Genomic DNA, 72,089 nt, shown 5'->3' on the forward strand with positions numbered 1-72,089 from the left:
AGTGGTTAGGCACAGAGTAGGGACAGGGATAAATAGATGCTTTCCTAAACCATCACACAGTAACACATACAAAGATAAAACAAAACTAATATACATGGCATATCTGTGGAATACACCTAATAAATAAATGTGGAAAATAGAATCATGGAATGTTAAAGGGCTCCAAAACAAGAAGAAAAGAAAACTATTCTTACACCTTACATTAAAAACCACAGCCAACCTCATACTAATACAAGAAACACACTTGACTGCAGAGCAATGGGCAGAAATTAGCATTAAGAAATGGATAAGTCAAATTATAGCTTCAGAGGGGTAAACAAACAGTGTTGGGGCTGCCATAATAATTAAAAAACAGTTTAACGAAAAAATACTTAAAACCAAAGCTGACAAGGAGGGAAGATGGTGTTGTGTAACATTTAGCAGTCCTACAATACCAAAACCTATAATGGTACTTAATGTTTACGCACCCTGTAATAACCAACAGCACTTTTTATGTCATTATACCCAACCTTAAACCAATTTAAAGATCACTACCTAGTGATTGGAGGTGACTGGAACACATATCAAAACCCAGAAAAGGATAAATCTAATCTGACCAAATCACATAATAAACAAGCCACATTAGCCCTTAATGAGCTCAAACAAGATTTCAAACTATATGACCCTTTTAAATATGGGAACAGTGCAGATAAAACAGGGACATTCACATTCTATTCACAATGCCACAAAATGTGGTCAAGGATAGACTTCTTCTTAATCTCTGACATATTCATTAACATGGACCCAACAATAACTATACATACCAGGTTCTTTTCAGATCACTCCAAAATCACACTGAACATTAACTGGGACTAAAAGATATATTTAGAGAATATTGGTCATAATTGGTCATTAAACCCTAATTTACTTTACAAAATGGATGTAATAAAAGAAACAGAAGCAATACTAAAAATAGCTCTTACAAATATCACTAACTCACAAGTACCAACTGACATATATGGGCTGCAACCAAAGCAGAAATTAGAGGATTGTTTATCAAAAAAGCAGCATACTATAGAAAAATACAACTGAAAGAAGTGCATATACTGAAAGGGAAAATAGAGCATCTTGAAAAAGAACTAATAAATAACCCTAAGAACCAAACAGAAGCAGAACTTGTAAAACTGCAAAGGGATCTATATATGTTAGAAATCAGGTACCTATCTTTTTATGAAGCCAGAATGTTAGCCATTAACGCAGAAGAAGCTCAAATACCATCTAGAGCTCTGACCAGAATTATCTCCCAACACAAAAATGCCTCCAATATATCAGAAATAAACTACAGAGACAAAACTACACAAAAAATGAAGACATTATTAAAACATTTGAACAAATATACTCTCAAATATATGGAGCACAAATACTACAAACCTCAAAGGAAGATAGAAATATTTTCCTTCAAAAACTGAAATTCCCTAAACTCAATTTAGACCAACAAAAAAAAACTAACTGAACCGATATCCATCAGTGAAATTATTACAACAATCAAACACTTAAAAGCGCATAAGGCTCTGGGTCCAGATGGACTCACATCAGAATTTTACAAAGCATTTGCCCCCGTGATAGCCAAACTACTATACTATACACTGCATTACATAATAAGCTATAAAATAAATGATATCCACTTTAATGCCTCTAAAACCATCTTTATATTAAAAGAACACACAGATCCCAAAAACCCCGACAGCTACAGACCCATCTCCCTCTTAAATATAGATACTAAAATATTTACCTCTATACTTGCAAACTGAATGAAAAATCTGATAGAGAAAATAATTTCCCCAGAACAATCCGGTTTTACACCACATAGACAGACTAGTGACAATACATTAACATTAGATGCACTAATATTCTATGCTAACCAATACAATATCAACAACTACACAATGGTAGTGGATGCCCACAAGGCATTTGATAGGGTTAATCTAGAATTCTTACTCCAAACACTACCTTACTTTAATATACCCAATAACTTCATTCAGATCATCCAAACTCTTTATAGCAACCCATACACATCTCTATATATAAATATAACTTGGTCAAATAGGATCCTAATAAAAAATGGAACAAGACAAGGATGCCCATTATCACCCTTCCTGTTTAACCTATACCTAGAACCACTCTTTCTATACATTAAACAAAATACATACCACAATCCTCCATCAACACACAACTTCAAAATATACCTCACTGCATATGCGGATGATCTGAACATATACTGCACTACACCAAATTCAGATATAAACAAAATAATAGCTGCAATTGAACATTTCTCGACTATGTCTAACTACAAACTAAGCCTCAATAAATCTAATATTTTCCCCCTAAAAACACCCAAACTCATCTCACTAATACCATTGTTAAACACAATAAAAATAAAAGAAGAAACTAAATATCTGGGAATCACCTTTTTCCAGAATAACAAAGACTTCTACCAACACAATGTAAACCTTAAATGGCAAAATATAATGCAAGACTGCAAAAGATGGAACAACCTAAAACTACCATTCCTGGCCAAAGTACCAATAATCAAAATGAACATTTTATCTAGACTAATGTATATATTCATGACATCACAAACAACAATACATAATAAATTCTTCAAACAAATTCATACCTTTTTAGCAAAATGTATATGGGAACCCTAAAAAAACAGAATCTCCTATCCAAAATTAACACTAGCCAAAAGCAAAGGAGGACTAAATCTACCAGATTTTAAAATGTACTACTCGATCATTAACACTAACAGAATATTAAGAATAGCTGAACATAACCTGTCAATGGAAAATCGGTCTCCTCTTTGGGTGACAATCTATTATAGATATATTAAAGCTCAAGGTTTCAATCCCAAAGCACTTCCATTGCTGAAGCAGAAAGAAATACAAACTTATAACATTATAGAGCCCTTAAAACATTCTATCAACTTAGCGCAAAAACTCTTTCAATTCTTGAACCTTAGACAAGCCATGACAATACTGCAACCCCTTCATAAAAACCCAAATTTAAAAATAAACAATAAGATGCTGGACTTAGTCTCTTTTCCCAGACTGAAAGATAAAACAATCCAAGATATTTACCCCTACCTTAACTGTTCAATACAAGAAATGAGGACCAACTTAAACCTCCCTAAATCACACATAATAATCCTAAGACAAATCAAAGAACTTGTGTTCCAGTTACCTCCAAAATGTTACTATGACCAATAGTGACATGGAAACTTGTAGCAGGTTTTGGAAAACTATTATCACAACAAAGAAAACTATTACTAATTCATATAAATGATAAATGAAATCAAATACCAGAAAGACCTCCTCTTCTCTAACTACTGGAGAAAAATTAAACCATCCATAGATGATCAGCAAATAAGCCAGGCAATCAATCTAACACTGAAGATTATACCCCTCAAAAAGTTAGCAAACACTCACCTCATGATCAATAACAATGCTTATTTTACACCTGCAATCCTACACAAATTTAACACATAAAAATCGCCTTTCTGCCCACACTGAAAGGACCAGATAGATGACTTAATCCATGTATTTTGGAGCTGTAAATGTGTCTATAAACTCCGGAACTCTCTCAAGGTACAATTACAAAAAACAGGTTATCAAGCATCAACATTAACTTGGGAATTCACTCTATTACACATTCTCCCACCCAACATACCAAGAAAACAAGCAAATACACTTTTAACAATTTTCCTACTAATGAAACTGTATATAGCTTTTAAATGGCTAGATACAATAAATATCTCTTGGGAGGGTTTTAAACAAGTAGCTATACAACACCTTTTAGCTCATAATATATTAATAGATAAAAGGAAAAAAAAATGAAATCCAGAGTAATTTGGGAAAAAAACTTTAATATCATATTAGCATAATTCATCACAAAGCAACTTAGAAATACACTATAATGGAACCAAAGAACACATACAAGTTCAGATATTATATAATAACTTGGATATTACAAATGTATATACTGTTTATATAACTGTGGAACTAACAGTGAAAGCATCTATGTACATAGTGTAAATAAATATGTTGTACGACCTATATCCTGTGGTATTTGACATCAATGTATAACATATATATATATATATATATATATATATATATATATATATATACGGTCATGTTGTAAGATAGTTTTTATTTGTGACATTTATTAATGTAAAAATAAAAATAAAAATTACTGAAAAAAAAAAGAAAAGTACACATAGGATACAGTCTAACAGAGAGCCTTGGGATAAATTATCTGTCTTCTGTTGTTGCACAGATTAGGGATGTCACCATCATTAATTTGCACATTAAAAAGTAGCCTTTGTCACACAGCTATAATAATATTAATATTCTTATAGTATCAAAGTTAGTTCTATGTATTCCCTGCTTTGGGGTATACAGCTGTAAATATGGTATACATTGCACATACAGTGTAATTATTCATGTATTACACACCGTACAGATACCTACAGTAGTATTATGGAAGCTATGAAACCATTTGTAAATTGACACTTAATAGTTTGTTGTAAATCTTTACTGTTTGTTAGTTAATTACTTATAAGTGCACCAAATATTATGTTTTCTCAGAACAAGATGGTACTTATACTTTCCCTGCCCTGCTATGTTTTAACAATCGCATTTTCTACATCATTAATTTGTATAACTTGCTACCCGATCATAAATAAAGTTAACTGTAATACAAAGATGATTCTCAAAGTGCCCAATACATTTCTGTAGTTATTAGTACATTAGTGATACCGCACAAAGTTCTTTTTACATCAAGCACCAACAAATGAGCAACTCAGTTAACTATATGAATATTTTGACAGCATCCCACAGAAGAGTACATCATGTTAATGCCAAGAACACATTACAATGCAATAATATTCATTGAACGTGTGATTGCTACACCACTTGGTAAACATATTTTATATTACCTGTGTATGCCAGTGATGCAATATGTTGTGTAATAGGCTCATAGGTTCAGAGGTAAGTACTAGGCTAGATGCTCTTGCAGGCCATTTTAAGCCTAGCTGTTTTTCTGTTTTGTGCTTGAAATAACCTTTCCCATTTGGTTGTAGATTGGATTTAGTCATCCCATCATCAATAATTATATACTATCATAATGAGAATAACTGAAATCATACTATAGATAACTTGCAGCAACCCCCCCCACCCCCATGCATGGGACAAAGCAGGAGCTGCCTCTTTCCATTAGTAGTACAGGGGTAGTCCTAGGGTATATTCTCTGTTTGCAATCCATAAATCTAAGTTGCACTTGAATATGGAGAGGGATGGACTTTGTGTTATGTGGATGAGGAGTCTATTCCACAGCAGCAGTACCCTGTGCAAGGTATACCTGTCCCTCCAACTGCTCTGCTGATGTTGTCTAGAGGTTTAGATCCATGAACTGAGTATTTCTGATGCCATTTGACTTGCTGATGTGCAGTCAGTAATGGGCAGGATGATGCCTTGTATGCTAGATCCAGGTCACGTCTTAGCAGTCTGTAGGATATAACGTATAATGACAGGGCTTTGAGTTGGTCCATACAAGTCATGTTGTTAAGGGTTTGTATCCTTTTAGTAAGGTATCTGTGGTTATTACAGTTGTTGCATGTGTCCAGCAGATACATGCCAAAGGGAGATAGGTTCATAGGTTCATAGGTTGGTACTAGGCTATGTGTCCGAAGGTATTTATAAGCCTAGCCAGAATGTGTTGGCTTTCACCACCCCCTTAGATTAGTTTCCTGTGCCTCTGTCCATCAGAGCCACTGAAGTGATCCACGAGGTAAACTTTTTGTTTCCCATCCACTTGTCAAGGTTTCTTTGGAAGAGTGTTAGTGAGGAGCTCTGCCTAATGTAGATTGGGATATTGTTCCAAAGCATGGGAAGTCTCTGGGACAGGAATCTATCCCTCCAGCACGTCCTATTTATTGTTGTGGTGAGGTTTAGATCCCTAGAGCTTGTGGCTCGAGGGGATAAGGTTTTCTTTAGGTGGAGCATGTCCGTCAATTCTGGGTTGGACATGGCCTTGTATGTCAGGCAGAGATCACCTCTGAGTAGGCGGTATGCAACCGAGTACAACTGGAGTTTCTTCAGTCGAGCTGCATTAGGCATCTGTTTGAGGCCGGTGATCCTCTTGGTGAGGTACTTCTGTGATTTTCCAGCTGTTGCAGGTGTCTTGTAAGGTACATCCCAAATGGGGCCTTGTACTCTATGATGGGTCTGATGAGTGATGAGTAGAGGGGCGCAATGACCTCTTTTGATCTGGATGCAAACCCTTTTGTGATTAGGTGGGCCACGTAGAAGGATTTTCTAACCACTTTGGCAATGTGATTATCAAAGGTGAGATTACTATCTACTTGGGTCCCCAGATCCCTTATTATGTCTTCCATATTTAGGGGACTACCACCTAAGTGTTAGTTTGTGGGTACTTTGTTTTTTCCAAAAGGGATGATTATGCACTTTTTGGCATTTAGCTTGAGGCCATGATTTTGACAAGCAGTATCCATCTCAGTGAGACCCTTTTGGAGGATGTCTGTGTCAGCCGGAGAGTCAATTATAGCCCTTAGTTTGCAGTTGTCTGCGAACTTGGTCAGCCATAGTCCTCCTGTGCTTGCCTGTACCTCTGAGTAGTATATGCCGAACAGGAGGGGTCCTAGGACTGAGCCCTGGGGAACGCCACTTGTAATTGGTTTAGAGATGGACCTAGCTCCTGCAACTCTCACCATGTGGGTTCTGTCCGTGAGCCAGTTGGCAACGCATCTTGTGACGTAGGGGTTTATGTTCAGGCTGGTGAGCTTGTCTATAATACCAGAATGGGGAATGGTGTTGAAGGCCTTAGCGAGGTCTAGGTAGGCTGTGTGTACAACCTTTCCCTCGTCTATAGCCTTGGTAACTGTCTAAAAGAAGTCCACCAGGTTTAGGATGCATGATCTGCCCTTAACAAAGCCAAACTGGGTAGGGTCCAGTATTTGGAGGTTCCCAATGTCTTTGTTAATGAGTTCCATGATGATGCACTCCATAGCCTTGCAGACCAAGCTAGTCAGGCTTATAGGGTGATAGTTCCCGGAATCTGTTGTGGCTCCACCTTTGTGGAGCAGAATAACCATTGCTGTGCACCACTTTATGGGTATGTAGCCTGTGGAGAGGCTGAGTTTGAACAGTGTGTTTAGGTGAGGGGTTAGTTCATCTATGAGCTCATGTAGGACACAGCCTGGGACACCGTCCGGTCCCATTGATGCTGTGTTTTTGGCTTTGGAGAGGGCTGTTTTAACCTGAGTGTCTGTGATTTCAGGGACTCTACATTCTTCCGGTATGGGTATGGGACCTTCTGGGGGTGAGAGGTGGTGAATTTGGCACTGGACCTGTCTGCCAGGATGTTGGTGATATCGGTCAATTCAGTGTATTTTCTGCCATTCTGCACTAACTCTGAGCAGATCTGAGCATTGCCACTTAGATTCTTGACATAGCTAAAGAATGCCTTGTGTTTATCTTTGGAGTCCCTGGCAAATTTTCTTTCAAAGCTCACCTTGGATGATTTTATGAGGGATTGTAGTTTCTTGCTGATACTGATCAGGGATTTCTTCCCTTCTTGGGATTTTTTGCACTAGTTTCCTCCTTCTATTGTATAGCTTGTTTATGGCAGGAGTCCAACAGACTGGGTTCCTTTTCTTGGAGGAGTGAGTCTTGGTTTTGCTTGGGATGGCATGATCCATGCATTCTTGTAGCTGCCCGTAGAATGCATTACTAAAGGATTTTGTCGCTTGGACAGTGTTATCCTTCAGCATGGGGGCTTTGAAACTTTCCACCTCAGTCTTAAGTAACATGAAGTTTGCTTTTGAAAAGTTTTTCACAGTGCTTTTCTTGCCCGGGGGTGGGGGCAGAATATGGATATCCAAAGTGATTTGTTTATGGTCAGATCTAACCAGTGAGGGGTTGACCTCTGGTGTGGAACACCAGTCGCCCATGTTGGTGATGACCAGTTCCAATATGTTGTCACCTCTGGTGGGAGTGTTGGCCAGTTGAACCAGGGCGTTTGAGTTTATAAATTATAGGAAAAGTTGAGCAAGGGAGTTAGTACTTGAGTAGTTCTCCCAGTTAATGTTTGGGTAATTGAAATCACCCAATATTAGGGTGTTTGGTAGGACCTTTATGTTTCCCAGTGTTTCCAGAAATGTGGAATGGGGGTCCGGGGACATGGAGGGTGATCTGTAGCAAGCTACAATTTGAATTGCAGTTTTGCCCATTGTTAGTTGCATGTGGATGATCTCTGAAGCCTCGCGCTGTGCCACTAACCTGGAGGTTGGGTATCCTTGATGAATATGGATACACCCCCACCTTTTGTATTTCGGTTTGGGTTCTGTGGCCAAAATGTATGGTATGAGTTGTAGCCCGGTAGTGCTTGGGTGCTCTCTGGAGCCTTAAACCAGGTTTCTATTACTGCACATATATCAATTTTCATCATACTGAGGAGTGCCTCGAGTGTGTGCATTTTGAGATTTAGACATCTGGCATTGAGTAGCATTACCCTCAGTTTTTTGTTACTTGTGCTATTTACTGTGGTGGGTTTGTCTTTTGAGCCTTGCCTAAAAAAGGCACTATAGGGGTGGCAAGACCCTTGGCCAGTATTTGAAAGCCTAAGGGTGACAGGTGCAAGCAGCCTCTAGCAAAGCAGCATGGCTTGTTGAGCACGTCATCCCAGGTGGACAGACACTGGATCCCCTTTGAATGATACCAGAAACTTAGCCAATTGTTGAAATTGAGTATTTTTTCTTTATACTGTCGTATCATTCTTGGTGAGGGCAGGCTGCTACTCAGGGTCAGGGTCATACCAGCCTGGGCTATGTGATCAGAGAGCTTTTCCATGTCTCTCTTCATGTAGTCCAGGGAGGTACGTCTCAGGTCATTCACACCAACATGTACAATGACAGAGTCATATTTGTAATTATTCTGGAGTGACCTGAGTGCTTGTGTTATTGTGTTATGTGGCGGATCCTGGCACCTGACAGGCAGCTAACAGTAACCTTCTCCTTATTTGGCCTAGTGAGTGGGATGTCAGTGTGCCTGACTATAGAGTCACCTATAACTAGTATGTTGGGTATGTTATTTTGCCAAATACACCAAACTCCACAGCAATGGAAATAGCACAGACTGAGAATAAATAAAATGTAATTGTGATTCTGCTACCTCGGCCTTCGCCTTCAAATGGAATCGTTTACATACTCTGTATGTTATTTTGCCTTAAGGGCTGTGATTGCATGGCACACTGGTTTTGTGAAGTATGTGTTTCATGGTTTGTGTTGGGGGGTGGAGGTTGTTTGGATGTTTGATTTGGAGGTCTCTGTTGGTTTTGCAGATTTTTATTTAGAGCCTCCAAGTATGTTTTCATGTATTTGTGTGTGTTTTTTTGCCAGTGCTGGTTTAATGGGTCTATGTAAGACTGGTGGTGTGATCCAAGTATTTCCCTTCTCCTCTTGACTGTCTGATCCATTCTTGGGTTAAGAGAGCTTAGCCTCTAGTTTGGCTGTATAACTGCATCTCTCGCATGTATTAGTGTTTGGTGGTAGGAGGAGGGGGTTGTCTATGTACATGAGGCAGTTGTAACATTGCCTCAAAATGCCCACATTCACTAGTTGGACTGGAGAGTCTACCTGAAACTGCCCTTTGGACATGCCTGGATAGGTACAGTGAACTGTTTTACCGGATGGCTGGTAAGGTCAAACAGAGAGCCTTGTCCTTCTGTACAGTACAGGAGGGTCTATTGCTAGGGTTTATAAGTGCTTGCTATAAGTTTTGAGCAAGTGCCGGGCTGAGAAATGAAAGGCTTGAATGCTTAAGTTGAAAGTTTGTCAAGTTCCAAGGGAAAAAGTGAAGTGGAGACTTTGTGGAGCCGGGAATAGTTTTACCCTCGCTAACTGGCACTGCCCGGCGCACAAAACTGGGAAAATATGGTATTTATAGTAGGGAAAGAAAGAGATAGATATTATCCCAAAATGGCCAATAAACTACTAATTTCTGGGCTGAAACCACTCCTCCAGGGACAGATATGCTGCTCAGACCTCTCAACCAATAGGGGACAAATTTTAACAGAATCAGGGACAAGTGAAGAAAAAATCATGGACAATCAGGGACACTTTTAAAATATTAGTGCTATTAACTTGAAACATTGACATAATCAGAGCATATGAATTAATGCACATTTTCTGAAGTAAAAGCAGTCAATAACTCTTAATTATTGTCATTATTCATTAAGTGTAATTCACCACCTTTCTCCAAAATTCACTAGTTTTTGGAGGGTTTAAGAGGGACAGAGCTAAAATTTGAGTCAAAATCAGGGATGTCCCTGAAAATCAGGGACAGCTGAGAGGTATGATGCTGCTCAAAGCTTCCTCTCTCACAGGTGAACAGAAAACTTCCTTCTATCCAAGTAAGGTATAGACAAACACAGAGATTTGTAACACAGCCCTGAATTCAGCACTAACCTGAAAACTGGACTATACTAGCTTAGAAAGGCAGGAAGCAAGAATATATATATATATATATATTTTTTTTTTTTCAGAAAATAAAGCAGATACACTCAAAAAAAACAGTTTAAAAGCACAGAAAAGGATACTTATTGTTATATATCGCAGATCAAAGTTGTAGTCAATGCCCCCAGTAATAAAGTAGGAAGAAACACCAATACAGTAAAAGCAGATGAATAAAGTGCAATATATATATATATATATATATATATATATATATATATATATATATATATATATATATATATATAAAACAATAGAAAACGAACAAACTGACTTAAAAAGTTACCCAATTAACCAGAAAAAAGCTCAAAACTGATCCCTGTTCCAGCAGTCTTCAATCAGACAATTTCTAACTGCACACCCTTGCTTACTAGGGTGCAGGAGCACCTTCTCCAAAAAAGATGGCCTGGATCAGTGGTCAACTTATACAAACAAAGCTAGATTCAGCAGGCCTAAATCTGGTCTATTCTACAGCAACAAGGCACACCAATTTCAGAAAGAAGCAATTCAAATAAGTAGTCACAATAAGCCTGTGACCAGAAATTCCCAGCTCAGAAGGGTAGAATCCAGCCTCTCCTCCCACAAGAGTGCAGACCGCAAACCTTCTTAATGTAACATCACATTGAATGATTAGCATAATGAGGACTGAGTAAAGGGGGATAATGATATAGCTAGATCTAGAAACAATCTCTTTGTGTAAAACAGGTTTATCAAATTGTAATCATATAGTTGTTCCTGACTGTTTTTTGGGACACTGCACTTTGTTAACTGAAAATATTTATAATTTTACTAATGAGGATTTTATTAGTTAGCGGGCTGCCATTTTAAGGAAAGTTTCTTTTTTGTACCCACATCTAGAGCAAGTGTTCACTCACCTTTGTTACTGGTGCCGAGAACATCTTATTCTGGAGCTCCCTATGTCTGTTGCTCATAGTAACTGGTCACTGCATGGATAAGTAAAGTCTGGTTTGATTCACTGTAACCGTCTGACCTGTATTAGGTCTTGGGTTTATTACTCTGCCCAGGATTGCTGCTTCTTCCCCAAGCTAAGGAACATAGCCAAACCTCTCTGGGCATCATTCCCCTAAGGGATACAAGAAACACTGCAACCGCCTGACCTGTACTAGGTCTTGGGTTTATTACCCTGTCCAGGATTGCTGCCTCTTCTCCAAGCTAAGGAACATAGCCAAACCTCTCTGGGCATCATTTCCCTAAAGGATACAAGAAAGTATATTTTAAACTTACTGTTTGTTAATGATACACTTGTTATATCACCCCAGGTGCGTATTGTAGACTCCCTAGCCAGGACAGGCCAGCAGCCAAACCTTTCTCTCCTCCCCAGCCAACATAGTTTCCACTCTTATAGCCTCCTTATACTACTCCTGTGTCACCCTGCCTTAACACATTAGAGCTGCCAGCCCTGTGAGTAGCCTTCTTTGCAGTACAGCCTTTGCCCACTAGGTGGCACCCTCCTCCCAGGTATATTCTCTTTGCATAACTATTCTCCATTCTTATAATTTTACTCTCGGACATCCACTTCACACTATATTTACCTATCTGATAGACCCAAATTTACCCCACTTTTTACCATATATTTCTCAACTGCACAGTTTACTATCTCCTTTTAAACTTACCCTAACAGTCAGCACTCCACTGATTGTTTTCCCTGAATTTAGTCCTTCTCTGGCTCTACCCGCTCCATTTGCCCTGCGGGCTCACTCCGCTCCCCTACCCTGCCCCCAATTTCCACCTGCCCCAGTACTCCTAAACTTATACTACCCTAACCACACCCCCTACTTAGTTGGCCATTCCCACTAACCACAGTCATCCTATCACAGCTCATCCTTTCTAGACACCCATCCCCCTACTCCCAATTCACCAACTTTCAATCTCCTCTATCACCACAACCATACTCTCTTAACTCATCTACTACCCCAGCCACAATGTTTCCACTAACTCCCACCTTATCTCCAAAACCTAGACCATTGTACTACCTCATACCCCCACTTATAATACTTTATCTTTTCACCGCCTATGAATTCCACTACCTACCTAACTCTCAGTATCCTACATCAATTACAACCACCAACATCCAAACACATACCCCTCCATCAATACTACCCCATCTGTTCACCTTTTGCACTACTCCAAAACCTCTCCATCCTATACTACCTACATACTTAAACCCAAGGACTAAGAACTATTACCAACTCCTACCAAAGTTCATCAAACTCATTAAGGAATATATTACCTAACCTCATAGCTGACAGTGACATCCATCCTAACCCTGGCCCAAACTCACCAGCTACCACTAACCCCATAAATAGTACTCCTACCAACCTAATAATGCCCCCAAGTCATTTCTAGTCTGTCACCTAAATATCAGAAGTATAAATAAGAAACTCCACTACCTGCATGCCCTCCTGGACATGCACTCCCCTGATCTATTCTGCCTTACAGAAACCTGGCTCAAACCTACTATCCCTGATAATGAAATAACACCCCCAACTACAATATAATAAGACTGGACCATAAAGGTAGAAAAGGAGGTGGAGTAGCCACCCTATATAAATCCTCTCTCGAGATATCCACAATTAGCACCCCACAAGACCTAATAACTACCAACGCCGAAACAATCATCTCCAGAGTCCAACTTAACAAACACAAATCTATAAACATAGTATGTAGCTATATTCCCCCAGGTAACAACATAAACATCTTAGAAAGCATCCTCCAATGGTTATCCACCACCCACCCCCAAGAAACAATCATTCTTGGGGACTTCAACATCGACTGGACAACTTGTTCAGCAAACTTCCCCACCACACATATTAACTTACATGGTTTCTCCCAGACTATTACTACTCCCACCAGAATCAATAAGCCCAACAAAAAGGAAAGCATCCTAGACTGGATCTTAATAAATAACAAACCTCAGTTATATAAATCAGGCACCCTACCAAAAGACATGGGCGACCACCTCCTAACCTACATAATCAGAAAAAAAGGAGGACATGCCTCACCAATCCACCTTTAAAACCCTTAGGTGTACAAAGAACTTTAACCTAATTAGTTTCCAGGCCGATCTTAGCTCATGCAAATGGGCCAATCTTAAAATGCTTCCCCTTGACCAAACAGTCTCTGAATTCAACACTAGATTCCTGGACATCTTAGACAGGCATGCTCCCACACGTACAAATAGAACCAAAAACAAAATTGCTGCATGGCTAACCAATACTACTAGACAAAAACTTACTGCTAGAAACACAGCATAGACCTCCTGGAGAGCCACCAAATCCCCACAAGCCCACATAACATTCAAAAAATAAGAAATGAAGCAACAAAGTCTATTGTGTTAGACAAACAAAACTACTATTTCAATTTACAGCAAAAGCACCAAAATCAGCCTCAACAATTCTGGTCAGGTCTGAATAAACTGCTCCACCCAGGTAAATCCTCTACCCCCACCCCCTCAGCTACCCTACAACTACCCCCTAAATGTGTTGCTAATACCTTTAACACTTTCTTCACTGAAACTGTCAAGTCCCTAGCTAATAATCTATCTCCCTCCTCCTCTACTACAATCTCACCCACCCAGGTAAATACCCCCCCCTTCAAATTTGATCCTATCCCCACACAGACTATATCAAATCTCTACTTAAGAAATTAAAACCTACCACCCTAGCAGCCTACCTACTTCCCACAGAGTTTCTACAAAAGGCTGCTAATGTAATAGCTTACCCTATCTCCATCTTAATCAATCGTACTATCCAAGAATCCTAGATCCCCTCCATCTGGAAAATCACTCATATTATTCCACTTCATAAAGGAGGAAATTCCACTGAACTCTCCAATTACAGACCTATAGCCATACTATCTCCCTTAGCCAAAATAATGGAGAAATGCATACAGAAGCAACTTTTAACCCACCTTACTCAGAATACTCTCCTAGCCCCATCCCAGCATGGTTTCAAACCAGCCCATAGTACAACCACTGCCCTTCTCTCCTTTTCTCACACAATAAATCATAACCGTAATCAGAATCTGCTCTCCTCTGCCCTCTTCCTCGATCTATCAAAAGCATTCGATATGGTAAATCACCACCTACTCTTAGAGTCTCTCAAATCACTGTCCTTAGATAACCCAGTAATCAACTGGTTCCACTTTTACCTGCACGGTAGACAACAAGCTGTTCTGTGGAAATACAATCTATCCCCCCTTTTACCTGCCACCCTTGGAGTACCCCAGGATTCTATCCTGGGTCCCCTCCTTTTCTCTATATTCATCAATGACCTACCCAAATTTATCCCACATGCAACTTGTATACAGTATGCAGAGGACTCTACACTTATCTGCTCTGCCTTCACTCCCACAGAATTACAATCCCTATCCTAAATCACCTTCAACAAAGTAGAGAACTGGCTCAATAATCGTCATCTCTTATTGAACCCAAACAAAACCAAACTGCTACTTTTCTCCCCCACCTCTAAGCTAACATCACCAATAATTACAGTCGCTTCTAACAATGGCACCATAATTGCTCCTGAACTTTGCACTAAACTATTAGGGATAATCATTGATAATAATCTAAAGTAGGATGCCTGTATAGACAAAACCATAAAAACAGTAAACAAAAAATAGGCTCTATGTATAGGATTAAGAAATTCTTAACCCCAACTGCCAGAACCGCCATAGCTCGCACACATTTTCTGTCATCCCTTCTCTATGCCTCACCCATCCTCACAAATTTAACCAAATCAAACCTCAACAAAATCACCAGCTGCTATAACAATATAGCTAGATTTGCCACAGGCTCAGCCTACAGAACCCACCACTGTCAAAATATTCACAAATTAGGCTGGCTAGAACTAGCCAATCAGATATACTATAACCAACTCGTAGTTATTCATAAAATCCTCTACCAACCTACCAGTACCCCTATTCTGACTAATATTATTACCCCCTACAGCAACCTAGCATCCCTCCGCTCATCCAACAGAATGCTAGTACAAGCTACCAAATCCAACAACTCAGATGGAGATTCCTTATTCTCCAACTCTGCTGGAAAAAAAAAATGGAACTCCCTTCCTGCTGAACTAACCACTACATGCTCCTTGCCCCAATTCAAAATATCTCTAAAGATCTACATGAACAGTGACTGGCTATGTCCATGTCTAAACCCTGACTAACCCATACAGTAATCAGACTGAGGTAAGATAAAACAATAGTCATGCTCATGTCTAAACCCAGAGTAACCCGACATATACCAAGACAGAGGTAAACCAAACTTAGCTCACAGAGGTGATTACCTTTTTATTTTCTTCCCACACCCTCATATTATACATTTCTCTACACCATTAGAATTCTCTTATTCCATTACAAGGAAAATAACTTATTATTCTGCCCATACTAAATAAATTCCTTCTTACCTAACCACCTTTCTCTTAACTATCATCCTTACTTTCTAACTGAAAATCCTTTTTCTTTTATACACACTTCTGATATGTGATTGTTATCTCTGTATATTTATTCCATTACCAACAATGTTTTATTCTTATCTAAATGTAACCTTGATTTGAATTTGTCACTGATTTTGTTAAATGTTCTTAGATTTTGTCTGTAACCTCAACTTTGTCAATTAATTTCAATGTGGAGCTTTTCCCCCAGGCATCTGCTGAAAGTGGATATGTATCCAATTGGACTTTCCCGGTTAACAAATGTAAAATAAAATAAACATTTCTGCAGGTATACAGCAAGTTCTCATGGGTAATTGGACAATATATTAACCACAACTATTAATGTTGTTTTCCATATTCCATAATTGTATAACTATATTTTGCCAGCATGACAAAGCCTATCATTACAGAATGCGATAAGGGGTAATATAGTCAACATGATTGACTGTGACTGTGACTTGGTTTGCCTTAAACCTCACAACGTATCATTCTGAATTTTGGAATAGAAATTAATAGCTCTACAGACTCCTGTCCTAACTTCCTCCCAACTGGTGACCATCGAACCTGGTCTTCCACAGTGACTGTGACTTGGTTTGCCTCAAACCTCACAACGTATCATTCTGAATTTTGGAATAGAAATTAATAGCTCTACAGACACCTGTCCTAACTTCCTCCCAACTGGTGACCATCGAACCTGGTCTTCCCACAGTGACTGTGACTTGGTTTGCCTCAAACCTCACAACGTATCATTCTGAATTTTGGAATAGAAATTAATAGCTCTACAGACTCCTGTCCTAACTTCCTCCCATCTGGTGACCATCGAACCTGGTCTTCCCACAGTGACTGTGACTTGGTTTGCCTCAAACCTCACAACGTATCATTCTGAATTTTGGAATAGAAAGTAGGTTTGAGCTCTATAATGTTCATATACCTGTGCTCTTATCTGGACTTCCTATAGAGATGTTTAGTTTGCCTGTGCCTTAGTCTCCAGCAGCCGGTATCCACCCTTTCTTAGCCCTCCCTCTCCCTGTGTAAACAGTTGTCTCTCAGCCTTTTATTTAATTCCCTCTACCTCTCTACTGTCTTACTTCAGCTCTCCCCCCTCCCCCTCCTGTCTACATATACTATACTGTAGGTGGTCCCATCCCACCTCGGATTCTTCTCTCCTGTTTTTTCTGGCTTTAACTAGCCCTTGTCAGGCTACATAGCTATAATTTGGTCTTATCTGTTCTCTTATAACCCTTACTCCACCTTCTCATACTGCTATCTCCCTTAGAGCTTTTCTTGTGTACATCAGTAACCTCCCCTTCCTTTACACTTTACCTTTCTTTTCTCTTCTACTGTATGCATTTACGCTGACCTACTCATACCTGTCACCTTTCTCCTCACTTGGGCACTCTGGTTTCTATCCTACTCCTTCTATTTATTTACATTGCTATCCCACCTTCCTTACCTGCTTATCTGATTGTCTCCTTTCTTATCTCACCTTCAGTGGTTGCTCACCACTTTTCTTTCTATTACGTCTCCTCTTTGTACTCGCTCTCTTTACTATCCCTGTTATTTTCTATCTTTTTTATCCCCCCAACTACCACCGGTCCTCTCTTAGGTTTTTTCTCTCTAACCTTCCTTAGCCCTGCCTACCCACTCCTCTTACTCTCATTCTAACCCCCGTCCAGCCCCGCCTCCTCTGTGAGTTTACTAATACCTCCTCCTGTACCTGCGTCATTCCTTTTCCTACCTTCTACCTGACTAGTTCCCTGGCTGCTGCAGCTCCTGCCCTGGCGAGCTTCTCTGGTAGGTTTAACTCTACGGAGTTTCCAGCTTATAATTTGCAATATTATTTTGTTTTCTACATCCTGTACAACTTGCTTCGTATGTATGTAATGAGTGACTTGTTGTTGGTTCTCTGTTGTTTGTTGTAATCTGTTACAGGATAAGGATTATACTAATCTGTTTTTTGTTGCTGCTGTTTTCTCTATTTTTTTGTTAAAACACTCTGTTCTATATACTGCGGGGTTATAGCTGCTGTTTTTGTATGAATGGTTTTCCTAGACTAGGCTGAGGCTATATTGAGGCAGTACACATTATTTCACCCTGTGACTCAGTGTATTGAATCTAACCTAGGGTTACTACTGATTTGAGGCTTTATTGATTATTATAGCGCTTCTTCTGGACACCTCAGCTTTACACTGTTAGAATTAGCGTATTTGATGCCTTACTCGTATGTTGTTTTTGTACCTGGTAGCGTCTTTACTGCCTAAACCGCGCCACTTAAGTGGAGATTATCCACGTGCTTAGTTGGCGTTCCCTGTTGTCCCAGACCTCAACGGAACCCTATTAAAGCAGATCGCCTGTGCGATGTTACTGCTTTACCTCCTTTTACTATGATCTTCATAATTCCTGTTGCCCTTTTTTATACAAATTCCTTTTTTAGAAAGCAGTTCCTAACCCACTTCATACTCTAAATGCCTCCTTCTGTACTCGTGCTATTAGCGCCACAGTAATTACGCGGCGTTTGCCCCTTTCTTATTAGATAGTAGTTCCTAACCCACTTTGTACTCTACTGCTTTACTTCCTTTTAAGGTGATCTTTATAATCCCTGTGTGCCCTTTTTTATAAGCAAGCAGTTCCTAACCCTCTTTTTACCCAAAACGCCTTCTACTGCACTCGCGCTTTTAGCGATACTTTATTTATTCAGCGTTTCCCCCTTTTTTGTTAGAAAGTGATTCCCAACACACTTTGCATTATAAACGCCTTCCACGGTACTCGCGCTTTCAGCACCTAGTAATTATTCGGCGTTTGCTTTCTCTCTTTGCCTCCCCTAATGACAATCTATGTTTTGATGGGGTTTTATGGACACTTTCCTACCTGCCTTTTGATTTTTTGGCTCTCCTTCTCTAACGCATCAAGACAACTTTGTTCTAACCCTAGATATGGTTATTTATAGACATAGCTATGGTTATTTATAGACATAGATATTGCATATAATTGTTCTGTTGATGCATCTGTGCTCTATTTCAAAAGTGCTCCACATGCAGAAAGGTTGGGATTGCATTGTACCAGCTCTCTTACATTTGCAATAATCTCTATATATATTCTGTTTATTCCTGGTGGCTTCTCAGAAACATGACTAGCCTATTTGGCACAAAACATGGTTAATTGTCTAATTTATCTTTCTTATTGTCTCCTAGTAATGATTCATGTACACTGTTGATTATTGTTTTTTACTGTATTTTAGCTAGAAGAACGACTAATTTGTGCCAGGATTTTCAATGTATATGTTTATGTATTAGCTTGGTTGATACCACTGCTTTTATTTACACTGTTGGTTAATGTTGGCTATTTTTCAGGTACATGTGCTAACTTTATTCTTATTTCTTTCTCTCCTCCTGCCTATCTTCTCCCCCAAAGTTAATAGCTCTACAGACTCCTGTCCTAACTTCCTCCCAACTGGTGACCATTGAACCTGGTCTTCCCACAGTGACTGTGACTTGGTTTGCCTCAAACCTCACAACGTATCATTCTGAATTTTGGAATAGAAAGTAGGTTTGAGCTCTATAATGTTCATATACCTGTGCTCTTATCTGGACTTCCTATAGAGATGTTTAGTTTGCCTGTGCCTTAGTCTCCAGCAGCCGGTATCCACCCTTTCTTAGCCCTCCCTCTCCCTGTGTAAACAGTTGTCTCTCAGCCTTTTATTTAATTCCCTCTACCTCTCTACTGTCTTACTTCAGCTCTCCCCCCTCCCCCTCCTGTCTACATATACTATACTGTAGGTGGTCCCATCCCACCTCGGATTTTTCTCTCCTGCTTTTTCTGGCTTTAACTAGCCCTTGTCAGGCTACATAGCTATAATTTGGTCTTATCTGTTCTCTTATAACCCTTACTCCACCTTCTCATACTGCTATCTCCCTTAGAGCTTTTCTTGTATACATCAGTAACCTCCCCTTCCTTTACACTTTACCTTTCTTTTCTCTTCTACTGTATGCATTTACGCTGACCTACTCATACCTGTCACTTTTCTCCTCACTTGAGCACTCTGGTTTCTATCCTACTCCTTCTATTTATTTACATTGATATCCCATCTTCCTTACCTGCTTATCTGATTGTCTCCTTTCTTATCTCACCTTCAGTGGTTTCTACCCGCTCCGTTCACCCTGCGGGCTCACTCCGCTCCCCTCCCTACCCCCAATTCCCACCCACCCACAGGGGTCCTAATCTTATAGCTCTCTAGACACTCCCCTTACTCCCCTCTATCCTATCATTCTCTTTCCCGCTTAACTGTGAACCTCCCCTCTACACAACCCACCCCTCCTACCATTTCCTCTTTGTCTACCCACCCCCTCCATCCTTTTACTTGCATCCCTCCTCCTCTTCCAGTCCTACTTTCTTCTTTTCCTCCACTCAGTTTACCTGTCCCTTCCCCTTTCTAAACCCCTTAAGTATCCCTTGTTCCCCTCTTACTATCTCCTTCCTACGTATTATAGCTTTCCACTACAATCCACTTCTACTTGGACTCTCACTTAAAAATGGCTCCCTACCGACCTTCCCTGCCCATACTCTTACTTATTCTCCCAATCCTCCTTCTCTCTGCTTACATTCTTACCTTTTTTGAAAACCCACTTAACACCCAGTTAAACTATAAACAGAGACATACATCCACAATCTACATGTCTTTCACCTCTTTCTTAAATACTAATTCCTCCCCTAGCTACCATCTACCTAAATTCCACAGACTCTCTCACCTCAACTACACCCTACCCTCAAATAGAAAAATGAAACTTCTAACCCTTGTTAAGAATAACTTCTTAACCAAACCAGTTAATCCTACCTTACAAGACGGTGACATCCACCCCAAGTATACCCTTCCCCTCTAGTATCTGCATCAAGCCTTAATAATAACTTTCTCATAGGGCATCTTAACATTCAAAGTATAAACAACAAAGTTCCCTACCTTCATGCCCTCCTTGACACACACTCTTTTGACATTCTCTGCCTCTCAGAGACCTGGCTAAAACCAGTCACAAAAGATACTGAGATCTTACCCCAAGGCTATAACATAGTAAGACTTGACCGTTCAAAACGGAAAGGTGGTGGTGTAGCAATTCTGTTCAAAGATCATCTTAATATTTCCTCCCTCCCAACCTGTCCAACCCAAGATAGCAAAGTAGAAGCAGTTATTACTAAATTTCAATTAAATGGTAAAAAGTCCCTCTACATCATATGCGTATATATACCGCCAGGTAACAACATACCTATTGCAGAAGACTTTCTCAATTGGGTTTCTACCACTTACCCCAAGAAACTATAATCCTAGGCGACTTTAACATAGACTGGAATACTATCATTGCTGATATTCCCTCCTCTCACATTGACCTAAATGGCTTTACCCAAGCCATTACCTCTACTACAAGAGTTAACAGACCCAGCAAGAAAGAAAGTATCTTAGATTGGATACTCATAAACAAAGTTAACATGACATATAACGTAGGAACCATGCCAGATGATATTAGTGATCATTGTTTAACCTTTATCACAAGAGAAAAAACTGATTGTCTAAACTTCCCTAACATAAGAAAAATACGCTCTACCAAACACTTCAGAACAGACCTATTTCAAGCCGAACTTAATGCATGCAACTGGAACCCTTTAAAGTCACTTCCTATTGAAGATGCAGTATTATTCTTTAACTCTACCTTTCTATCTATTCTTGATAAGCACGCTCCAGAGCGTACCATCAGAATGAAGTCTAGTACAGCCCCATGGCTCTCCAATGAAACTAAAAAACTAATCCTCTCTAGAAATAAAGTTTGGGACAAATGGAGATGCCATAGAAACAGCTCTGATTTTCTTCACTTCCACCAACTTAGAAATCTGACCAAAAAAAGCAATAATCACAGACAAAAGAAAATATTACTGTGAACTTCAAGAAACTCATTCAAATAATTCTAAACAATTTTGGTCATCTGTAAATAAACTCCTTTCTCCTGGAACAACCAAAACTCCTTCCCCACTCAATGCTGACCCAGACACCCCTTACCTAACAACTAATGCTTTTAACTCTTTCTTTTCAGAAACTATTCAATCTCTTGCTAAACAACTGAACTCCAACAATTTCTATCCCCCTAGTAACCTAGCAGACACTACCTACTACTTCTCTCTACAACCTATCTGTACCTCTTTTATCTACAAACTTATTCACAAATTAAAACCATGTACCCCCTCTGCTGATAAAGTCCCCTCTCTTTTTCTCCAGAAGGCAGCTAAAGTAATTGCTTACCCTATATCCATATTAATTAACAGGACAATCCAAGAAGGAATCATCCCTGACATCTGGAAAGTCTCCCATATTATCCCACTTCACAAAGGTGGTAACTCTCTTGAATACTCAAACTTCAGACCAATTGCTCTTCTCTCACCGCTTGCAAAAATTATGGAGAAATGTATTCACCGGCAACTTGTACAATATCTCTCTATACATAACATTATAGCAAATTGCCAGCATGGCTTTAGACCACACCATAGTACCACCACTGCCCTCCTCTCCTTTGTGAATACTATCAACAGGAATTGCAACAATAACCTTCTCACTTCTGCTCTATTTATCGATCTATCTAAAGCTTTTGACATGGTCAATCACCCTTCTTTAATTAGCATCCTAAAATCCCTCTCATTTGATAACCTTGCTATTAAATGGTTTAGTTCATATCTGAGCAACAGGCAACAAGCTGTTCTTTGGGATAACCACATTTCTACTTTATTACCAATTTCTATTGGAGTCCCTCAGGGCTCTATTCTTGGTCCACTTCTCTTCTCCCTCTTCATTAATGACCTTCACTTAGTTATCCCTCAAGCTACCTGTATTCAATACGCAGACGACTCCACCATTATTTGTTCCGCTTCTTCTTCTATAGAACTACACTCACTGACTCAAAATATCTTCAATACAGTAGAAACATGGTTTACTAGATGGTACCTCCTTCTAAATGCCAAAAAAACTAAACTTCTTCTCTTCACCCCTACCTCTCGGACCCCCCCTTTAAACTTCACTATCTCTTCAAACAATGTCACCGTCATCTCTCCTGACACAACAACTAAACTGTTAGGAATAACCATTGATAATAAACTCACTTTTGATCAACACATCAACAATACCATTAAATTAGTCAACAGAAAAATAGGATCCTTATACCGTATCAAACTATTTCTAACCCCATCTTCTAGAGCTAAAATTGCCCTCTCCCATCTCATATCTACTCTCTTTTACGCCTCACCTATTTTCACTAACCTTAAGAAAGCTAACCTTAACAAACTAGCCACTTGCTATAACAGCATTGCCCGCTTTGCCACTGGGAACCCCTATCGAACCCATCACTGTCTTAATTTGAAATATTTAGGCTGGCTAGAACTCCAAAATTATCTTTTAATCTCACAACTCACTATTGCCCATAAAATACTGTATCAACCTGACAATACCCCTATACTCTCACAACTTTTAATCCCTTACAATAATCTTAACTCCCTTCGTTCCTCTTGTAAACTCTTGACCAGTTCAATGAGTTCTAACAACTATGCCGGCGACTCTTTATTCACTAACACTATTGGTAGAAGATGGAATCTGCTAACCAGTGATATAACTCTGATCACATCACTTCCTCTTTTCAAACAAAAACTCAAGCTATACTTCCAAAATCACTGGGTCTGTTCCTGTAGTACACCAGACTGACATTCTTCTCTACCCCTTTTTACTTTACCTCTACTTCTTTCACTCCTCTTACTTTATACTGACCAATTAAGCTACTTCCTAGGCTATCTTTTGCCCAATGCATGGCTACCTTTGCTCTACCTACTTCTCCCAGCTCTCTCTTCTCCTCTCCTTGTCACTTCTCTATCTCCTTTCTCTCTTTACTGTCTACTGCTTCACCTCTACTTCCTAGACTTCTCCACTACTCCTTACTTTCCTCGTCTCTTGTACTCTATCTTTATTTATTCTCTTCATGATACTATTTAAAATAGCCTTGATTTATAATTATGGCGTGCTTCAACTGACTATGTAATTTTCTTTGTCTTCTTGAATATTTTATGTAACCAGACCTTTTTGGACACTTTCTATTGTTGTTTATTTTTGTTTACATATATGACTACTTTGGTATATTGTGCTTTTTTTTGTGTGTGGAGCTTTTCTTCCCGGGCCTCTACTGAAAATGGACATATATCCAGCTAGACTAGCCCGGTCAACAAATGTAAAATAAAATAAATAAATAAATGACCAAATAAAGGCATTTGGGATGAAACTAAGTACAGATAAGACAGTTGTAATGTTAACAAATTAGGGAAATCAGAAGAAGCTGAGAATTGAGGTAGAAGGGAAGATACTGGAACAGGTTAACAGCTTCAAGTATCTGGAAGGTATGGCTGACGAGAAGGGAAGCCTGAATGAAGAGGTCAAAGCTAGTATCAAAAGGGTTGCAGCCAACAGGAATAGAGTGTCAGGTGTAGTCTATGACAGAAAAATGCCAAAGAAGCTGAAAAGTGAGGTGTACAAAACAATGGTGTGACCAGTATTACTGTATGGTACAGAGACCTGGGCAGTAAAGGCAGAGCAGATGAGAAAGCTAGAGGTGAAGGAAATGAAGAGCCTGAGAAAGGTGGTAGGATGCACACTGTGGGACAGACAAAGAAATGAGGACATCAGTGCAGAAGCCAAAGTAGATATAATTGCAGAAAAGATCAAAGAAAACTGATTACAATGGACTGGGCACACATGTAGAAAAGCAGAAGACAATCTGGTGAAGAAGATTTAGAACAGACAAGAAGAAGGTAAGAGGAAACAAGGGCATCCAGCAAAGATGTGGATTGACTGTGTGAGAGAAGATCTGTGACAGTCAGGCATGAGTGTCGAAGAAGGCAGGAGTGTGGCATTGAATCAAGAAAGGTGGTGAAAGTTAACCGACTCTCCAACTTCATGTAGAAAAATAGGAAAAAGGGGGGGGTTGATGATGATAATGATATTAGGTAATATAGCTTCTGGTATTGTTTATGAGTGGCATGTGAGTGTATGGTTACAGTATCATAATCTGTTACAGTACTAGCATGTATCAAGCACTACTGACTTAATGTTGCACATTGCTTTACATAGTATGCTATTCAATACTGTGTGCACATGTGATCATAATGCTCCAGCTATGACATGTTAGTAGGTAACAGATTCATATGTATCCATGACCATACTCCATGCTATTCTAACTATATTACTATTCTAGACATTCCTGAAAAGCCAAAGTTTCTGCAATTATACTTGCTCTGGTGGTAAATCCTGCAGCATATACATATTCCTTTGCAAGATTGCTTTTTTTCTAAAACCACAGAATCCACAGAGGTTGGGTTGGACTGACTTTTGTGTGTGTGTGTGTGTGTCTGTGTGTGTGTGTGTGTGTGTATGTGTGTGTGTGTGTGTGTGTGTGTGTGTGTGTGTGTGTGTGTGTGTGTGTGTGTGTGTGTATGTGTGTGCGCGCGTGTGCGTGTGTATGTGTGTGTGTGTGTGTCTGTGTGTGTGTCTTCCATCCCCTCCTCTTCCTGAAAGCCATTTATTCAGTTTCACTTCAGTGCAATTTGGGTGATTATTTCCCCTTTGTCTGGGGGTAACTAGCTGGCTGCAAGAGGAAGTCAGTCTGGGAGCTTTCACCAATGCTCATATAAAATGGTTTGAGACACTGCTAGGGTCCTACCCCTATGTGTTGGCATTATTCACAACCTCTTTTTTGGTATGCCCTACATTTCAAAAAGTGACAATACCCTTTCATGACCTTCCCATTTACCTAATCTAGATTCCTTTCATAAGTCTGGTCTTAACCAAGTTCCAGGGCCACAATGACCACATGCTTCACTCCAGCATATTGTAATTATCCCTCCCATCAAATAGAGGTGAACCAACCTAGTCTCATAATTCCCTTCCCCTGTCAAGTCCTATAGATGTCTGCTTAAATGAACACAGGTCTGCTCATTGTCAGGGCTTCATCCCCATGCTTGAATGTAGCTGGCTTGCTCTACAAAACTTGCAAACTTTAGCAAATATTGGATCAACAAGTGTTTGTGAATATTGGCACTGTATGGTTTCAGTCCCTGACAAGTTAAATAGTTTGCAGAGAATAAGATTCTGAAACATTGCATGCTAATGAGGCCCATTGGTGATGTATGACATTGGAGAGCTAAATATGGTACCAATATGTCATGCTTCTGTAATGTTTTATGACATGTACGTGCAGGGGATTAGTACCGCTAAACAGGGACTTAGAGTAGTAACTTGATACCAAGGTATGCCCACTTATCTGCTATATCACATCAGCTAGGCTGTATCACTTTGTAGGTTAGTGCTGTATATGTACAAGGCTATAACACACCTGCCATGCGCCAATACTGAGGAATACTTTTGCATGGAAAATACGATGTATATATTGTGATACTGTCTACATTTGTGAGACTTCCTTTGAAAGTTGTCTATAAGTTCATAGGTAGGTACTTGGCTATCTGTCCGAAGACATTTATAAGCCTAGCCAGAATGTGTTGGTTTTCGCCGGCCCCTTAGATTAGTTCCCTGTGCCTCTGTCCAGCAGAGCCACTGAAGTGATCCCCGGGGTAAACTTTCTGTTTTCCATCCACTCGTCAAGGTTTCTCTTGAAGAGTGTTAGCAAGGAGCTCTGCCTAATGTAGATCGGAATCTTGTTCCAAAGCATGGGAAGTGTCTGGGACATTTAATGTAGTTGTCAAAATGTCTATTGTAATGATGGATGTGGGCACCTTTTGTGGGTATGGATGCATATTTTTCCACATATGTGTGTTATTCATAGCTATGTTATGTCCTTAGCATAGAAAGCTATGTTCCATCTCCAGTTGGACATGATAGTGTGCCACACATCAGCTCCATGAATAAGTAGCTGCATATTATATGGCTGTGTAGAATAACAAACCGTTATGATATTCAAACACATTAGTTCCTGTTTGCATGATTTTCCAGATCCCTGACCACTGAATCAACTGTTAAGGGTGTTTTATTGATGAAGTAGTTACCTGGGGTGGCTGACTTCACAAAAGGTACTATAATACATTTCTTGGCATTGCGTTTTAAGCCATGTCTTTGGCACCAAGTATTTGTCTGTCTTAGATCTTCCTCAAGGGTGTTCTCATCTTGGGCGGGGGGGGGGGGTCAATGACTTTTGCCAGGTTGCAATCATCTGCAAACTTGGTCAGCCAGAGGCCTTTGACATTGGCTTTGATCTCCAATAAGAAGATGGCAAACAGGATTAGTCACCCAGTACAGAGCCCTGAGGGACTCCACTGGTGACTATCCTCTTTGTGGAGGTGGCATCACCAACCCTAACCTCTTGGATCCTAGCCGTAAGCCAGTTAAATATCCAGCTTGTTATAGAGGAGTTTATGCATAGTTCCATTAGTTTGCTGACAATGCCTGAGTGGGGTGTTGTACTAAATGCTTTAGCCAGATCTAGTTAAGCAGTATGCCCCACTATCTTCTCATCCATTGCCTTAGTAAGCATTTCAAAGAAGTCCACCAGGATCAGTAAGCAAGGTCTTCCTTTGACAAAGCAAAACTGGAAAGGATCCAGTGGCTGGAGGTGTCCTATGTCTTTGTTAATAATTCCCATGATAATTCTTTCCATGACTTTGCAGATAAGACTAATCAGACTCATGGGTCTGTAGTTTCCAGGATCTGTTGAAGGCCCTCCTTTATGAAGGAGAATGACCATCACAGTTCTCCATTCTCCTTGCACAAAGCCTGTTTTAAGAGTATAGTTAAATAGCGACTCCAGGTGTGCAGAGAAATCATATTTCAGACTATTCAGGAAGTATCCTGGGATGTTATTGGGGCATATTCAGGTTGTGTTCTTCGGGGTTATGTGTGAGGCTATTTCTTATGGGATGGTTGAGAGTGATCGGGGGCTAAAGTTGTAACTGAATTTGTCCAATAAGAGGTTTGCTATATTGCCAAGCTTTGGAATATGGCACCATTAACTACCAGTTCCGCAAATCGCTGGGTGCTGCCCTCAAGGTTTCTGACATGGCTGAAGAAAGCTTTATGGTTATCTTTCACCAGGGAAGCTATCTTAACTTTAAAGTTGGCTTTGTTTTACCTAATTAGCCCTCTTACTTTTCAGTTTAGTTTGATGAGAGATTTTTCACATTTATGTGAACTACCCTTCTTGAGGTTTGCCATATTTTTTTTCTTTTCTTATATATCCTGTTTAATTTGGTATGCCACCAGGGTAGTTTGTTTCTGGAGCTTGTTCTGGGGTAGGTACAGTACACTCTATGTACCCACTGCATCAATGGGCCCAGACAATATACCAGGATGCCTTTTAAACAGCATGAAAAAGGACTTATCAGACCTCTGGAATTCCTATTTAAATGTCACCTCCAAAAAGGTTTCATGCCTCGTGAATGGAAAGCAGCAACAGTCTTCACTCTGCACAAAGGTGGGGCATCTACATACCCTGGAAACTAAAGACCCATAAGTCTCATTAGTCTCATATGCAAAACCATATAAAGCATTAGCCTGTAAATGATTAATAAAGACATAGGAAACTTCCAGACACTAGACCCAACCCAATCTGGTTTCATCAAATGCAGATCATGCCTAATCAATCTTGCGAACTTCCTTGAGAAGGTCACCAAAGCGGTGGATGTGGGCAAAATGGTTCACATTACATACTTTGACCTGGCCAAGGCATTTGACATAATATCCCAGTCAGACATTGTTGACAAACTTAAGAGGTTAGGTACAAACCCTTATGTCACCCAGTGGATAGCCAGCTAGTTCACATACATGACTTAGGAAGTTAGAATTGGGGAGTCCACCTTGACAAAGAGGCCAGTTACAAGCAGAGTCTCTCAGGAATGGGTAATGTGACTTCTCCTTTTTGGGATTCATTTCTCTAAAGTCAAGACCAATGTCAATGGTCTCTGGCTGACAAAATTTGCAGATGATTGCAAATTAAGAGCTGTCTTTGAATCCCGCACTGAAACAAATGTTCGACAAGAAGGGTTGACACAAACAAACAACTGGTGTCAGAGCCAAGGATTAAAACTAAATGTCAAGAAATTCATAATAGTATCCTTGGGGAAGTTATCCACCCCTGATAACTATCACATTGACAACACAGCCCTAAGGGATGACCTAGCAGTCTAGGAGTTGGGGACACTTATAGACAGTAATCTAGCCTTTGACTATCACACATCTACAGTAGTGAGGAAATCATTGTATGTTATGCAACTTACAAACAAAGGTATGGCATCTAGGTACAAGAAAGCCATTGTTCCACTGTATTCAGCATTAATCAGACCTATCAATTAGTACAATGCCCCCTTTAATTTGTACCTAACCAGGTATATTCAACAACTGGAATATCTAGAGAGGCTCCTCACTAAAAGAATACAGGGCATAAGTGACATGCCCTGTGCAGACCACCTCAAGACCCTATGCCTGTATACTGTCTCCTACAGGCTGTTGAGAGGTGATCTATTCCTAGCATACAACGCATTGTCATACCTCACTCTGATGGACCTCCTGCATATCCACAAAACAAACAGAACTAGAATTACTCATTAGAAAGACTTATCCTTGATTGTGATATAAATAGGACCTGCTGGAGAGACAGGGTACATAGGATCATAGGATCATAGGATCATAGGAGGTTACTAGGCTAATGGCCCTGGGGCCCTTACAAACTAGCCAAGAGTTTATCCCCAAAAAGAAACCTCAGTCAGCACCTTTCACCTCGGTCAGTGCGGGACACAGGTGGAAACTCTGGGACAAATTTATGGTTTCCCATCCACTCATCAAGGTTGCAATTGAAGAGGGTCAGTGAGGTACTCTGTTTGACATGTATGGGAAGTCTATTCCAGAGACAGGCAGCCTCTGCAAGACAAACCTGTCTCTCCAGCACATTTTTTAGATGTCACATATTAGATTCAGGCCTTTTGAGGGGGTAATGAACGAGGAGTTAGACTTACGGATATGGAGCATCTCTAGTAGGGCAGGGCCCGAGATTGCCTTGTAGGTGAGACACAGACCACCTCTGAGCAATCCGTATGATACTGAGTAGCGTGATAGTGATTTGAGCCTGTCTGCATAGGACAGGTGTTGGAGGCCATGGATTCTCTTTGTGAGGTATTTCTGTGGCCTTTCCACTCGGTGCAGATGATTGGAGAGGTGCATATCAAACAGGGGGTTATACTCAATTATTGGTCTAATGAGGGAGCAGTATAGAGAGGTAATAACCTCCTGTTTTCTAGATGCAGTCCCTTTACATATGAGATGAACCAAGTAAAAGGCTTTTCTGACCATTGCGGCTACATGATGGTCAAATGTAAGATTGTTATCAACCTGAGTACCGAGGTCTCTCAACCCAGGTTGTCTGCTTAGGAGGTTGCTGTTGATGTGGTAATCAGCAGGGTCTGTGGTTTTGCTGAATAGAATGTTGATACCTTTTTTTGCATTTATCTTGATGCCATGACTTTGGCACCAGCCATTAGTTGTTGTGAGACCTTCTTGCAGTATGTTAACATCATTTGGGTAGTCAGTGACAGCACCGAACTTACAGTCATCTGCAAACATGGTCAGCTACAGGCCTTTTGTCTTTGCCTAGACCTCTGAGAAGTAGATGCCAAACAGCAGGGGTCCCAGGACAGATCCTGGGGAGCTCCACAAGGGACAGGCCTGCTATCAGAGGTGGGGACACCTATTTTGACCTTGAGGGCCCTGTCGGTGAGCCAGTTTGCCACCCACCTGACGAGATAGGAATTTATGCCAAGTTGTGTTAGCTTTTCAATGATGCATCAAAGGCCTTGGCCAAGTCAAGGCAAGCTGCATGTACTGACTTTCCCTCATCCAGGGTCTTGATGACAGTCTCAAAAAAGTCAACCAGGTTCAACAGGCAAGATCTGCCCTTCACGAATGCGAATTGGGTGAGGTCAAGTGCTTGGAGATTGCCTATGTCCTTGTTTATGAGATCCATAATAATACACTCCATGGCTTTACAGATCATACTTGTCGAGCTAATGAGGTAGTAGTTTCCAGGTTCAGTAGTGGCACCGACTTTGCACAAGGGGATGACAAAGACAGTTCTCACTCTGCTGGAATCAAGCCTGTACTTAGGCTGTGATTGAATAGGGTGTTCAATAGTGAAGCCAGTTCTTGCTGGAGATGGTGCAGAGTACAGCCTGGGATACTATCAGATTTCATGGAAGCTGTGTTCATTGCCTTGGATAGGGCATTTAATACTTGATCTATGGAGATGTGAGGTGTGGGACAAGTATTGGGAATGTTAAAAGGGCCTTTGGGGGAGCAGGGGGTGAAGTTTTTATTGAACCTGTCTGCTATGAGGTTGCTAAGTCAACAGGATCAGTGTAAGTGATACTGTTAAGTACTAACTCGGAACATACCTGGGCTTTTCCATGGAGGTTCCTGATGTAACTGAAGAAGGCTTTGTGGTTTCCCTTTGTTTCAGAGACTTGTATTGATTCATAATTGGTTCAGAGATTTTCACTAGTGATCTAATTTGCTTGTTGAGGCTAGGGAGGGAGTTTTTCCAATTTAGAATTTGTTCCTTTTTTACCTTGGACAACAGTTTCTTCAGATGTGCACCAAACAGGTTTGTTTTTCCTTGAGTAGCAGCTTTTAGTTCTGTTGGGTATGTCTGAGTCCATGCAGTTGTACAGGTTGCATATTGGAGCTGGTAGTGACTGTTTGGTCAAGAGTGTTTGCATTTACAAAGTCAATGAATTGCTGTGCCTGTAGATTTAAGGCCATCTAGGATACCCAGTCTATAGAGGGGTAGTTAAAGTTTCCCATGAGTAAGGTATTAGGTTGGATGGTAATTGTCTCCAGTAGGTCCAAATATGCATTGTGAGCTTCTTGGAACATGGAGGGTGACCTGTAACTTGTTAGAATATAGTTTGGCATTTTGTTTATGGTGATCTGTACATGGAGGAACTCCAGGGCATCATCCTGTTTGACCAGCCTAGTGGTATGTTTGTTACTGATGTATATCAACACACTTCTACCTTTAACCTTTGTCTGTGCAGGTACTGGTCTAAAACTGTGAAAGGGACTAAAACCTTGTACTTCTGAGGTAATCTCTGCCACTTTGTTATGCCTCACTAACTGCACAGATGTGTATATTCTCTAGTGTGATGAGGGCTTGGAGGAGTGTAGTTTATGTATTTAAGTTCCTGACATTGAGCAGTGACAGAGTTAGGTTCAGTTGAGTTGATTGTACTATGTCAGTAGGTTTTTCAGCTTGTCATTGCCAAAAAAGTGCTATGTAGGTGGGTAATGTTTTATCCAATGTTTAAAAGCCTAGAGGGGACAGGTGCTGATGATCCTTGGCAAAGCAATGTAGTCTGTTAACCATGTCCTCCCACGCTGGCAAATAAAGGATCCCTTTAGAATGACACTAGAAAGATAGCTCAGTGTTGTGGCATCATCCTTGGTGATGGCAATATGTTGCTCAATGCTAAGTTCATAGCAACCTGAGGCACATAGTCTGAAAGTTTCATAATTCTCTCTTTATATAGTCCAGGAAGGTATTTCTCAGGTCATTTACACCTACATGGACTATGATGGACTCATTCCAGTACCTGTGGTTTAATGGCTTGAGTGCATGTGTGATCTGGTGCATCCTGGCTCCAGACAATTAACATTCTCTTCTTCTTGTTCAGTCTGGTTACAGGGAGATCAATATGCCGTACAATGGCACCCCCTGTGACAAGAGTCCTGGGAAGTATGTTGGCTTATCTTAGGGGTTATTGTTTGCGGCTTCATTGAGTGTACTGTATGTGTGGTGTTGTGTCCTTTTTTCTGATTGCCTTTGGGCTTTCTGAGTCATAGCTTTTTTCTGAGTCATAGCTTTTGGCAACAGATGGTCTAGGCAGTATTTGTTGTTAAGAAAGATTGCTTTTAAGTGCCTCAGCATACATTAGTCTATGTGCGTGCTGTGTGCTATGTGAAGTGGGTATTGTGTGTGCAGTTTGGACAACCTCATGTCCGACTGTATGTCAGAGTTTAGGCTCCAGTGTCTTTTTGGCAGTACACCTCTCACATACTGTGTCTGTTTTTTTAAGGAATAAGTGGTTGCTGGTAAATATGAGACAATTGCTACATTGTCTCAAGATGCCTATATCTACCAAGCTGGCTAAAGAGAAGTTTGGAAATCGCATGTCCATGCTGTCCAGTCCTTTGACTGCTGAGCTACAAGGAGGTGGTATATTGAGATTAAAAGGCTATTAAGGGTGCTTTGCTGGTGGTGATTAATAAGAGTGCTTTATTGAGATAGATTATGCAAAACAGTACTAAATTCTACTAACTTTAATGCTTGCACAATATTGAATTGTACTAAATCTATAGATATTTCCACACGATACCCAACTAGCTGCTCTAAACTTGTTGGCATGCAAGGTACTCGCTCTATATTTGCTGCTTTACAGGGTACGGTTTTATGTAGTTGCACTCGTAGTATTATACTTTATTTGCATAGCCTGAACTTGAGAGCTCAAACATTTTTCACAACTTTCCCTTAATGTCATGTGTTATTTTTTTACTGACTAAACTATCAGATAAGACTCACAGTATTCAAGAGAATAAAATCAGAAGTAATTCAGCCAATTTTTAAACATACAAAAATAAAATTTATATTATGAGACTGAAACTAAATAAACAATGTGTGAACATTTCAGTCATAGTTTAGATAAACTGCTTACAAGGCAGCTGTGCTATTTCTAATAATACCTTGTTAAAAATGACTAGGACAAAATTTACCAGTTTGGAATACAGGAATGCAAAAGGAGGGTCATTTTCAGCTTAGCCTGACTAGCACAATGACAAGAAAGAACACATTTAAATGAAAGAAAAAAAATTGGTACCCACAGACATTAGTTAATATAACATTTCCAGTAAACAAGAAAATTAGTTTCTTTATTTCCACTTGCTCACAGGTTTAGAATTCCTCAGTATGTGGATTATATATCTTGAACCAGAGTTATTCAGCATTTCACTGTTAAACATGATACAATTCTTAGAAAATAAATTAATTTTATTCTAAAAATTCATATGTTGTACTTAACCATCTGGATGGTTATGCAGTCAATGCTTTTAAATAAATGTAGACTACAAAGAAATTCAGAGATTGTAAAACATTGATTATACATGCTAGACATCTGCCCTGTGAAAATGCGTAGTCTGTACCAGTGTGGAGTGACTTTCCTTCACAGCTGTGATGTTAAAACTGTGGCTGGCCAGTACTGCTAATCAGATGTGTAAGACTTGCAGAATAAAACAGGATTATCCCAGCAGGGAAGGAACAGACAATAAATTCTGAATGGTATGGAAAACAAAAGGACAAGAGACATGAAATGTCTCAATGAACAGCTCTGTTTCATGATTCTCAGGATTTAAGCATTCTTTAACATTTTTGGCACTATTGAGAAGGGAGTTTATCCAGTATTGTCTGAGAGCAGCTTTGAAAATTCAACTTGATTTAATGACAATTATTATCAAGGAAAATGTAGTTCAACATAATATTATTTGCTTGTCACTGTAATATATATAACTAATAATATAAATATTTAGCTTGCCTATACATTTATCCGGCACATTTATAAGTTTTACAATGTTTTCAGTATCAGTTACATACTTGCAGCTCCACTGCTTGTTATAATAGTTAAAATAATGGAATATTTTCATAAGGAAATTTAAATGAATTATATCAATGGCTAAATTCTAATTACTAAGCGCAAATAAAAATAAAAATAGTTAAAACAGAAGAGATTCAGTGGACTGAATGCTAATTTATACTTTAACACAAATAGCATTACTGCATGTTGTGAATTTCTGCTCCACACTAAAAATTCCTTATTCCATGAACTCCTTTATGACTGTTGCTTAAGAATTATAAATTGTAGATTTTGTCTGAATTTTCTGTCAATATATGAAGAAATCTTGGGCTTCAAGTAAAAAAGGTAATAATAATAATTTATTTTATTAATTTTGTTTAACCTTTTCTTCATTATAAACATACAATAAATAGCTTGTCAACCTGCACATGTGGTAGAAGGAGAGATTGTCATTTAGAAAAAAAAAATCAAGTATAGACGTGGTGTAGAAGGGAGTAAAGTGTTAAAATAATTGCAGTCTAATGTGCATCGGTAGTGAGAGAATTTCAGTAGTCTTGTGGTATGGCCTCCCACTCTGGAATGAGAAAGGGGATGACAAAGCAGTAAGGTAGGCAAATGGCCGATCTGAAGATTCTGAGATAAGAAAATTCTATTTAGAAAACTGCATGGAGGTTTATTCTAAAAAGAAGTACAGAAATGTTCATGAAGTGATGTGATTTAATTGCAAATCACGGGGAAAGATGTAATGGCTCTACTACAGAGCAACGAGAAGGATTAGGGCTCAAACTGTTGTACCAGAATGTCTGGTAGGAAATAAAAATTGGTTAGTGTGGGGTGGATCTGGAATAAATAATTGAGAGCTGTCTGCTATGCATTACTTACTGAATGGTGATATTTCTTCATTTAATCACTCTCCTTACAAAATATTTGAAAACCACATACAAACCTGTACTAGTACCAAATGAAAAGCTATATAAAACTAAAAGTCTATACCCATATAAAGACTGACACAGCCACACTTTTGTTTCAGTCTTTCCAACATCTGTGTACTTTAGATGCCAAGAGCATATATGAAAGTAATGACTGCTTTGAAAATGCATTTGTTAGACATTGTCTACTGGGTAGATATGCTATCCAGTCATGCAGGTCTTTTTTGAATGCAACATATTAACAAAATATGACTAAAGATCTGTATAAAAGCTCTCATTCAGTAAAATATATAAACAGTCCAATTTTCTATACATGTACATCATGTATGCTGAAAGAAATGCATCTGATTCACTTTTGCTTCATAAGCAGGATGCACACAATGATTAAGGTGAACTTCCTGAGGCATGAGGAAACAGACAATCAGATGAATGCAAACAGTGGGCTGGATTCCATAAGGTTCACAGAATCTATATGTGGACAGTGCAGTATGGCAAAGGAAGACTTTAGTGCACCTGCTGAAGACGCTATTTCAGAAGACGCACTGAAGGCAGCCCAAGTACTTATGTATTCAACATAAGATAATTAGGAATTCCCCACCTGCCAGTCTAATTCCAAAACATATTGTATGCACACAATGCAAGTTAATGTGACAAACAGCCATGCCAGCTCCATTTCTGAAATCCTCGGCATATGCTTTACAGACCCCAAGGAATTCAAGTGAATACTAAGGATTATTGTGAAATCCATAGCAAAACATAAAAAAAAAAAATGCAACCTTCTGTTAATGAACTGCAGCAGGCTGCACTGATACAAGTCATAAATGAGGCTGTGGCTGTACAACCTAGAAGGCACCAGCTAGAATCAAAGGAAGGTTGCAGCTAAACTAGTTGTCAGACCAACAAATAATTAACAGATACTGGCTAGACAGAAAACTGGTGCAGGGTGTCTCCAACATGTGAGCCCCACACGTCTGTGCAGACCCAGCAAGTAATTCCTATCCCTTCAAACCAAAGTGTGTCTCAGCCTCAGTGTACTTACATCTGGGCCATTCCAGAGACACGTGGGGGATGCTGTGGGAGTGTCACAGATAGCCACCAATCATATGCTGGCAAAATTCCTGGAATCAATGTGCATCAAGGTGTATGACTATATATACTTCCCATGGAGCAGAAAACTGTAATACACCAGTTTTGCAGCATCACAAATTCCCCCATGTGCTTGGTACAGTAGACTGCATGCACATACCTATGAAGACACTAGCACATACTGAAGCAGACCGAGAAATAAACCAAAAGGAATGGCCATCCATCAACTGCCAAGTGTCAGTGCAGTAGATGGCAGCATAACAAACATTATGGCAACACACCCTGGAAGTGTCCACAATGCTGCTGATCTCTGTCTGCATTTGATTTTTTACCCACCCAACCACCCTACTGCTATTGTACTTTTAATCCTAGTGGCTTTTGTGTTGCCTGCCCCTTCTATAAATCTGATTTTGGACACTCCTTCCAGTCCCATCTCATCAGCTCATTCTACTGAGCACTGAGAGATCAGCTGAGAACGTACTCCTCCTTAGTCTTTTAAACATGAATTATATTCTGTTTCCTCCCTTCTCACTTACTAGAAAAATGCACTTTATTCAGCTGCTTTTACTGTGTATGTGCTTCTTCTTACTTTATTACTTTAGTTGTTTACTACCAATCTTAAATTGTTCAGTTGCTTTTAATGTACTGCATTTATTACTGTTTGTCAGCAACCTTATTAAATTGTAACTGTTATTCTAAACCTCTTAGTTTTGATTAAAGTATTTGGGCTTCAAACTAGTTATCTTATATAAAGAAGGTTTGTGGTCTATATTCTTGTGGCAGTAGAGGTAGCTTGCACTTTCTGACTTGGGAATTGATGGTTGAGGGCTTATCGTGTCTGCTATTTTTATAGGGTTTTACTTCTGATTTAAGCACTTGGGGTCCAAGCCAGTTATTTTACATTAAGAAGGTGGTCTACACTCTTGTGGGAGGAGAGGGTAGCCTCGGCCCTTCTGAGCTGGGAATTGCCGATGAAGGCTTATTGTGCCTGTTATTGTAAGTATCTTTGTTCTGATTTAAGCACTTGGGCTCCAAACCACTTATTTTACATTAGGAAGGTTTGTGTTCTATACTCTTGTGGCAGGAGAGGATAGCCTACACCCTTTGGAGCTGGGAAGTGCTTGTTGAAAGCTTATTGTGTCTGTTCTAAAAGTGTCTTAGTTCTCGTTCAAACACTTGGGTTCCAAACCAGTTATTTTACATTAGAAAGGTTTGTGGTCTAAACTCTTGTGGCATTACTGTCTAGACTGATTTTTAATTACTAGAACATCTAGTTTGCTTATAGCTGAGCATTGCCTATCACGCTTATTGTCTTATTGACTTGTTTAATATTTAAGTTTTACTCAGTCCTCCCTAGAAGATCAGTAGCCATGGATACGTGCCTCCTGACTCTCTCTGTGGCCAGTCTGGCTGAAATGGATATTCTGAGCCATTGTAGCAATTGCCTTATTTACACTGACAACCCACTTATTCTTAGTGAAACAGATACAGTATACATGAGGTGGAAATATACTGTAATGCTGGAGGCAAAATTCTCATACCAACAAAACTAATCCTATAGAGGCTGGCAGTAACATTTGCACCACGCTTACTGCACAGGGTAATGACCTGACTCATAAAACTATTTATGCTGAGGCACTTAGAGGTAAACCTCCTAAAACACTAAGATCTCCAGCAGAGCACCAACAAAGAAAGGGTCCTCAGCCATCCCATAAATACTCTGTTAAAATACCAACCACAGTTACACATAATAACACTGTATGTAATGCATCTACTGCTAAGCCCTTAAAGCAAACCAACACAAAGCAAATTTCCTGGTCATTGGTGATTATATAGTGAGGCACACCAATGTCCCCCTCACCAGACTGAGTAAAGAGGGAGTCATGGTTAGCTGCCTTTCTGGGGCTAGGATCCATCAAATCACACAGGCACTCAGGTCACTGAACCACAGGTACCAGTAGAACTTTGTCATAGTCCATGTGGGTGTTAATGACCTGACATGTACCCCCTTGACTATATGAGGCAAGACATGATCAAGCTCACTGATTATGGGTCTCAGGCAGGTATTAGCAGCAAACTACCTTCTTCAAGGATGATGCCATGTTACTAACAGAAAATGATTGATTGTATCAATTAGCTTAGCTTCTGGTGTCAATTCAGAGGTATACAATATTTGATGGCCTGGAAGGACATGGTTGACAGACCATGCTGCTTTGCCAAGAATGGTCTGCACTTATTCCCACTAGGCTTTTTGACACTGGCAAAGACCTTTTCCACCCACATAATGCCTTTATTAGGCAATGCTAAACTGATAAACCTACTGACTTAACTTAACCTATGAAGAAATATCTCAAGGTAGCACTGCTCAATGCTAGAAGTCTTAACAAGAAACATCACTCCCTGCAAGCCTTCCTCTGCCTGGAGATTGTAAACATCTGTGTAGTAATGGAGACATGGTTTAAAGTTGCTGAGAGTATCCCAGCAGCTCAAGGTTATAATGCCTTTCATACCTTTAGGCCAGCTACTACAGAGGGTTGAACTAAAGGTGGAGGAGTCTCAGCCTATAGTAAAACAATCTCACATCCAGACTAGTTAAAGTGCATGATCAACTGGAACTCATACATGTGCAACTCACCATAAACAGGGTGTCATACCATATTCTTGAAACCCATAGATCCCCCTCCATGTCCCAGGAAACCCATACTACCTAGCTCAATGTACTAGAGTCCCTCACCATTCAACACAATGCAATATTCATGGGGGATCTCAACTACCATTTTATAGTTTGGGAATCATACACCACTTCTAATACACAAGCCCAGAGATTCCTAAACTTTGTTAATACAAACATCCTGGAAAAGTTGGTCCATTCTCCTACCAGGGGAACAAACATCCTTCACCTTGTAGTCACAAACATGGGAGCCGAATGCTCCTCACCCAATGTAGTATCTTTGCTCATCAGATCTGACCATAAGGCAGTATTACTTGAAATAAAAATTAAATCTGGACATCCAGTGAAACCAAATAGCTTTAGAAACTATCCCAAGGCTAACCTTTCTCTACTAAGCAATACCTTGGCTAAATTTCAAGTACCCCAAACCGAGTATACACCATTGCATACATTAGGCTATTTACAACATCTGTGTACAGTATATAGATAGCTGTATAGAGTGAGCTGTGCCCATTCATATTAAGAATAAGACAAACTCAAAAGACAAGCCATTCTGGTGGATCACAGTATCAATCGGTTATACAACAAAAGAAAAAAATCTTGGTCAAGCATAAGAGAAACAAAGCCATACATACTAAATGCCCCCAGAACAATGTAAACAGGCAGCTAAGAAGGTTAATTAACACTTCAAAGGCTAAATGTGAAGGAAAAATAGCTTCTCAGGCAAAGGACAACCGCAAAGCTTTCTACAGCTATGTCTGTAACCTCAGAGGAAACTTATTGCAAATGGTATCATCCACGTTGAACTAGAGGCCATTGCCAACCTTTTGGCTGACAGGTTCAGCTCAAATTTCTCCCCGCAGTAGTCCAAATGAATTACCACATAACATAATCCCTGCCACCATTACTAGGGAACAGGTCATCACTACACTTTCCAAGGCCAAAAACACTGCATCGATGGGCCCAGATAACATTCCAAGATGTTTAATAAATAGCATGAAACATGACCTCACTCTTCCACTTGAATCACTTTTCAACTAGAACCTTCAGTCAGATTTTGTGTGAATCAAAGATGGCTACAGTTATTCCCTGCACAAAGGAAGTCCAACCACTGATCCAGGTAACTCCACTTCCATAAGCCTTACCAGCCTCATATGTAAGGCCATAGAAAGAATCATCGTGGACATGATAAACAAGGACATAGGTAACCTACAAACACTGGACCCATCAAGGTTCATCTTTTTTAATCAAAGGTCATGCCTATTATATCTGGTGGGCTATTTTGAGAGGGTCACCAAATGCACTAGATGAAGGTAAGACTGTGTACACAGATTACTTTGACCTGGCCAAGGCTTTTGATGCAATACCCTACTCAGGCATTATAGACAAGCTCACTAATTTAGGTATAAATCCTTTTATTACCCGATGGAGAGCCAATTGGCTCACTGATAGGACCCAGGAGGTCAAAATAGATGAAGTCACCTCCACCGAGATGCCAGTCACTAGCAGACCCCCCCAGGGCTCAGTGCTGGTCCTGGTCCTTTTTGGCATCTATTGCTCTGAAATGGAAGGAAATACTAAAAGTTTGTGGCTGACTAAGTCTGGAGATGATTGCAAGATTGGAGTTATCATCAATCCCCCTGCAGACTCTAGCAGTATTCACGAAGGTTTATCTAACAAATGGTGTCAGAGCCATGGTCTTAAACCCAATGCTCAGAAATAGATAATTGTGTCCTTTGGGAAGTCAACCATCCTGGATAATTACCATGTTGATAATGCACCCCTAAGAGTTGACATAGCGGTCAGGGATCTGGGTACACACACAGACAATAGCCTTACCTTTGACCACCATGTGGTCACAGTGGTGAAGAAAAACTTTTATGCTGTACAACTTATAATAAAGGGCATGGAATCTAGGTCCAATGAGGGTATTATCCCACTGTACTCTGCCCTTATCAGACCAATACTATGCTCCCTTTGACAGGTACCCAATCGGGCATATGCAGCAAATAGAGTGAACTCAGACATTCCTTTCAAATAGAATACAAGGTGTACCAAAACTGCCTTATGAAGAGTGTCTTAAAGCCATTTCCCTATATTCAATTTCCTATAGATTGCTGATGGGATGATCGATGCCTGTCTTGCAAGGCATTTGAAATCCCACACTTATGAATCTCCTACATATTTGTAAGTCAAAGACTACCAGAAATACAGGGTCTAGGGGTCTGAATTTTGTCTATGACTTTAACAGAACATGCTGTAGAGACAGATATGTGTCCCAGAGACTGTTCCTCCTATGGGACAGACTTCCTATCCCTGTGAAGCTGAGTTAATCTATTATCCAGTTTAAGGGCAACCTAGACCAGTGGATGGGGAATAGGAAATTTACACCAGGCCTGGTACCCATGTCCCTTATGGATAGAGGTAGCTTATAAATGCCTTGCTTTCAGTGCCCTAGATGGATACAGGACATCATTATTCTTTCAGGAAACTTGGCTAGACTTAGAAAGCCCCCTAGTAACAGTTTACGAATCTATCAATCTGTGAATATGGAGGGGAAAGTTTAAGGGCAGCATTCCAGCAAGGTGAAATACCTGAAGCACTACTACTAAGTACAGGAGCACAGCTAGGATTGAAGCTAAGGATACCCCCTTACAACAATATCCATCGTGACCATATGTGTTTTCACTCCCCACAACAAGTGACTGTGTTTATCCACTTGAGTCATGGCTAATGACACTGTACCATGAACCATCCACCCCTGCACAAGAGGTCTGCAGTAGAGCACATACAAAACCATAAACACCATGCAGTATGTCTCTGATGTACTGAAAGGTAGGTTCAGATGTATGGACACATAAGGGGATGCATTGCAATACACACCTGAAAAGGCAGCAAAGATGATAACAGTCTACAATATGTTGAACAACATACTAACTACAGCTCATGGTGGTCTTCAGCTACAGGTGTGGGTGAATTAGCCCTAGTACCCCAGATGCCTGAAGAGGACTTCCCAAAGGTATTGGTTGAGGAGCAGGAGGGCATAGGGGACAGAAGCCACAGGCATCGGTAACGTATGGTGTGACCACAAGTACTGGCCCAGGCAACATGGCAGCGTCTGACCCACATCTTTAAGTCATGACAAGCCACACGTACATGAGTACACAGACTGAACATTGATGTTCCACTGTTGCCCCATCACAGCAACACAGATTGCATCTAATGGCAAGTACCCACTAGATGTACACACTGAGCATCAGACATAACACCATAATCATAACATATTACAACATGAACATATGTAAATATGTTACAACCAGGCTCACCAACTCAGGGCACAACTGGCAGGGGTATGCATACACACTCAGACTATAGTATCACTGTATGGAAAACAGTAAAAAAACCCCACATCATTGGATCATAGGATCATAGGAAGTTACTAGGCTAATGGCCCTGCGGCCTTTACAAGCCTATCAAAGAGTTTATCCCCAAAAAAGAAACCTAAATCAACACCTGTCACCCCTGTCAGTGAGGGACACAGGTGGAACCCCTGAGACAAATTTGTGGTTTCCCATCTACTCATCATGGTTGTGCTTGAAGAGGGTCAGCGATGTACTCTGTTTGACCTGTATGGGAAGTATATTCCAGAGACGGGGCAGCCTCTGGGAGACAAACCTGTCTCTCCAGCAGGTTTTGTTAATGTTGCATATTAGATTTAGGCCTTTAGAGCGGGTAATGTGCGAGGAGTTAGACTTATGGATATGGAGTATTGCCTTGTAGGCAGTACACAGATCGCATCTGAGCAATCTGTACGATACCAAGCACAGTGATAGTGATTTGAGCCTGTCCATGTAGGAGAGGTGTTGGAGGCCACGGATTCTCTTTGTGAGGTATTTCTGTGGCCTTTCCAGCTGGTGCAGGTGTTTAGAGAGGTACATACCATAGAGGGCATTGTACTAAATTATTGGCCTAATGAGGGAGGAGTATAGAGAAGCAATAACCTCCTTTTTTCTGGATGCAATCCCTATACTTATGGGATGAACCAAGTAAAAGGTTTTTCTGACCACTGCTGCTACATGATGGTCGAATGTAAGATTGTTGTCAACTTATGTACAAAGGTCTTTCACCAAAGGTGTGTGCTTAGAGGGTTGCCATTGATGTGGCCATGCTTTTGCTGAATGATATGATAATACTTTTTTTTTTTGCGTTTAACTTAAGGCCATGACTTTGGCACCAGTCATTTGTTGCTGTGGGACCCTCTTGTAGTATGTTAACATTATTCGGGGAGTCAATGACAGCACCCAACTTACAGTTGTTAACTTGGTTAGCCACAGGCCTTTTGTTTTTGCCTGGACCTATGAGAAGTAGATGCCAAACAGTAGGGGTCCCAGGACAGATCACTGGGGAGCACCACTTGTGACAGGTCTGTTGTAGGAGGTGGAGGCACCTATTTTGACCTTGTGAGTGCTATTGGTGAGCAAGTTGGCCACCCACCTGATGAAATAGGAATTTACACCAAGTTGTGTTAGCTTTTTGATGATGCCTGAGTGGGAGATTGTGTCAGAGGCTTTGGCCAAGTCAAGGTAAGCTGTATGTACTGATGTTCCCTTATCCAGGGCCTTGGTGACAGTCTCAAAAAATTAAATCAAGTTCAACAGGCAAGGTCTTTTCTTGATGAATCTGAACTGGGTGAGGTCAAGTGCTTGGAGATTTCCTATCCCCTTGCTTATGAGGTCCGTAACAATACTCTCCAAGGCTTTACAGATCAGACTTGCCAAACTTATGGGGTGGTAGTTTCTAAGATCAGTAGTGGCACCACCTTTGTGCAAGGGGATGACAATGGCAGTTCGCTACACTGCTGGAATGAAGCCTGTACTTAGGCTGTGGTTGAATAGGGCACTCAATGATGTAGTTAGTTCTTGCTGGAGATGGTGCAGAATACAGCCTGAGATACTATAAGGTCCCATGGAAGCTGTGTTCTTTGCCTTGGATAGAGCCTTTAACACTTGATCTATGGAGATGTGAGATGTGGAACAAGTATCGGTGAATGTTGAATGGGCTTATGGGGGGACTGGGGGGGTGAAGTTTGTGCTGAACCTATCTTCCAGCAGGTTGGCTATGTCAACAGGATTAGTGTTATTGGTACCATTAAGTACTAATTCGGAACAAACCTGGCCTTTGCCATAGAGGTTCCTGATGTAACCGAAGAAGGTTTTGTGATTTCCCTTTGTTTCAGAGAGTAGTTTCGATTCATAATTGGCTTTGGAGGTAGTTTGCTTGTTGAGGCTAAGGAGGGAGTTTTTCCAGTTGGGAATTTGTGCCTTTTTAATCCTGCACAACAGTTTATTCCTTTTGTTGTAAAGCCTGCTGATAGAGGATGTCCACAAGATAGGTTTGTGTTTCCATGAGGAGCAGGTTTTAGTTCTGGTGGGTATGACTGAGTCCTGCAGTTGTATAGGTACTTATATACTGCATTGGTGTTCTATTTGGCATAGTTGTCTGCATCATCTGAGGGGAGTGGTGGTGTGAAGCTACAGATACCCTCCCTTAGGAGGTTGTAGTCAGCTGTTGAGAAGTTTTTTAACCTGGTTATAGCTGGAGGTTGGGAGTTGGGCAGGATAGAAACTTCAAATGAGACAGACCAATGATCTGATCTCACCAGGGAATAACTTACTTTGGGAGTGGTGCAGTAGTCACTCATGTTGGTGAGAACCAAGTCCAGAATACTATCTCCCTTTCTGGGGGATGAGACAAGATGGTCTAGTGCATTAGAAGTGATGAAATCAAGGAATCATTGTGTGAATGAATTACTGCAGGAATAGTTGACCCAGTCAATGGTGGGATAGTTGAAGTCACCAAGGATCAGGGTGTTAGGTGGTACCTTGATAGAGTCAAGTAGGTCCAGGTAGGAGGAGTGGGTGTCCTGAGTCATAGAGGGGGGATCTATAGCTGGCTATAACTTGAATGGGTGTCTTGCAAACTGTTAGTTGCACCTGGAGCATCAGTGCTACACATTCTTATCTCTATAACTTAAAAACATGAAAAAAGAAAAAAAAAACAGGACATAATGCAGAAATGTTAATGTCAGAAAACACAAATCACAGTAAAGTAGTAAATCAATAATATGAGCCACCTATGTGAACTACACTGTTGGACACACTCTAATGCAGTCTAGGGTGACCTCACTGATGTCTCATACCACAGTCCACAATGCCCTAACAATGTATAGAGACATATTGCCCTGGCTGCTCCACAAAGGAAATGGATGAGGCTACAACACCATGTTGAGATGTAGGAGAATGACAGCAAGTTGAAGGCTGTGTGACTGGCGGACCCACAGCAGATGGAACAACAGTTGATCTCTGTGCAGGTTGGACCAGAGACAGTGATTCTTGAAAGCCAATGATGGTTCTGTGGACAGGTGGCCTGCCTCTCCAATGTTGCAGTCTTCTGAGCACAGTCATGGAATGCAGAATCCTTCTGGTAGTATGACCCACCCAGTAGTGGTGGGAGGATGGCATAAAGTGGTGAGAGGATGGCATAATGGTTAAGGTGTTTACCTGGCAAACACAAGATGCAGGGTTTGATTCTCATGTAGGGTAATTGGCTAGGCTTAAAATGGTCCACAAGGGGCAATTAGCCTAGTACTAACGTATAAACCTATGAACCTATGACACTGCTGTAGTACCATAGAGACCAGGGTTTCTAGTTACTGTGGTACAGCTAGCAGAATCTAATTCTGAGGAGCCAACACAGCCATAATCTCACTGTGTCTGTGCTCTTTTCCTTCATGTGTGACATGTAGCTGGTATGCCACATGATCTGTGAAACAGGCAAGTGTACATATGTCTGACTGATGCCGTTGCTGTAACTGCAACAGGAGGTGGATACCCTGTGACAGCTGGCCAAGTACAACATCTACTTGCCTATAACTACTGTGACACCCTGTTTCTGGTTGCAGTGTGGAAGTGCCACCAGCGATGGCATCAACTGGAGTCTGTTGATAAATGGCCTCACCATGTTCAACATCCCCTGTGCCAGCATCCTCCATATGGGCAGACAAGTTGACCTGAGTCTACAGCTGCAGCATCATCACCATCAACCCCATGGGGGGACTCTAGAAATATGTCAAGGTCCTGTGTGCCAGGTACCATAACAGCATGCTGGATGAGCTTCTGGATGATACAAATAGTTGAGGTGCTACAAAATACAATGACACAGATCAGGACAATGTGCTTACATCACATGACGAATATCATCAAAGACATATGACTTATATATCTCACTTAAATGTTACAAATAATAATGACTTTACATGGGGTCTACTGTATATATGTTTCATGGAATGTACATTCATGAAGTATTTAATTTGGTTACAAGGCCAACATACATAACATATGTGAGGAATACAAAAAAACACACATCTGACAACACCTCATAGGAAGACGGTGCTGCTGAAGAGGGTTGAATGTCAACTATTCAGGGAAAATACATTAGTGATCACATCACTGACACCATTAATGAGGTGAACACAGTTAAAACATACAGAAGGTGTTACATGGACATTTCATTCATATGTACACTTGATGATGTTGATGCAGACTGGCCTATGAATGGGAAGAAGGACTCTGTATTAATGGAGGACAACTACAGGATTAATAGCAATAACATGTATGAAGCATAGTTAATAGCATATAACTGACAGGCTCCTGCTATGGAGAGGTTGTTGGTTGCACTGTGGATCCTCAAGTGGGAAGTTAGTAAACACAATGCTGACAGCATCACATATACAACACAGTAACATGGGCTACAAATACTCACATGATGGACATTGCAGCTGTACACCAGATGGGCCTGTGTCGACAAATATTGACATAAATGTTATGTATTGCATGTGTGGTACACATTGATGCAAGTTATGACAATTTTGCTACAACAAATCTGGGCTGTCTGCAAATGATCCTGCATGGCTTGGGCCTCCATTGGATGTACCTTTAGTGTACAATGTGCCATGAAATGAGGCTGAGGCAATAACAAGGTAGTGATCATAGTAATAGTATGGAGGCAATCACCTGCTGATTTCTGGCTTAGTCCTAAAGTAGATGGACCTGGGAATATTAGTAAAAACAGCATTACAAACACTTTTTCAGTCAAGGAGTGTTAGCTAGGCAGATAGCTCTGAAGTTTAGAGTTTGGATGATGGTTGCGGCTGTAGGCTTGAATCTCATATCCTCTAACTTGTATGTAACACTGTCAGATGTTATTATGATTATCTAATACTCTTCAAAAATAATTGTTTAGAAACTGTGTTGAGAAATGGGTATCTGTTATTTAAGGAATAAATCATTCATACATTCACTTATTTTCTTTCAAGCTAGGAGGATCACACAGGAACCAAGCCATGTGCATCAAGTGGACGTGCAGACTTCAGTGGCAGTGGAGGGATAGAAGTATGTGAATTTGTTTTCTTGCTTTATGAAATAAATGCATCTTCCCCTGCTTACAGGCCTGCATTTTTCACAATAAAGTGTATATTGATTAGAATGCAGAACACCCACCATGCTTCAGTAAGGTTAGTGAAATCATCACATGATAGCTGTGCTTATAACGGTAATTAAAATATAAAATGTTGAACTTTCATATAGCAATAGCTATTGTTTCAGCACATGTTTTGAATTGTACTCCACAACCTAAATAACAGTTGGGTTGCTGTATTTGTCACACATATGTTGAAGTGAATACTAAAGAAGTCTAAGTGATTTAGTTGTTGCTTGTGATGTACATGTTTTCCAGTGATTGAGCTGAGGTGTATAGCCTACCTATTAATAGAATGAATGTGAGTCTGCTGTGTCAGCATTTTCACTGCTGTTTGCTAGTTGTGTGGCATGCTCTTCAGTTCAACATCAGTATTGCACCTGCCTCCAATAACCTGGGTGTTTTTTATAGAAACACAATTATAGCTTAAATTTACTGATACTTGTACAGATACATATTTGATTGCAGCAGTTCATATTTGGTACTCCCTACAGGTCGATATTGGTATTGCATCTGCTTCCAACACCTTGGGTGTTTTCATAGTAGCACAGTTGTAGCCTAGGTTTACTAACACATATGCAGATTTTTCAGGCTACTGATTGGTAATACTTTTTGGTAGATAACGAATACAGTTGTACACATGCATTACTGTTAGTAACAAATATATTCGATTCTTGTATGTTACCAGCTTTGATGATTGAACATATAACATTGTTTTTAAAGTTGTAGTCATTATATTGATGTGTGCTTGGCAAATTATCAAATTTTCTTTCAAGACAACCTAATATTGGTTCCCATGAAGATTTTCGCTACCATAAATCTACATTTTCATCACCTATGAACCCTAATTTTTGCTTTTCAGAGTAGTGTGCTTAGGGATTTACATGTTGATGGTAGGGAACACCAAGTAGGCCACAGTAATGTCTCAAAGATTGAATTTGAATGTATACAGGAGTTTGCTTCTAACCATGAATTAGTAAGTTTGGCTACTGATAAAGGGGGAGCGGTGGTTGTACAAGATTGGGCCAAATACAATAGGGAGGCCTTGAGACAGTTATCTGATGTTTGTTATTACATACATTTGCCTTTGCATCCTACATCTTCCTACAAAAAAACAAATTAATAATTTTTTATCTGTAGCCAAAGAAGAAGGCATAATTTCCAAGTATTTTAAACAACAATTGACTGTCTCTGAGCCTATTTTGCCCTATATCTATTTTTTACCCAAGGTACATAAAAATTTGGACAATCCGTCGGGGGGGCCTATTGTTTCTGGCCATGTTTCATTAACTGACCCCTTATCCCAATATTTAACTAAATATTTAAAACCCTTGCTCCCTCTTGTCAGATCTAGGATACATTATACAACCGAATTCCTACAGATTGTCTCTGACTCACAACTGGAACCTGATTGGTTATTGTGTAGCCTTGATGTATCATCACTATATACGAATATCCCCAATCAGGCTGGTATTGAGGCTTTGAAATATTGGTTAGAGTTCTCTGGACTATATACCTCTAGTTTTAACACCTTTTTACTTGAAATGACTGAACATGTCCTGACGAAAAATGTGCTTTTGTATCAGGATACCATCTATTTACAGATTAGGGGAACAGCAATGGGAGCTTCTTTAGCCCCGATTTATGCTGATTCATTTATGTTTTTTTAGAACTTCAAATGAACTATGACTCTAATCATAAATTTTTTCTGCAGGACATGGATATATGGAGGCGGTTTTTGGATGATTGCTGGTTGGTTTGGAGGTCTGACATTTTGTATCTTCAGGAGTTTGTTGATTATCTAAATTTAAACAAGTGGGGAATTCAATTTACGGTCAACTACAGTAAGGATGAAATGATTTTTCTGGATGTGTTGGTCATCAAGAATCCTGACAATACTTTAAAAACTGTGGTTCACCGTAAGTTCCCCCAATACAACTCCTACCTCCATGTCACCAGCTATCATCCACCACATATATGTCAAAATATACCTAAGTCTCAGTACATGAGGGTTAAACGTATTTGTTTAGATAACTCCACTTATTTAACACATCGAGACGACCTTATGGCTAGGTTCATTCAAAGGGGCTACAAATTGGGACAAGTATTATCTGCGAGGAATTCGGTTGATTCTATGCAGCGGGAACAACTGTTGAATTATAACAAGACTGAGTCCAATAACACTTCAGTATTGCACTTAACCACTACTTATGGTCAGAATACCACTACACTTATTGATAGTGTGCAACATAATTGGAACATTCTTTTGGCTGATGAAAGATTATGTGATTTTATTAATCATAGGTGTGAGTTTTCTTTCAGGAAAGGCAAGAACTTGGGTTCCCTTTGTAATCATTACAAGAAGGGGCATTATCCCTTAAGGACTAATATTCAGAGAACACTTTTGGGTGATCGTCTTAGTAGTTGCTTCCCCTGTGGCCACTGTGTATATTGTTGTAAGAGTAACAAAACCAAGAGTTTCACCAGTAGCAATACTGGTACAGACCATAATATTTATGTGTTTCCTAATTGTCAGTCTGATTGGGTCATTTATTTGGCTACATGTAGTTGTTCTGCATTCTACATGGGGCAGACATCTAGGCCTGTTAAATTTAGAATTGCAGAACATTTATCCGATATTAGGCACCAACGCACCAACAATGCTTTATACAAACACACACTGAAACATTCCAGTGCTAATTTTAATTTTACTGTTATTGATAAGCTTCAAGGCAATAGAGGAAAGGTCTCTGGTTGGCATGACACCGTTAATAAATTAGAGAAGAAATGGATTATTAATTTGGGTGGATTATTTCCCCCTGGTTTAAATGAATACTTGTAGTTCATTAATTATTTGCTATGATGATTGACAGGTGCTCTCTATATAAGGCAAGCAGCCTTATTGGTTCTTTTTTGCTTTTTGCTCTTCACTGATGAAGGTTTGATTTATAAGCCGAAACCGGTTTGGATTTTGGACTGTAGGCTTTTTGCCTTTTTTATGTGCCTTATGGCACAATAGTGAATAAAGAATATAATTTGTTTATCAGGATACCATTGTCTGCTGGTCTATGTTGTTTTTTGGATTGCTTTTTGAGACCTGGCAGTTGCCTTACATGCAGGGGATTGTGTTTTGCTGTTGCATATCACATTCTCCCAATTTTAACAATGACAATTTGTGGCTGTTCATATAAATTATTGAATGCAGACACTATAATCACTTGATATGAGCATTCATACATTCCTACAAAGCTAATGACTCAGGTGGGTGTGTCTAAGCCTAGAGAATTATTAAAACAAGAACACTGAAGTCCTGTTTAGGAATAAGACATATTGGGCCATGCAACTCTATCTATAATGGATGTGTATCAGTCCCTCTGTAAATTGTCATCACAATCATATTCTGTTGTGCTATGATATTCACGGGACTGTTCTGCATGATGATAGACATTTACTTTTCTTTCCTGTTGTGTTTTGCAGTTAATCTTGACAGATCATGGGACCTGTAGGCACTCTCTGATTAGCATGTATCAAGGCACTGCCAGAGTCTTCCAAGAGTGATAGTGATGATTACAATGATGATGATGATGATGATGATGAGGATCTCCATGCTTGCACCCCAGAGGAGGTGACAGGACTGTAACTGAGAAGATTATCAGGAGGAGATCCAGGAAGTAATGACTGATGTGTTCTGAACACAGATGAGGGACATGATGGGGTCCTTCTTTGAGGATATTACATGGCCTGTGACAGATTCATTCAGGGCAATAGCTCATGGGGTCATTTGGGTGTCTGAGCATCATCATCCTGGTCCCTCCAGTCTGTAGGTATTGTCTGTGTGACCCTTGTGTTATACTGCCAACATGCTGATTGCCATATAATTGATTGGGCATGACACACATTAACACATTGCACTTTCCACACACATTCAGCTGTCATGCATTGTGGCCATGAACCTGCAGCTTGTGCTGCAAAAGGTAACCTGTAAACATGTGCTTTACTGGGGCAAATGACAGACAACATATGTAGTCCATACTCCATCACAGTGTAATATGCCTTGGAACTGTGTTTTGCCATATCAGGTACGTGCAACAGACATGTCTTTCCACGTGTGTTTTGGATGACAGTTGTCATGCTGTCCCACTGATGTTGTGTGCCATGGGTTGGCAATACTGATGCCATGTGGGATCATATGCAGATATATCCTGTCTATGTGCAGTCTTCCTTTTGTAACTGCATCAAAAACAGCAATATAGTATTAATCCAGACACAGTCTTACAGATATCGTATTCTTTAACAGTACATTATGACATCTACTGATATTGGTTTACACCTTCTGCAAATAGTTGTACACATTAACTGAATGTGTGTGTGTGTGTGTGTGTGTGTGTGTGTGTGTGTGTGTGTGTGTGTGTGTGTGCGTGTGTGTGTATGTGTGTGCGTGCGTGCGTGCGTGCGTGCGTGCGTGCGTGTGTGTGTGTGTGTGTGTGTGTGTGTGTATGTGTGTGCGTGTGTGTGTATGTGTGTGCGTGCATGCGTGCGTGCGTGCATGCGTGCGTGTGTGTGTGTGTGTGTGTGTGTGTGTGTGTGTGCATGCACGCGCGCGCAGATAGATACATACAGACACACAAATGTACCTTGGACATTAGAGCATTCACTCAGTTACTGCTGATATGCTGTAATGATACTGACAGGAGTGTCCTCTGCTCTGTAATGAGCACCTGCATTTCTTTATTCAACATTTGCATGACAGTCTATGTGTAAGTGTATTACCTATGCATGTTGATGTGATGATTGCACATTACTATGTATGTGTGTTTAATACATGTCCAGTTTTGTGGACATCAGCAACTAATCAGGCCATTTGGTATACATTTTCCATTTAATTATATGTATTGTATTTGGCTTCTATAGCACCCTGTGTGCTGTACACATGTATTTGTATTATGTCAACTTACCTTGTCCTGCTTTACCCTGATGTGGGCCCGGGTTGTCCACCTCCCTCCCACCTTCATACTTTGCTACTACTTTTTGCAGGAATGTCTGCCTTTGTTGCAAGTATTGACCCATTGTCATGTATTACTTTGGCACAGTGAACGTGTCAATTGCGGCCATTTCATAATGCTGGACATGCACACAAGTTGCTGGCTAATGCTTGTAATACATCCTTGTTCTCGTTATACTTGTGAGTTACCCACTGTAGTTTTTCTCACCATGTGCACAGTCTGCTATATATAATGAAGTACTGTTATATTTTTGAACAATTGACAAGGCACTGCTCTTGGTTATTTGCTTTCCACTTGAATGGTCTTAGGTTTGGTTCTCTCGTTTGCTGGAGTTATCCAGCATTGTTAGGCCTACATTTGTTTATTTATCATGTTGCTTGGCTTGCACCTTTACTACTGACAGACTGACTGGATATGTGTTGATTTATCCAATGTGTACCGTGATCCTATTTTATTACCCTAGAACACAAATCGACCATAGGTCATACACATCCAGGTATGACTGCCACACAGTTTGTGACAGGCTGTAAAATGATAGTGCATGAGTAGATATGTTTTTCTGCATTTCACCATGGCTGGTATGCATCCCCACCCTGTTCATCAACTCTACATTCCCAGTGTTGTGCAGTGTGCCACCTGTGTAACTTACCTGTCCTTACTGTTTTTTCCCCAGCCTATTTTTTCTGTGGGTATACCAGCTGTGATGTCATTCTTCTCCTCTATCCCTATGTTTACCTTTTATTCTATTCTTAAAAAAATGGTGCCTATTCCCACAAAAAAAAATTGCTTATCCCCCTTTGTCTTTCCCTTATATCATCCTATTCCAACATCCCTCTTGTCTGTCCCTTTTCTTCACCCATGCTCCACATCTTCTTTTCTATCTCCCACTTTCCTTGGGTGTGTATGTTACTTGTGTTCCCTGCCCAAATCTGAAACCTATTGATAGCAAATGTTAGCCATGGCAATGTGGTCACACAGATGTCCCCCTCACAAGGCTGGATAAGGAGAAGGTCATGGTCAGCTGCCTTGCAGGTGCCAGGATCCATCAAATCACACATGCACTCAAGTCACTCAACAAGTGCCATTATGAGTCTGTCATAGTCCATGTTGAGGTGAATGACTTGAGACATACCTCCCTGGATTATATGAAGGGAGACATGACTGAACTCTCAGATTATGTGTCCCTGGCAGGTATGACTCTAGCCATAAGCTGCATTCTACCTTCGCCCAGGATAATTCCACAATATAAACAGATTGACTTCAACAATTGGCTTAGCTTGTGTTATCAGTCCAGGAGGTCCAGTATCTGTCAGCCTTGGAAGACATGGTCGATAGGCCACGTTGCTTTGCCAGAGATGGTCTGCACCTGTCTCTGCTAGGCTTTTGGAAATTGGTAAAGGTGCTTGCCTCCCCCATAATGCCTTTTTAAGTCAATGTCAAAAACAACAAAATTTCCAGCGTAACAAAAGCCGGTCCAGACAAACTTAAGGTTTTGCTGCTTAATGCTAGGAGTCTAAACATGAAAATGCACTATCTGGAACCGCTCCTCACCTTGGAAGATATTGATGTTTGTGCAGTCACTGAGACATGGTTCAAGGCCACAAAGAGCACCCCAGCAGTGCAAAGCTACAATTTCTTCCACACATTCAGACCTCAAAATCAGTGTGAAAGAACCAAAGATGAAGGTGTATTCATCTTCATTAAAGCTAAGTACACCTTGAGACTGGTCAAATAGCACAACTCTCTCAAACTACTCCATGTCCTGATAACTGCAGGCAAAATACCCTACCACATCACTGCTAGCTATAGGTCCCCCACCATGAACCAAAAATAGCACACTGCTTATCTAGACTTACTGCAGTCACTCTCCATACATCCCAACACTTTAGTCATTGGAGATTTCAACTATCATTCCATCGACTGGGTGACATACATGAGCATGAACATGCTTGCCAGTGTTTCCTGGACTTAATCAATACAAATGTTCTGGAACAGATAGTCTGCACCCTCACAACAGGCTCAAATGTCCTAGACATAGTACTCACCAACATGGGGGGGGGGGGTCACTGCACTCCCACCTGTGTGTTGCCCTCTCTGGTAAGGTTAGAACATAAATCAGTCTCATTTGAAATAACCATTGAACCTGTCAACACCACAGGAGCAAAAAAAAACTAAAAAAACTTTTCCAAAGCAAACTACAGCCTACTAAGTTATGGTATAAAAAGTTTTATCCCCCTGCAATCATAGACAACAATGACTGCTATGCAGAGGTGTACACAAATACCTTGTATAAACACTTAAGCAACTGTATAGACTCAGCTATGCCTGACTGGATTAAAACCTGGTCCTCCCAAAAAAACAAGCCACCCTGGTGGCTCTCAAGTATAAATAGATCATATAACAAAAGGAAGAAACTGATGTCTAAGAACAAGAGGGAAATGACTCAGCAGATGAAGAATTCCCTCCACTGCTTGAACAAGCAATCAGAAATATTGTAAAGTCCACTAAGTTAATTATGAAGGTAAAATAGCATCCCTAGCTAAGGACAATCATAAGGCATCCTTTAACTTTAACTTGTTAGTCTATTACTTCAAAATATTATTCATGAGAGAATGTACAATCTTGCTGTCTGAACTTGAGACTGTTAACTGTGCATTATATGTATATTGGAACTAATTTATTTTTCTATATGTATGTTTGGAGTTTTTCTCCATGGCCTCCACTGAAAATGGACGTGTATCCAGTCAGACCATCCTGGTTAACAAATGTCAAATAAAAATAAATAAATAACTAAATAAATATAAATAAATAAAATAAGCTATGTCTGAAATCTAAAAAGGAATGCCTAGCTATGTGCTGAACTGGTAGTAGATGGTACCACTCATACTATACCAGAGGAAATTGCCAACCTGCTAGCTGACAGATTTGGTGCAAACTTGCAAACTTAACCCCCCGATCCCCACCAGCCATACTCCAGAGCATACCTGATACCAGACATCTGCCTAGTATCTCTAGAGATCAAGTCATATCTGTGCTCTCCAAGGTAAAAAACATGGCCTCAGTGGGTCCAGTTAACATCCAAGGTTGCTTATTAAGCAATCTAAAACAGGACCTAGTGGGCCCACTTCATGTTCACTTTAACCACAGCCTGAGAATTGGCTTTGTTCCAGTAGAGTGGAGAACAGCAGCAGTAGTAATCCCCTTGCACGATGGGGGGATGGGGGGCATCAACTGACCCTGGGTACTATAGACCATAAGTCTAACCAGCCTCATCTGAAAGGACATGGAAAGAATCATCATGGACCTTATAAACAAGGACATAGGTGACCTTCAATCTCTAGACCTAACCCAGATTGGCTTTATTAAGGGTAGACCATGCTTAGTAAACCTAGTAGACTTCTTTGAGAAAGTCACCAAAGCTCTGGATGAAGGTAAAACAGTGTATACTGCCTATCTTGACCTAGCCAAGAGTTTTGGCACAATCCAATACTCAGGTATCATTGAGAAACTCTCCCAGCTGGGAATTAACCCTTACATCACTAATTGGATAGCCAATTGGCTCACCAACAGGAAGCATACTGTCAAAGTTGGTGACTCCACCTCTATCAATAGACCCGTTACCAGTGGCATACCACAAGAATCTGTGCTTGGCCTTTTACTGTTTGGAATCTGTTTCTTGGAGTCCAGGCTAGACAACCTTTAGCTTACAAAGTTCACTGATGATTGCAAAATGGTTGCAATCACTGAGTCCCCAAACAACGTTAATTTATTACAGGAGGGGCTAAAATAGTCAAATGATTTGTGCCAAAACCATGGGCTAAAACTTAATGCAAAAACTTCATTATTATCCCCTTTGGCAAAGTGGAATTCCCTGCTAATTGCAATATTGACAACACTCCTCTAAGTTCAAACCCAGTGGCATGAGATCTGGCAACACAGGTAGATGGCAATCTGAACTTTGACCACCAAGTTTCCACAGTGGCAAGGAAAGCCTTCTGTGTTGCATATCTCATAAGTAAGTGCATCGCATCCAGGTCTAAGGATGTTATAACTCCTCTGTACTCAACCCTCATCAGACTAGTAATAGAGTACAATGCTCCCTTCTGCATTACCTCACCAGACACATGCAGCAGCTAGAGAGACCACAGAGGTTTCTCATCAAGAAAATATAGGGGCTCCAAACCATAGCTAACGTGAACAAACTGAAATCTTTGTCACTGTACTCTGTATCTTATAAGCTGCTGAAAGTTAACTTGTACTTGGCCTGCATGACAGTCTCTGACCCTACTCTGATGGATAAGCTGCACATCCACAAGTCAAATGACACAAGAGTCACTTGCTCTATGGATTTTAATCTAGCCTGTGACTTTAACAGAACATGCTGGAAAGACAGATATATCTCCCAGAGATTACAGCTACTCTGGAATAAACTTCTAATTCATATGAGGCTGAGCTCCTCACTGACTCTATTCAACTACAACCTGGACAAATGGGTAGTAGACCACAAATTCACCCTGGGGGGGGGGGACCCATGTCCCTCAGGGCAGGGATAGTTGGTGTTTACCATAGATACACTCTGCAAATTATGTCCATCTAACCAAAGACAATGGAGGCAACGTGGGATTAACATGATTAACATGACTATGTTTGTAGCGGCTCTAGGGGTGCCACCCTAGTAACCTTCTATGAACATATGAACCTATGATTGGCCTTCACTTTTAATGTTTTTTATTAGAAAATTTGCAGGTTCTGTTGGAATTCTTAAGTCCAAGTAGCCATATTTTATTAATACATGTATAACAGAGAAACCCGTAGCTGTCTCTGAGCTGGAAAAAAAAAAAAAATATATATATATATATATATATATATATATATATATTGCAAATGGCATTGCAGCTTTGAAGCCTATAGTTTATGTTACTTGATGAATTATGGAAATATCCATATTTGTCTGTAACATTGTCTGTAACATTTCTGGGTCTGTTCCTGAAAATGTATGTTACGAATGCCATGTGACTTACATTGGGATAGTTGGCATTTTTTTTTATTTTTTGATATCATAACAGTGTCAGTTACATTCCATAGTTGTCCTTAACTTTACTGGATAAATTGTGTTTCATATATGTCTATATAACTATCAGGATGTTTGAATTGTGGTCATTTTCCATAGCTTTGTTACTGTACAATGTGATTGGACAACCATTTCTCATTACTTACGGATTACTTGGGGATATGTTTAGTGCAGTCTTTATACTGCAGTACTCCATTGTGCACTGAGCTATTCTGAGTTTCTTGAAGTACATTTATATATTACAATGTTATCTGCAAGTTTTGTGCTTCTATTGGCGTAATGCACAGGATTCCATGAGCTTTATTGAATCCAGCCCAGAACACATGATGAGTTAGTGTGCACACAGTGCTTATTTACCCTTGCATGTTAATGCATACATGGTGCTTAAGGGATATTGTAATGACAAATAGATTCATGAAAAGGCATTATGTGCAAGTGTACACAGTGCTGATGGGAACTTGTAATGACAAATAGAGTAATGAAGAAGGCATGATGTGTAGATGTGCACATGGTGCTTATGGGACCTTGTATATGAGTATGAACATGGTGATTATGGGACCTTTTAATGACAAAGAAATTCATGATGCAGGCATCATGTATGAGTGTGCACATAGTGCTTATGGGACGTACTAATCTCAAATAGATTAATGGAGAAGGCATGATGTGCGATTGTGCACACGGTGCTTGTTGGACCTTGTATGTGAGGGTGCAGACCGTGCTTATGGGACTTTGTATGCGAGTGTGCACATGCTACTTATGGGAACTTGTATGTGAGTGTGCACGCGGTGCTTATGGGATCTTGTATGTGGGTGTAGAAATAGTGCTTAAACGGCCTTGTAATGACAAATAGATTCATGAAGAAGGCATGATGCATGATTCTCCACATGGTGCTTATGGGACCTTGTAATGACAAACTAATGTATGAAGAAGGCATTATGTGTGAATGTGCACATGGTGCTGATGGGACCCTGTATGTAAGAATGCATAATTTGCTTATTGGACGTTGCAATGACAGAGTCACGAGGAAGACATGATGTGCACAAAGTGCTTATGGGACCTTGCATGTGAGTGTGCATACGGTGCTTGTGGGATCTTGTAATGACAAACAGATTCATGAGGAAGGCATGATGTGCACGTGTGCACATGTGCTTATGTGACCTTGTATTTGCGTGTGCACACAGTGCTTATGGGACCTTGTATGTGAGTGCGCACTTGGTATTTATGCAAACTTGTGTGTGAATGTGCACACAGTGCTTATCTGACATTGTAGGTGAATGTGCACATGGTGCTTATGTGACTTTGTAATGACATGTAGAGTCATGAAGAAGGCATGATGTGTAGATATGCACATGGTGCTTATGGGACCTTGCATGTGAGTGTGCACACAGTGTTTATGGGACCTTGTTTTTAGTGTGCACATGGTGATTATGCAACCTTGTAAGTGAGTGTGCAGACAGTGCTTATGGAACCTTATAATGGTAAGCATGTTCATGAAAAATGCATGATGTGTGTGTGCACAGTGATTATGACAACTTGTATGTGTGAGTACATGGTGCTTGGGAGACCTTTAATGACAACTAGCTTCATGAAGAAAGCATGATGTGTGAGTGTGTGCACATTGCTTTTGGAACCTTGTATGTGAGTGTGCACACTATACTTATGGGACCCTGTATGTGATTGTACACATGGTGCTTCTGGGGCCTTCTATGCTGATGTTTACACTGTGCTTATGGGACCATGTAATGACAGATTCATGAAGAAGGCATGTTGTGTGAGTGTGCACACACAATGCTTATGTGACCTTGTATGTGGGTGTGCACACTGTACTTATGGGACCAACTAATCTCAGATTTATGAAGATGGCATAATGTGCGAGTGTGCACACAGTGATTGTTGGTCCTTGCATGAGAGTGTGCACACGGTACTTATAAGACCGTGTAATGACACATAAATTCATGAAAAAGGCATGATGTGTAAATGTGCATTGGTGCTTATGCGACCTTGTTTTTAGTGTGCACATGGTGTTTATGCAACCTTGTAAGTGAGTGTGCCTATGGTGCTTATGGGACCTTGTAATGACAATCATGTTAATGAAAATGCATGATGTGAGTGTGCACACAGTTATTATGGCAACTTGTATGTGTGTGCACACAGCGCTTGTAAGACCTTTTAATGACAACTAGCTTCATGAAGAAAGCATGATGTGTGAGTGTGTGCAAATTGCGTATGGGACCTTGCATGTGAATGTGCACATTGTGCTTATTGGACCCTGTATGTAAGTGTGCACATGGTGCTTCTGGGAACTTGTATGATGGTGTGTATAATGTGCTTATGTGACTATGTAATGATAAACAGATTCATGAAGAAGGCATGTTGTGTGAGTGTGCGCACACAATGCTTATGTGACTTTGTATGTGGGTGTGCGCACGGTGCTTATGGGACCAACTATTCTCAGATTCATGAAGATGGCATAATGTTGCGAGTGTGTTGGACCGTGTAATGACAAATTCATGAAAAAGGCACGATGTGCAAATGAGCACTGGTGCTTGTGAGATCTTGTATGTGAGTGTGCACATGGTGCTTAAGGGACCTTGTAATGACAAATAGATTCAAGAAGTCATGATGAGTGAGTGTGCACATGGTGCTTTTGTGACATTGTAATTTAAAATCTTTTTTTTTCTCTAAAAACTGCATTTTACCTGATTTTGGCCTAGCACTCAAGTGTGGGGTCATTTATTGCACTGTTGTGATTATTTTGCTGCTTGTATATCTCTGCTACCTTTAAACTACAACAAAAAGAAAAAAAGACAAAAAAAATCTTGCTTTTTTTCCCACTTTCTGAAAGTTAAGAAAGTTCACTTACAGATTTGCTGTTCTGAACTGTTTGGAAGTTTCTAAAAGGCCTCCACTGAAAATGGACCTACGTCCAGTCGGACACTCCCAGTCAACAAATGTAAATAAATAAATAAATAAATAAATAAATAAATAAAATGTATGTTCAGCTGTAGCTCTGTATGTCTCTGTGAGTTACTGTGACCTGTCTCCATCATTATGTCTTCCAGGTATGCCACATGCAAGGCTTCCCCCTTTTACATGCTTGGAAGGTGAGGCCCTCATCCCATACCTACTCAACAATCACAATATCCTGTTCAGCCATGTGCCACAGGATGCACAGTAGTGGGATGTCTTGTGGATGGAACTTCGCAGGAGGGTTAATGATGTGGGTGGCCACAACCACACATAACAGCAGGTGCGCAGACACTGTACAGACTTCATTAGATGGGTGAAACAGCATGCGATTGAAATCTCCAGGGAACAAGGTGCAACAGGTGGTGGACCACCAACCCAGCCCCAACTCATACATACTGAAGAGGTACTGGCGAACCTGGGGACACCTGCAGAACCACATCCACAAGCCTTAGCCGATATTGTGGAGGTGGGTGACTCTCAACCACTGAGCCTGGAGTTGCCTGGTAAGTCAGTACTGCACCTATAACAACTATATTCCATATAGTTGCATGTGTCACTGTACAATATGTAATGTAACATCGTATGCAAGGCATGTATACACACATGCCGCATACTATAGTATGTTACTCTGTGTATGCACACATGTGCAATACACCATAGTATAGTCTAATGTACTGGTGTGTTATGCACATTGCTCCCTGCAGCCTTTATACAGGGGTGGATCATGCTCATACTGCTGTGTTACTCCTATTTAGGTACCTCTGGCATTCCGCTGCGACAGCAGCCCGTTACAGGTGAGAGTGTTATTATTTATCATCAACAGTAATGCACAAATCTATCTGCCATGTGGCCATTCACAACATGTACACACAATGTATGGCCCTGTCACAATATACAGGTCGGACCTGCAATGCATCACAATGACTACCCATGTGCAACACTTGCAAACTATGTGAATCATCTCACTGACATGAATCCTCACAAACGTTATTGCCAGATGTGTTGACAGCTGTGCATACAATGGTGGAGGTGCTGTTCACTTTAGGGACAAACAACAGATCTGATATACACATGTGGTGAATACAAACAGTACTACACAGTGAGCGGGAGTATGGCCAGCACACAGGTTTCACCAGTGTGGATCATAGCCCTGCTATGAATGTCACACAATGTGATGTGCTATCTTGACATGTCCATGGCATATATTGGCCAGGCTGCTACACTACCTACCTAACCTGAAAATATATCCCACATACCATCCTTTATCTGCATAACCCTGTTGTCAGTGGAGTGTATATGTCATATGGGACAACACAGACATGTGAAATATATGCCCATCACAATAATTTGGACAACACATGTACACACATGGCCATGGAGGATGGCCAGAGACATGGAGCAAAACACACAGTAGATGTGTTGTGCTTGTGTGTACAGCCTGTCATACAACAGCTACACATGGTTCAACCATGGCCTTTGTATAATGGTCATAATGTAGATGTGGATCACTAGACATCTTACAGGCCTGTGCTCATCTTGTGTAGGTGTAACATCAATCCACCTCATAAGATGTGTTGAACATCTTGAGGGTGTTGCAACATGACAGCAGTCACCTGTACAGTATCAACATCACAGATACAGTACATTCCCATTGCTGGTGTTGGACATAAATGCCATACTAGCTCCTCGTGTGTGTGTGTGTGTGTGTGTGTGTGTGTGTGTGTGTGTGTGTGTGTGTGTGTATGTGTGTGGTACACAGATGTCATGTGGCACATGGTGTACCGACATGTTCGCAATGTCTGGCCATAGTTGCCAGGCTGCAGCAATATGGTTGCATATGTGCAGGGGTGTCATCCATATACCCATCAGTGACCTGTGTCACAACTTGCACATCACTGTTTAGTGTGTGTACACCTTAGTGATGTGGGTTACATTCCACAGTATATATGTATTGTATCTGAACACAGTCATGGCTATGAACCCTGTCTGTAACTCACACTGTATAGCACTAGAGACATCTCATGATTCCCTGCAATGACCATGCAGATCAGCTAAATTTGCAGTATATATGTAGGGCAGACAGACAACACTGAATTGGTACACCATTGCCCACTGTATATTTGACAGGACACCATTGTGTTAAACATGTATGCATGTCATTGCACACGTCAGCAGATCACATGTCATACTACATGTGATTATCAAGGTCATATGCCATACATCAGGCAGGTGTACTGTTAACCTGTGCTGGTCCACATGGTGCAACACAGGGATGTATGCTAACCACTACTATGATTGTGTAATTTGCAAGCCGTCTGCTATGACACATGCATGCTGTTGTGTGCAAGCTAGGGATGTATGATAACTACCACTATTATTGTCTGCGCTGCATGCTGTCTGCCATATCACATGCATGTTGCATGCCTTCTGTCATATCACATGTGTGTATGTGTATGTGTGTGTGTGTGTGTGTGTGTGTGTGTGTGTGTGTGTGTGTGTGTGTGTGTCTATTGTATAGATTGTAATGTACAGTTCTTGTCTGCCCTCACAGGTGATGTAGGTGCATTGCTCTCCTGCGGTACATCAGATGTTAGTGTCCCCACAGACTCTAGCAGTAATGATGAACGTAAGATTGAGACACAGGCAGAGTTGTCAGTGACGGAAACTGTGCCATTGGTTGCCATTCCATCTATATCCACCTCATCCCCACACACAGATCCCATACCTGCACATACCCCATCACCAGTGGCCATAGAGGAAGGACAGTTGGTGCTTGGTAGCTTGGAACAGAAAAGTGCGGGGGGCTATGGATGGTGTGCCTTTACACTATGGTGTCAGCCAAACTATTGGTGGTGCCCAACACAGGCGTGTGGCCAGTGCTGCTCGTAGGAGGACCTCTGGCCAACATGCTCCTGCATGACAGAGCACAGCAGCTGGTGTCACCAGATGCATGTTTCAGGCTGTAATGGTGGCACAGACATGTGCTGAATGGCGCAACAGAGAAGATCAGAGGCTACAAAGGGCTGCTGCTCATTCTTTAAACAACAGCATCCAGGCAATAAATACTCAACAGCTGATTGCTGATGCTTTGGATAGATGGTTGGGTGACATGGTTGGAGTCCTTGAGCATGGCATGACAATCCGTGAGTGTGAGCTGTCTGTGTTGGAACACCTGGTAGGAGTGAGGCATTGGGCACGTGGACGTAGGCCTGCTACATCACCTGTGTTAGGTCTACGTGTACAAGCTACCTCACATGCCCACTCCCATAGTGGCAGTAGCAGCAGCAGTGCATCTGATGCTGTGCTGTCCACACCACGACACAGCAGGCCATGTGCACATGGCCCAGGAGGGTCTCAAACTCGCACACATGATGTCATCCAATGGTGCAGCCTAAGCCTCTGGCAAACATTAACACCCTGTGCATATGATGATGCCTGGGCCGCATCCCTGACATCCACACCATCGGTGCAGGGACATGCTCATATGGTCTGATGCACAAGGTGAACAGACTAGGATGATATGTGTAGTTTACAAATGTTGAGGACTGTTGACAGGCAGCAGATATACCATGCAGTACAGGTGTGCAATACTGTTAACAGTATGTGTCTTGTGTAACAACAGTAAATGCATGTTGGTCATGATGTTCTGCTGTCCTTCTTCAGGTCTAATTGCACGTGCCGGTGGATGTCATTGTTTGCAGTTAAGTGTCCCATATGTCAATGTGGACTACTCACAGGTATGTATGAATATACCAGCATGCACTGTGTAGCTGCCACATATCAGTGAGAATGTCCCACGTTACAAACACTTCTGCCATTCCAAGACCATGATAGCTGAGTATTAAGCTACTGTGGCAACACATGTGACATCCATAAAGGGTGACATCACAGGTACAGTTACATGGAGTGGTGAGGTTGAGGTAAGAGAGTGGTCTAGCTGATTACAAGGGTAGAGGCCAGTGGGAAGTGTGATGCCTCAATGGGAATCAGTAATACACATTCCCATGACAATATGCCAAAACATAACTGCACCCACACACTCAGGTATTGTCACACATGTATTCAGTGACACTGTAACACACACTCACAGCTTCACAGACACAGTAACACACACTCACACACAGTTGCGTGGGATGAGGACCCCTGCCTATGTGCAAATCATCATTACAGTACTGTGCACCTACATGATGCACCACAGAGAATACACATGTACAGGTAGTCAGCATGGCCTAAGTTCTGGGACATCAACACGGATAGTAGAATGCATCACCTATATGGTGGGAGGGGTCTTATCAGTTCAGTATGGTAACATACATCCTCACTCCAGGGGCCAGTCAGCCCTACATACACACACTGTGACATTCAGTAATTAATACACCTATGTCATGCACATACAGATACCTCACATGTGTGAGATACACACCCCTGCCTATGTCCTGCTTTCTACATTGCAGTCTGTACAGATGTGTACACTAGTGTACAGGAGAGTGAGTAACAATTGAGATGTATTCCCCACAATATGTGACATATATGGACACACATGCAACCACACATGCCAGTACTGTGAATCTCAGACCTGTCTAGCTCATGTTATGTATGTCAGACGTACAGCAGTATTGCACGCTTTACAAACTGTACTGATGCTTCCTGTGCCAACAGTGCTGATATATGCACTAGGGACGTCATATCTATTAACTGGTGTCAAGTGATTTACCTTTGCTGTCACCCTGACTGCTGTCTAAGTTGTGTGGTATGTCCTTCAATTAATGAAACAATTGCTTACCAGTTACACAGGGTATTGTAGGACCGCTTGTGACACACCTGTGAGCTGTCCACAGCTAACATCCATCTGCAAAGATGCCCCACCACTTAGTTATTTCAACACATCTGTCCATACCTGTGGTACATCTTTCTGTACATTCAGCATATCACCATATACAGTTGGCAATGTTGTGGCTGCATTGCAGCTGCATGATGTACTAGGATACACGCCACCTGCATACATCAGCAACTGCACACACATGTTATCTGAACACACAACACTACGTGTACAGGTGTGTAGGTCCTACAATCCTGACGTTTGGTCATGTTTGTAGGCACTGCAATTGGTGGATATGTGTAATGACATGCATGGCACATGGACTGTTGTATGATATGATGGGTGACCAGTACAGAGGGGATGTTACCTGTGTCATCATTGATATCACACCTTATGTACTGTTAGCATTCAGCAGCAATGGACCTACATTCCATGTGCATGTGTGTAATGGCTGTAGCCACCTGTTTGCACAAAGGACTATACCAGCTTTGCTATTTACAGGTATGTTGTGTGTGGCATGTACATACCCAGGGCAGGTACATGTATGTCATATCCATACATGAGGGTGTGTACTGGTGTACAGCAACAGACATCTGCTAATGGTGGAAAGTACTGAGGGTCCCTGGTACATGTACAGCTGACCTGGTCACAGACAGTGGTATCAATGCATTGCATAACACATGATTCAACTGTGTCAGTACATGTGTACTCTCTACAGTTGATGTAGAGCTTAGTACAGTACACAGGTCAAGGGTCACATGGTGGTGTACTCGTCTATGTCATACAACATGTATGGTTACTTGTTGGTGGTCCGAGGGCATGGTGGTGTCTACAGTTTACATCCTAGAATGCAGCATGTGATATTGTATCCTGCACATGGCTCATCTGGGATGCCTTTCATGGGGGGACCAGTCAGTACATGTGACTGGCCTTTATGTATGTGGGTACACCACCTGGAACAGTCCAGACCTGTGGTATGGCCCACATGTCTGGTTCTTAGGTACATGGTGGTAGTGCCAGTTTCTTAGGTATATGGTGGTAGTGCTACTGTGCACTACAGAGACAGGTGTTCCTCACTGCACAGATGTCAGTACTCCCCATTGTTGGATCTACAGTGACCAGCTGTGAATATGGACGCTACACATCTAGCACTGGTTAGCATACGAAAACAATGCAGTTGTCCTGTAGGTGTATGGGAGTTAACCTGTGTTTAGGACATTTGCCTTGGAATGGCACTGTGTGGGCGGGTGTGACTTGGGTAATATCCACACTCCCTTGTATCATGGATGCATGTGATATGTGACAAAGGCCTGCCTAATGTCAGCCATGTCATCCCAGAATGACAGCTGATGTTGTGTGAAAGACCGGTGTCAAATATATGTAGAGCAGCGTTCCCACTAACAATGACAACTAGTAACACCAGAGCCCATTACAATGTGTTCTTTACATCTACTGTAATAGCATGGCCACTGTGGCCCTCCGTGTTTAGCATCAGAGTGCATCCCAGTCAGCCCTGTGCAACTAGGAGTATGAGCATGCCCAGTATATCCTTGTGTAGATGAACACATAGTAGTGCATTCTGACCAGCCCTGTGCTACTGTGTGAGCATGCCCCCTGTGCTACTATGTGTATGAGCATGCCCAGTGTATCCTTGTGTAGATGGACACATAGTGCATTCCGAACAGCCCTGTGCTACTAACTGTGTGAGCATGCCCAGTGACACCTTGTGTCGGTTATGTGCCTCCGTGTATGGGCATGGCAATTGTAACCCTGTATAGTGGTAGTAGTCGTCCATTCCACAGATGGGCATACTCCAGGTCAGGATGGATTCCTGCTTTAAACACACAGGTTCACAGGTATGTACATCTTAACTGCCAGCATCCATGTTGTTGTCTGCATTCCCAAATGGTCATAATGACAGCCTTGACATGTGTAGTCTGTGGGGCGCAATTCATAAGTATGTAGTATTGTAATAGTAATCTATAAATAGGCAGGTGTTCCGTACCAGCCACTGGCATGTGTGTGTGTGTGTGTGTGTGTGTGTGTGTGTGTGTGTGTGTGTGTGTGTGTGTGTATGTCCGCCTCCATTTGCCGGTGGACTCTAAATTGCTTTTAGACTGCCCACACTCCATACATTTCTTATACCCACCGTTAGTAAGGCCGATGATGTCACCCATCTACAAATACACCTCTGGGAGGGCTGTGTCCCAGTAATCTTGGTAGCGCATTCTGTAACTGCATAATGCTGTAGTGTAATAAAGTAGTTAGGTCGGTGTTCTAGTCCCACACTTGTTGTGTGTGTGTGTGTGTGTGTGTGTGTGTGTGTGTGTGTGTGTGTGTGTGTGTGTGTGTGTGTGTGTGTGTGTGTGTGTGTCCATTTGCCTGATGACTGAATAATGCTTTTATACTGCTCACACTCCATACATTTCTTATACCCACCGTTAGCAAGGCCGATGATGTCACCCATCAACAAATACACCTCTGGGAGTGCTGTGTCCCAGTAATCTTGGTAGCGCATTCTGTAACTGCGTAATGCTGTAGTGTAATAAAGTAGTTAGGTCAGTGTTCTAGTCCCATACTTGCTGTGTGTGTGTGTGTGTGTGTGTGTGTGTGTGTGTGTGTGTGTGTGTGTGTGTGTGTGTGTGTCCATTTGCCTGAGGACTGAGTAATGCTTTTATGCTGCTCACACTCCATGCATTTCTTATACCCACCATTAGCAAGGCCGATGATGTCACCCATCTACAAATACACCACTGGGAGTGATGTGTCCCAGTAATCCCAGTAGCGCGTTTTGTAACTGCGCAATGCTGTAGTGTAATAAAGTAGTTAGGTCGATGCTCTAGTTCCCCACTTGCCGTGTGTGTGTATGTGTGTGTGTCCCAGTTTGCCTGACGAATGAGTAATGCTTTTATACTGCTCATGCTCCATACATTTCTTATACCCACCGTTATCAAGGCCGATGATGTCACCCGTCTACAAATATACCTCTGGGAGTGCTGTGTCCCAGTAATCTCGTGAGCGTGTTCTGTAACTGCATAATGCTCTAGTATAGTAAAGTAGTTCAGTCAGTGTTCTAATCTCAGACATGCCAACTGTGTGCGTGTGTGTGTGTCTGCATGAGACAAATACAGTGCTTTGTAGTATTCACTGTAGTGCATGCCCTAAACACGTGTTGCTGCAGTGTGATACAATAGGGGTTTGTATACAGAACATGGCAAGTATGTGTTTGTCTGTCAGAGCCTGTGTAGTGGTGGCCATGATTGCCTTACCATTGGACATGTTTGGGAGTGGGTTTTGTAGTTTTCCTATATAGTATCCGTCTTATGACACATCGGCCACCTCATGAGGAGTACAGCTGTCAGTCAGCCACGGCACTGTGTTGGCAAGCCATACCCATACATGTGACAAAATGGCTGGTGAACTAAGTATGCAGCCCTACTAGTATCCGGTAGATGTCCCGCACCCATGTGCCATGCAATATAACCTTGCCTAGGATATCCCACTATGTTGCTAATAACATGCACATTGAGGACAGTTAGTAGGCATGGTGTGCCCGCAGTGGCCTGAGGAGGACATGGCACCCTGTACAGTGGTACAATAGGCACATATATGCGGACATTGTGTCTTCACTATGTTACACACTGAATGGCTGCAACATATATGGTGCCATAATAAGTGATCCACTAAGGCCAGACAATGCTGTACACATGTGCCCTGTATGGACCCATGCCACTGACACCACAGAATACCTGACCATTCTGTCCATGCAGGTGCAGGGCCGACCTGCTCACTATAAGCAGGTTTCACCACACCAGGCCAATATTGGCATATCGGGGTATAACATGCTGTGTAGACTACATGTGTCTGCCAAACCAGGTACACCTGTACATGTCACTATACAGTATTGTGGGACATGCACATCCCAGGCAATGTCCATGTGAAGGACTATCAATCACAGACATGGCATGCATTGCAAAGCCATGGCCCTACACATTGGTAACCAGGATTTCAGGCCAGATAATTCATTGCCCATCTGTGTGGGACATTGCAGATACTACACTCCTGCACTGCACACCATTTTCAGGTAATGTGATGGCAAGGATTACCCCACACCCAGCCTTGTACAGCCATCTTGCACAGCCAAACACTACACACCCATGGAGCAATGCATACCTGCATGACAGTACTGGCACCCTGTGTCTGCATGTGGGTTGTGATGCTCCCAACCACAGTCACTCCCAGTGTAAACCTCATGGTCATACCAACAGTTGTCAAGCACGTTCACATGCCCTAGCCCAAAGAACATCCATATATCCCCTGTGGTGCATCTGGCCCTGTGCATTACTGTGGTGTGGCAAACTAAGTAGTTACATTGTGTATTTGCCGCCCTGGCAAAGGTGTCAATGCATGTCCATTAGAGTGTGGTTGCGGTGACAATGGCATCTGTTCATGTGGACTGACATGTGTGCCACACCTAATGTATGTCTACTATATCTGTTGCAGATGGCAGTCACTCACCTACACACATGTTCTTACAGCACTGCAACATGCCACCTCTGTGGCACATGTAGTAACATCATGCACATGTAATAGTAATGAGTAGTCAGGGGTTTGCCCCTGTACTATTCAGCATGTGGCAGATGATGCTTATGGTTAAGTCTCCAAGCCCTTCCCTGGTGTACATTGCCTGTCCCGCACACACACTCTCTGGTGGATGTGAAGGTGTATGCCTGCACAGCAGCAGCATGTGTATTGTAACAGATGAAAATGGTCAGGTGATGGCCTCTGCACCTATTGCAGTCCTCCTCTAGCTGATTGCATGTGGTACAGCTGTGATGGTGTTCCCATAGCCATCCGCATGATAAACACAGTACACTATCTAGGGAAACATGTTATTATCTGGCCATGACAGTCGCTGTGAGTGGTACCTGGATGGGGTGTTTTGACATGGCATCGCAGATGATATCTGGATGTACCTCAATAATTTTCCACAGTGGGAAATAGCCTAATGACAGGAGGGTGATGTGCCACACAACTACAGCATGCAAGTGGAGCTATGCTGCATTGATACTATTGCCTGTTTAACATGTGTGTGGTAATGGCTATTCTGCATGTTAAAATACAGACATGACAGTACTCTGTTCATGAGGGAACCCCATCTGTAGGGCCATCTATGAACAGGTCAGTGTGTGCAACCATTTGTTTCCTGTGTTACACACTGGACACACTTCTGTGCACAGCAGAAGCATGGTGTGGGGATTGCAGACAGTACATGATGATAGGGATGTGTTACTGCCATCGCTTCCCTGACTAGACATGTGTCACATGAGACAGTGGTATGACTGACACTGTGTGGGATTCCCAGTGACAAGCCAATGATGGGCAACTGTTCATAGATGCAGTCACATGTCTACTACACATTGTACAGTTGCCATATGGTATATATGCATGAGTTGTGCTCCCTCTGCAAATGTATACAATCTGTTGTGTTGGGTTGCTGGTGATATCAATGCATACTGTCATAGGTAATCCTGTATGCTGTTGTCTATCACTAAGCCATATGTGGGTTTAAAATGCAACACCATAGGCTAAATGGGTTGGTAGGTCCTGGCAGATCCTCCTGTCTCATTTCAGCTGACCATGGCACCGGGCACTAACACATCTGGGGCCCAGCCATTAACATCAACCTCTGTTGGCTCAGCACCACCTTCTGGTGGTACCACCACTGAGGATGGAGAATGTCCCCCTTGGGAGCAGGACCAGACAGATAAATATCTGCTGTTGTGCGGTCCCAGACATGTTGCATAGGTGGCTCCCTAAGGGGTTACGAAGCCAGATACACCAGTTCAAGGGTAGAGTGTCACATTTACAGGGTGATGCTGCCCCTCCTGGCCAGCCCCCAGCACTGCCTCCTTTGCAGCTGTGTAGATGCAGTGCCAGTTGCCCATGGCTGGAGACCTCCATCCCACTGTTCCCATGGGCTTTTGAATGCCAAAGACCCATCCCCATCCAGGGTGTATCCCCCCCACATGTGTCATATACCAACCCTGTATGCTGTCATTTCTGTGCTTCTACCTATCCTCCACGGCCATACCTACACTCCTTCCCCAACATCTGACCCTCACCTACGGGCACATAAGGCCATTCAGCTTCTAGGACACCATCTGCCCTATACATAGCTGTCCATTACACACATGTGCCTAATGGACACATGAACCCTTGTAATATGCATCATAACATGCTACTGTTATCCTCACCACTGTCCCTCAGGCACACGGTCCTGGTATGCACATCACTC

Source organism: Protopterus annectens, chromosome 1.part1 (genome assembly GCF_019279795.1).
Source record: "Protopterus annectens isolate FY-2018-M chromosome 1.part1, PAN1.0, whole genome shotgun sequence".
NCBI lineage: Eukaryota > Metazoa > Chordata > Ceratodontiformes > Protopteridae > Protopterus > Protopterus annectens.